Source organism: Pinus tabuliformis, chromosome J (genome assembly GCF_031772625.1).
Source record: "Pinus tabuliformis cultivar Carrire ecotype Pingquan chromosome J, CPIR1, whole genome shotgun sequence".
Taxonomy (NCBI): Eukaryota; Viridiplantae; Streptophyta; class Pinopsida; order Pinales; family Pinaceae; genus Pinus; species Pinus tabuliformis.
This window is the reverse complement of record NC_142295.1, coordinates 1101521764-1101593852: the sequence shown is the minus strand read 5'-3', so window position 1 is coordinate 1101593852 and position 72089 is coordinate 1101521764. Positions and strand designations below refer to the sequence as shown.

At 37.9% G+C, this 72089-nt stretch overlaps 1 pseudogene; it reads left to right on the top strand.

Moving 5' to 3' along the window:
• Positions 1 to 47046: 47046 nt before the first annotated feature.
• LOC149230893 (acyl-CoA-binding domain-containing protein 6 pseudogene) lies at positions 47047 to 48179 on the top strand (annotated as a pseudogene).
• The last annotated feature ends 23910 nt before the right edge of the window (positions 48180 to 72089 follow it).

Sequence of the window (72089 nt, the reverse complement as noted above, 5' to 3'; positions counted from 1 at the left end):
GTGTTTACTAGTACGTAGGTGTTGACATACAGAAGGCTACAAACTTCTCTCTTCTTCCGGGGACCACGTTTCATAAATTTTCAGACTGGATGCTCATAGCACACAACAATATACATGAAGGTCTTGTTTCATCAAATTCTCATACTGGACCCACCAGAAACTTTGAATCTCAAACTGCATCAACCAACAATCAGTTAATCTTAACAATCAGATCACTATAACCACGACACTGTACTGAACCCAGAAGCCTACATCATTATTTAAAACCAGTTGCAACCTCAGAAATCATGCATGAAAATGTATATGCTACATTACTGAACCCAACCTGCGTGTATACAGTACTTCCTTTAATTAAACCTGTGTATACCTTCAAAACTACTAAAACATAAAACTTCTGAATCAATTTTGTACCAAACAGCAATATACTGAACATATACTGTCAATTTACAAAGCTTTACACATGAAGTATCATAGATCACCCTTCTGACTTATGCAATCAATCCATCAGATATCAAAATCCTTATTCATTTAGTTTTACATTCATATCTAAGAAGACTTCATTGACAGACATCAGTAAAACAAAAGAACTGATCAGATAGATCAGTCATATGTGAAGTGTAGGCTTTTCCTCTCTATACGCTACTTGGAAGATTAGAACCTGTGTGTACATGCACTTTTATTGAGACAAATTGACGTATAGATCTATAAATATTAACTCATAACTTCGATGCTATTCCGAACTTCAGAAAAACCTACATCATGACATTTAAATAATAAAACAGGTGTACACAATTGGGTCTAGCCCAATCAATATAAAATCATTCAATGATACGTCATTTAAGGCATCATGATCCTGATCCAACATTGAATTAAAGTTGTGCACAATATTTCAAATCAAATCACCAACATAGCCCATGAAACATAAACTATACTTCAGATAGAAGTATTCCTTAGAAACCCTTTTCACTTGCAAACCCTAGCCTTATGATCTTCTCCTCCTTATATAGTTTTAGGATTTTCTCAATACCTTGGACCAAAACCACTTAGGACCCATGGAATTCTTGGATGGGATCAAATAGCTTCTACTCCGCTCAATATTGTAGGCTAATACCATGATATTAACCCCTGGTATTGTCTCCTCTTGAATTTCCTTGATTTTCCAACATGTACACAATTTTCTTCTTGTTAAAGTGCGTGTATATGTATACGCACTTTTTGTTCTGTGATATAGCATGTATACATTGTTTTTACTAAGTGGACCTTTTCACCATTCTTTACCTTCAACTCCTTCATTCTTATTAGTAGACATTAGTTCCATATTCCTGTTCTTTTGTACAAATTCCCTATTACATCTTAATGGACCATTACATTGTGGGTTGCTTTTCATCAAAATTGAACTGACCTGTGTGTAAGTTTCCATAAGGACAACAATTGTATCATAATGCCAACAATCTCCCGCTTTGGACTTGAAGAAACCATTCTCGTTTTCATTAATGCAAGTTGTATAAAGTGTTAGATATAACAAGCAACACCAAGACACTCTCCCCCTTTCAAATCAAGGGCAAAGGACAGACCAAGTTATCGCGCCCCTTTGATATAAATCATGTTGTCCATGGTCCCCCTCAGTACATGCTAAGTCTACAGAGATATGATTCAAAATAATAACATGACTCTATAACTCCACTAAGTGAGTATGACCTCCCTTGACCAACGACTCATACATACATCAATCACCCAACCAAATGGGGATACATCGTATTTGACTCACCCACCCAACAAAGTGGGGATATACCAATTGTTTATACATGATAGAAATACAAAAGTATTACTTCATCCATCCAATGCAAAGTGGGGATACAAATTACATCATTTTTCCAGTGGGACTCATTCAAATATACACCATGACAGAAGAATTCATATCACACCCTAGATCTTTACATGACTTATCCAACAAATGATATAAGTATCTGAATCCATAGCTGAGCTCAGCAACCATGACGCCAACAATGTAGAATGTGTGTGAAGGCTAATGCTCCCCTTGAGCCTATGCCACCTATGCATTGTCAACAAGTCATCAAGGCATCTTTGTTAGTCAAATAAAAATCAAGGAAAAAACATATCATTAGACTGTAATCATCGATATCAGACAGAGAAGCCATATCAGAGTCTAACCCACTGTTTTTTTGTCAGGAAAACACATATGCTCCTTCAACCACAGAAACCAATGTGTATACATGACTATACTTCATGAAACCCCCATATAATAATCTTCCTTAGAAAACTCGATTTAACGACATGATGATGTAGCAAACACTCCCAACTTTTGTCTGAGATATTCAAATGTTTCTCTGGGAAGTTGTAGTGAATATATCAACAACCTATTCTTTGGAGGGAACACACTCCAATATAACCTTTTTTTCACGCACTTGTTCTCATAGAAAATGGTACTTAATGGGTATTTGCTTGGTCTTGGAGTGCATGACTCGATTTTTCGAAATACTAATGGCACTTGTATTATCACATAAAATGAAGATGGGTGGAGTACATGCGATCTGAATGTCTTGCAATGTTTGCATCATCCAAAGTAGTTATGCACAAGAAGATGCAACAACCACATATTCTACTTCAGCTGTAGATAAGGCAGTTGAACTTTGTTTCTTGTTGAACCAAGACACCAACAATGAACCCATATAGAATTATCCTACACTAGTACTCTTTCGGTCATCCACATTTCATACCCAATCATCGTCTGGATAAGCATGAAAAGTAAGATCTGTATCTTTAGGATACTATAGACCAAAGTCCTGAGTTCCCTGAATATATTTTAAAATTCTTTTGATGGATTAGAGATGTGATTCCTTTGGATTTTCTTGGAACCTTCCATCAATTCCTATTTCATGCATGATTCCAGGCCTGGTACCTATTAGATAAAGGAAACTCCTAATCGTAGATCTGTAAGTTGGATGGTTTACTTCTAGTGATTCATCATTAGAACTGAGACTAAATCATGTTACCATTGGAGTACATACTGGTTTAGAATATTCCATTCCTTACTTCTTCAATATCTTCTTGAGATATTTGATTTGTGAAAGAAATATACCATATTTTTTTGTTTTACTTCTAGAGCAAGAAAATAAGTAAGTTCACTTAGTAAGGACATTTCAAATTCTTGTTGGATTACTGAAGAAAAATTCTGACTCATGGATTCTTCATTGCTAGCAAAGGTGATATCATCAACATAAACGACATAATTAGCGGTTTATAATTTTCAATATTTGTGTATAAATTTCTATCTGTAGAACCTTTTGTGAAACCTTGTTATTGTATATATTTGTCAAGGTAGTAATGCCAAGCCCTTGGAGCCTGTTTTAGACCATAGAGAGAATTTTTTAGCTTACGTATGTTTTCTTGCATCATTTCCAAGAATGAATCCTTCTGGTTATTCAATATAAAATTCTTCTTCTAAATCTCCATTAAGAAAGGTTGATTTTAAATCCATTTGATATTCTTTTAATTTTTTAAAAATAGAGAGAGAAAGAAACATCCTTATGGCTTCATGTCTGGAAACAAGTGCAAATTTTTCTTCAAAATCTATACCTTCTTGTTGAGCGTACCCTTTACAAACAATTCTTGCCTTGTTTCTTATAACTTTCCACTTTCATTCAGATTATTCTTAAATATCCAATGTGTTCCTATATCACTTTTATCATGAGGTCTAGGAACTAATTCCCAAGTATCATTATTTTCAATTTGGTCTAGTTCTTCATCCATGGCCTTGACTTGCAGGCGTCATTTAAATTCTGAGGTTTAGTAGAGGATAGTAATGCTACATAACTTGAGTTCCCTGTAAGAGTTCTTTTCTATACACTAGCCCCATTTTATCCTAGAATTTGAGATTCTGGATGATTCTTCTGAACATACCTGGACAGAGTTTTCCCTGTCTGTTGTATCTTCTTCTGATGCTTCATTGTTTTCTTCTTCTATATCATTTTGATTTGATGCAGGAAATCATTCCCTATCTTCCTCATTCTCATATTCCTCTGTTGATTTCATTTGTTTCAAGTTTATGCATGCTTCATCAATTACATCATCAATTCTTTAAAAAAAAATCTGAAGCCTTTTGTTATAACATTTGTATCCTTTACTTATCGATGGATAACCAAGAAGAATTCCTTCGTTTGCTTTGGGTTCGAACTTACCAAGTTTTTCATCATCCTTTTGATGAAACATTTTCTTCCAAACACTCTAATGTGTTTTAAAGTAGGAGGCTTTCCATACCAAAGTTCATATGGAGTTTGACTGCTATTTACCTGAACATTCGCTTTGTTGAGAATAGTCACGGTAGCAAGTGCAGATTCACGCTAGAAGCTTGCAGGAGTTCCAAATTCATCAAGCATTGATCGAGCCATTTGTTGAATTGTTATGTTCATTCTTTCCACCATGCCATTTTTCTAACGAGTTATTGCGATGGAGAATTACCTCTTTATTCCATGTTGTTCACAAAAGTCAAATAAATCATCTAATATGAATTCTCCCCCTCGATCAGATCTAAGACCTTTGATTTTTCAATCTGATTCATTTTCAAATAAAGCTTTGAAGGCTTTAAACATTTCAAATGATTCATCTTTATGATTTATTAGACCTATCCAACACATCCTCGAAAAATCATCAATAAATAAAATAAAGTATTCTTCTCCACAAGGTGACATTTTCCTTGTTGGTCCACATAAATCAGTATGGAAGAGTTCAATAGGCTTACTTCTTGATCCTTATTTTTCATTGAAGTGAACTTTGGTTTTCTTACTCAATTGACATGGTTTTCATATGGTATTTTCTGGGATGTTGATATCTGTTGGCATTATGAAATAGATTTGGTGCTATGACATAGGTGTTGTCCTTTATGGCAACTCACTCAGATGACATATCACAGTTCAGGCTCTCAAAATGAAGGAAAAATAGGTATACGCAGGTTCCCCTTGACCAAGCCACATATACACGTGGATTTGCAGACCAAAAGTCACGTATGCGTATACACGCACTTTCATGCAAGGAAAAGCACATACACGTTGAAAACTTGGTTTTTGTCTATGGTATTTGGTCCTTGGTATTTTAACCCATGGTATTGGTCCATGGTATCTTGTCTGAAGTATTGACCCTAGGTATTTGGTCCAAGGTATTGATTCTAAGTGGTTTTCGAACATGGTATTGAGTAAGGCCTAAGACTATAAAATGAGGAGGAGATCATTAGGCAAAGGTACTCAAGTATTGAATATCTAATGAAGAGCAAGATCTAAATTACTGGTCATTGGGTTATGGTGCATAGCTGGATCTAAATCAAGGAGGAACCTAAGCTCTTGAAGAAGGATAAGTTCTATTGACGGGTTAAGATCTTAAGGCTTGAAGAGAAGTATCTTTGTGTGGTTTTGATCTTTTATCTAAATAAATTGGTGCATGTTGCAATCTGTAAATATGATGATCTAGGTATAACTAATGTCTGACTAGTTGTAAGGGTTGAATCATCTTTTACAGATCTGTACACAGGTTCAGTATAGAAATGGTGCGTATACATGCTAGTTCGACATTTCAAATCTGCGTATGTGCATGTCCGCCTTGAGAAAAGTGTGTATGCATGCAGGCTAGACATAGTGAAGTAGTGTACACCTCACAAAATATGTTTTAGCTACTTTTGTTTGCTGTTACAGTGTTCTGGGTTCTAGATTAGGTTCTGGTTACTGTTACTGTATTCAGGTTACAGCATTTAGAAAAGTGATTGGTTGATTCAGTTTTGGTTGGTGCAAAGGAGATTGGTTGATGCAGATATATTTGATGTTTGGCTGAAGTTATTGATGGATCCAGTCTAAAAATTTATGAAAAGTGGTCCTTGGAAGAAAAGAGAATGTTGCAGCCTTCTGTAGGTCAGCACCTACGTACTAGTAATTCAGCTAGTATAAGAACTAGGGGGTCGTATCTCCCTTCCAGAAGAAGCTAGAGAATGAGAGAAGGTTGTATCCTTCTACAGGTAGAAGCCTACGTACTTGTATAAGACTGCACCAGTACAAAATCTTGTAGAAAGAAGTTTCTTATTAAAGAAAGATAGAGACAATTGTAGTAGGTGGTTTTCACCCACATTGGGTTTCCACCTTATATCTTGTGTTCATGTGTGTGTTTGCTTGTTTTGTTTACTGCACTTGATTAGTGGATATATGGTTCTGATACATAGATTAAAGATCAACTTACTAAATTATAAGGTTGCAAGGTATACACTAGTTGCTCTAAACACAGTCGCGTATACATGCAAGTTTCATTAACAGAAGTAGCGTATATAAATCTATTTATGGAAATGAAATATTGTTAAATTGCTAATACTAATTCACGCCCCCCCTCAATATTATTTCCAACAATTGGAATGGGAGCAACTTTGTCTATTGGAAGGTAAGAACCATGACCTATCTTCAATCTCTTGGAATAGATGTTTGGGAAATCATGGAAGGAGGATATACCTTTCCATTAGCAATTCCTAGAGATATGACAGGTAAAAAGTAGTATGAAACAAATGCCAAGGCTATCAATAGAGTTTTGGGGAGTCTGTCGCAATCATAGTTTGTCAAGGTTATGCAACTCAAAATCGCCAAAATATGGGACAAGATCATTCTAAGCTATGAAGGAGACAATAAGGTAAAACATGCAAAACTACAATCTCTCAGAATTCAATATGAAACTCTCAAAATGCACACTGATGAAAGTATAGCTCATTACTTCCTTCGTATAGATGAGATTGTTAATCACATGAAAAACTTGGGTGAGGAGATAAAAGAAGTTACTTTAGTTGAAAAGGTTTTAAGATCCTTGTCTGCTAAGTTTGAATCAAAGGTTTCTACCATAGAAGAAAAGTAGGATCTTCAGAGTATGACTATGACACAACTGCACAGAATCCTAACTGCTATTGGAATGAGAAAAGGAGGTCCATCAGATATGAGAGAAGCCACATTCAAGGCTTCAGGAAGAGAAGAGCTCAATGATTCAAGACACATCTCAGAAGGAGAGGAAGAAGCAAAAATTTTCAAGAACCTTCAACGAGGTTCTAGAAGATTCAGAGGTAAACTACCTTTCAAATGCTTTTCTTGTGGAAGAGTCTGTCACTATGCATCCAAATGTCCTCACAAAGATAAGCTTGATAAAGGTAAGGAACCAGCTAAATGGACTAGAAAACATCATGTAAGTAAGAGGAGCTACTATATGCATGAAGACAACGATGGTTTATTAAATAGTGATGAAAATGAACATGGTAATGATTATCAACTTTTGATGGCTTTTGAAGATGATGAATTCTTGGATGCTTTAGATGAAAATGGTCTCTTTGAAGAAATTTCTAAACTTAAAATTTGTTTAGAAGAAAAGAGTATGATTATAGATACTATGACATTCCAACTTGCTGAAAGGGAAAAACACAATGAAAAGTTAGAACGTGAAATTGTGGGTCTTAGAAAAGATATTGAGAAAACAAAAGCTCTCAATCCTAGATTTGCTAAAGGATCTGAAACTCTAGATGAAATTATCAGAGTGAAGTGTTCTCCTTTGATAAAGATGGGTCTTGGATATGCTGAATAAGCATCTCAAGCACAGAAGCCATCAACCTCCAAAAGTTATCTTGATGGAGCAAGGAGAAGTGAATAGGTTGACAACTGTCAGCAAAGACATAAAGCAGATCACCAGGTAAATCGAGTTCAATCTACATCAAGGATGAACAAAAGATACAACCAACCTCAGGTAAATCATTCTCAATTTGCTTCAAGAATGAATGTCAATGGAAACTACAATCATTGGGACAGTAGATCCGATAATCGTAGGAATTTCTTTAATGGCCAATGTTTCTCATGTCATAAATTTGGACACAAAGTTGCTCAATGTGTTGCTTACAAGACCATCATGATTAGAGAAGCATGAAATCAAAGGAGTGTGATCGGGATCACGAAAAGAACCTACAATAACTTCTCTGCTCTTGAAAATGAAATAGATTGCTCTATCTGTAAGTTATATATATATATATATATATATATATATATATATATATATATATATATATATATATATATATATATAATTTTATTTATTTATTTATTATTTATTATGATTTATCTATTTATTTTATTTTTTTTCTATTGAATTTTCAACATAGCACAAAATTTCTACTTGTTGCAATTTTTGTTGAATTTCCTAATAAATTTGATCCGCCTGTATTGATTTTTTTATATATTTAAAACAATATATTGTGGCACTGATAACAAAAAATTCCATTACTGAATTTGCATGTATACTTAGAGCACTCGGAAGTTTATTTTATTTACGCTTACTATGTTTTATATCAAATTCAAACTCACTAAGAAAGGCCATCCACCTAACTTGTCTAGTGTTTAGATCTGGTTTCCTGTAAAAATATTTCAAGCTAATATGATCGTTCATTAGTGTAAAAAAAATTCCCACTAAGTAGTGCCTCCACATTTTTAAGGCATGTATTACTGCATATAATTCTATGTCATATACTGCATAGTTACTTTCATTTATTTTCATCTTTCTAGATTCATAAGCCACTACACAATTTTCTTGCATTATGACTCCACCTAGTCCATCCAAACAAGCATCTGTGCATACAACAAACTCCTTTTCTTGATTCCTCAAATCAAATTTTTGAGAATATGGTTTCCTCAAAATAGGTGCTACTATTAATAGATGTTTCAACTTGTCAAAACTCTCATGACACTTGGTTGTCCACTCAAATTTTTTCCCTTTTTTATAAATAAGTGATAGGATAAGCCAAGTTTGAAGAACCTTCAATGAACCTTTTGTAGTATCCGGTAATCTCCATGAAGGATAAGATATCTTACACATCCTTAGGTATGGGTGAGTTCAAAATGGCCTTATCCATTGCTGGATCAACATACAATCCTTATTTTGAAATAACATGGCCCAAATATTATATTTTATCTTCATAAAACTCACATTTACTAAATTTTGCATGTAATTCATGTTCTCTAAAAGTTTACAGTACCAATCTCAAATGTTCTTCATGCTCCTCTTCATTTTTGGAATACGTTAAAATGTTAGCTATAAAACCCAGTACAAATTTATCAAGGTACTTACTAAGCACACTATTCATTAAACAAATTAATTTTGTCAGTGCATTTGTAAGACCAAATCATAACACTACAAATTCATAGTGACCATATCTAGTTTGAAAGGTTGTTTTTCCAATGTCTTTTTTCCTTTATTCTTAATTGGTGATACCCTGTCCTCAAATCAAATTTTGAGAATATGGTTTCCCCTCTTACTTGGTCAAATAGATCATCTATGGTGGGAAACATGTATTTATTTTTTATGGTTAGTTTGTTTAATTTCCTGTAATCTATGTGCATTATAAATGTACCATATTTCTTGATCATGAATTATAATAGGACTCCCCACGATGAAATGTTTGGTCTAATGTAACATTTATTGAGTAATTCTTGTAACTATATTTCAACTCTAATAATTATGGAATGCCCATTTGGTAATGTATTATAGACACTGGGGTAGTTCTGGGTACTAAATCAATAGGGAATTTTATGCTTCTATGGGGAGGTAGTCTTGCAATTTCTTTAGTGAATACATCTTCGAAATCCCTAACTACTGGTATCTCCTATAAATTTTGATTTTCTTTCTTCTGAATATTTTCTTCAATCTAGATAGCGAGTAGTTGACAACCATTTGTTACGCTTCTCTTTAACTCTAATGCTGAAATTTTTCTAACTGAAACTAATGATTCTCGAGTACCCATTTGGTAAGGTATTATGGACACTAGGGTAACTCTAGGTAATAATCAATAGGGAATTTTATGTCTCTATGGGGAGGTAGTCCTGAAATTTCTTCACAGAATACATCTTTGAAATCCCTAATTACTCGAAACTCCTATAAATTCTGAGTTTCTATCTTCTGAATATTTTCTTCAATCTCGAAAGAAAATAGCTGAAAACCTTTTCTTACACTTCTCTTTAACTGTAATGCTGAAATTTGTCTCACTGAAATAGGTTTCAGTATGCCTTTTATCAATTATGTTATTCCTTCTTTATTTATACAACTCACTATTTCTTCTAAGTAGTTCAATGCAACTCTATGTTTTTCTAGCCAATCCATACCTATTAGAAAATCATATGAACCTAAACGAATTATATTTAAGCTTACTTCATTTTTACAACCATTTAATTTTACATGACACTATTTCACATGGTTCATTACTTTGATTTTGGTGTATGATACTAGCTGTACTAACCATTCATTCTTAAAATTTTCAGATTTGAAATTACATTTTTCCACGATCTCGGGACTAGTATAACTAAGAATAGAACCTTGATCAATTAGTAAAAAATATAGTTGTTCAATACATTACTTTGAATTCTGATCATAGTGGATTGGTGATCCACTTGTCTATCTTCCAACTTATCCTCAGGATGTTCCTTGCAATACCATTTACTATTGTGGCTTCATGAAATGCTTGTATATTTTGAAGAGTCATTTGTTTATGTGGAGCATCCCTCAATAATTTAGGTTCTCCACACCCCTAACACTTTAAAGGTTCTATTTCCTTAACCCTACTTGTATTTTTATTATTCGTCTCCATGGGTTTTGACACCATTTCAGATTGAGCAGACTCTGTTCTATTATTTCGATTGAGCTTCTTTTGTTGGTGATCCCTTCAAAAATTCATAATATATGCATGTTTTTTTCTTTTGTTCCCCCTGTAGCTTCATTTTTTACCCTACCTTATCAATATTTGGAGCCTTCTTCTCCATTTTGAACTGTTGATAACACATTCTTGCTTTCCTCCTTGCTTAATCCATTGTTTTAGTATTGTCGAACTCAATCATTTCATTATAGGAGATAGGTAAGAAATTTAAAAATATATGTACTTTATCTTTATCTTCCTTGATATATGGGACATAACATAGTAAATTGTTGAATTTAGAAACAAACACATCCATAGTGAATTGTCTCACTCTTAACTCATCGAATTAATTTACCTGATAATTATAGTGCCATTCATTTAGATATTTAGACTTGAATTTTTTCTACAACTCTTTCCAAGAAAATGTCTTATCTTCCAGCATATGCACTATTTTGACGTCCTCCCACAAGAGAGCAACTTTTCCCTACAAGTTATGTGGGTTTTAACTCTATACAGAAATTACCTGTAAACGAATTCTTAAAACAAAAAATATAAAATGATGAGAAACACAAAAAAATAAACAATGATTTCCCCTAGATTCCAAAATCAGGACTACCAAATTGATTTTTCATTATATTCCTTTCAATGTTACAATACATATATATACATGCCAAAACATCCACAAACCCCAATCCATTAATCATAGATTAGAACATAATTGTAGTTCCTTTGACAAAATCTACACAATACCATGGGAATAAAACCATCATGCCCACAACCATGTGAGAAATCCATGGACAAAAGCATAGGTAGTTCCACCCACTTAATAGGTAGGTTGTGGAAAGAATATAATACACACCCAACATTCACTGGCTTGTTGTTTTCTTTCCACAGGGGGTCACATGAGAGCTTAGTCATTCATCCAACCCTGCAATGCCCATTATTTCTCTACAAAAGGATAACTTCTCAGTGCTCACAAACTTTGTCAATTCATCTATAGTATTCTTCAATGTGTCCACCTTTACCAACAACACCTTTTTCGCCTCAACCATATCCCTCATAAAATGATAGTAAACATCAATTTTCTTTGTCTTTGAATTGTAAACAGAGTACTCTTGTGGTGAGCACCAGTATTGCAACAATAATGCTACAACTCCTAGGGCTCCCTACTTTACTTTTATCAACCCAGTAGTTCGTAACAAGCTTGGAAGCGACGATGTTGTATGCACAAGTACTAGCTCTTACTGCAAGCTGTCACTTAAACAGCTGGCGCAAGTTCGCTAGGAGCTTAGGCAAACTTTTATGAGTTCTCGGAAGAAGCTTTTACTATGATATAATAAAGCTAACTCTACAGGGGCTATTCTAGTTGCAGAAAGAGAAGGAAAACTGAAAGGAAATGCAAACCCTAGCAAACCCTAGTTTACCCACTAACCCTATTTTTGAAAGAAAAGAGATGGAAACTAATGAAGTGAGTGCCATTGACTACTGAAAAGGTAAATTGCATTCATTCAAACTACATTTGAAAAGAAATGAGAACATATCATCTTTTTGTACTTTTGAATATTTTTATGTGGAATTATTATGCTTATGATTTAACTAGTTGTGACTGTGCAGAGGTTAGTGGCAAAGGAAGATGGAGTTGGCTTTTGTAGAAGGTGAGGAAGGTGTGGAAAGGTCCTACGAAGCCCCTAGTACCCTTATGAACACTTCCATTGTGATCAAACTTAGAAGAATCACTCACAGGAAATTCTACAGAGGGTTGCAGGGGATCTACTAGAGGTTCTATAGGAGGATCTACAGGAGGAGGCCAAAAGTGGTTTTTGGAGGTTTGAAGATGGAAAAATGATGGGAAAGGGGAAATAAAGGCCAGATGAAGCTGTTGAAGGGTCTAAAAATTGTCAAGGAATATCATGGACAAAGGATATGGTTGGATTTGTTCAAATGGCAAGAAAACAACTTTATGAAAAAACACAGAAATTAGGGCAGATTAGCGAAATGTTGTGAATGAGATGAGAAATCTATGAGAAATGGGTTGGTGCTAGCTATTTTAGAAATGGATGTTGAGCTGAGATGTCCTGCAAGAGATTTGCACACTTGCTTATGAAAATTGACCAAAGAAAGAACTAGAAACAAAGTTTTATGTAGCTTAACCTAATTTTTGACCTAAAAACAGAAAATGTTGATCAGTAACCTATGAACAGAAAAGCATGCAAGAGAAATATGGTGAATGAATAGGAAATGATCTAAGCATGTGAATCTAAGCTACTATCAACTTTTCCAAATCAAGTTATCACACTAGCAGTTGCATGAAAGAGAAAAAACTGTGTTTTTGATGGCAGCAGTAGTGCCTTGACCTCAAATCATAGTCCCAGGAAGGGAGAAAGGAGATCAAGGCCCGTTGTGGCCTTTTTGAATCTTATTTTGTCACTATAGCAACCTACTTTCACAAATTATACAAAAACAACTATGCTAATCATCAAAAGCGACCTATTTTAACAAAGTAAGATGAATTTAAGCAACATAAATTAACTCATGAATGGAAGCAAGAAAACATATAAATACGCAAAGGAGGTGCTAGGTAGCTTGGGTTGGACCCTAACCAAAGAGATTTAGCCCTCTGAAAGAGATCAGTGCTGGCTCAAGAACTGGTTCATCTTCATTTATAAAAAAATAACAGTTACATCACATAAATTGTTCTAAAAAAGAACTCGAAAATAAGCTGATCAATGTATTGCACAAAAGTGTGGAAATATACTAACTACTGGATAACACCTAACTAAAAAAGCCTGAGGCCCTAATCCCCCCTATTTATATGAATGGATTCCCCCAACAGCCCTCCTAAAATCAAGGAGCTCGGCTTCCCAGAACTGCAGATAAACAACAGTCCCTCTTCACTTGCTCGGCTACCCCTTTGAATGTGGACCTTTGTGCTCCGAGTTTCTAATGGAGAATTCAAGGTAAGGGTTCATAAATGAAGGTTACACCCTCCTACAAATCCTCTTCCTTGTTCTTCTTCGAATTTGGTTGCCAAATGCTCATTAAACCTTTGATTTTGTCTCAAAATTGACCAAAAATCTGCATAAAGCACGCATTAGACTTTTTGGCATAATGACTAACCCAATTCACTCTATTAACATAAATATAATAAAAAACATGCAATAAAATAATGAGAATGGTGGATTTAGTCGAATTAAGAGGTAAAATGAGCCCATATAATTACCCATTTCTAGGGCTCATCATTACCCCCCTACTGAAGGTGTTGCTCATCCTCTGAGCAACTAATCCATCTCCTCATCCTTGATGGCCTTGATGGCCTCCCTAACATGAATCCATATTTTGCATCCAACTTTTCCCACTGTTGTTTTTCTTCTTCTTCATCTATTATTTTTCCTATTTCTGCTAGTTTTGTGTCTACTGTCTCTGATTTTGTTTTCTCCTCTACTTGTTTAATTTTTTCCTTTCCTATGGCAGCCTTTTTCTGAACTATCTTAGGCTTATTATTTTTAGTTATTGTCATGTTCTTTCTCTCTGCTGTGGTTCTCCCTTTTTCTGCTTTTGACTCTGCCTTCTTCTCTGCTTTAGGCTTATCTTTGGTGGTGTCATGTTTCTCTTTTCCTCTCTGTTTTTCTTCTTTTTCTATGTGGGCTTCCTCTTCTTCCAATTGAATGTTCTATTCTTCTTCATGGATTTCCTTCTCAGCTTCCCCTTTTTGTTCCTCCTCTTCACTTCCAGATGGACTAAGGTCATCAGTGAGAGTTTTTATATCATCCTCTTTAGTCATGTTTCTGAAGATCTCCTAGGCTATGGGGATTCTGTAAGTGATGATGTTTAGAGACTGTTGGAATATATCAAGTGAGGAGGAAGGCAACAAATTTCAAACCCGGAAACAGAGGAAAAGCTTAGGTTTTCTTTCTGGAAGCAGATATTTTCTTTATCTATTTTTTTTAACAAATTGCAACTTTCCTTCCCTTCAAACTCTATTCTTAAACTGAATTTACTTCTCAGTCTGTTTGAGGGAAACAATATCTTAAAAATAGAGAGTATACAGAACGATGTTTTTTCCCTTTCACAAAATAAGCAAACTACCCAATGCAATTTCACTTTTTTACAGGCTTAATTTTCCAAGGTTGCATCATCTCTTTACACAGGAGAATACCACGGAGGAGAAAGAGACAATTTTTCAGTGCAAAGAGAAAATGGAGAAACTGTATATATATATATATATATATATATATATATATATATATATATATAAAACATAGGCAGACTTTTGAATGCAATTCCTCTCCTTTTTCAGGCTTAATCCTTCCTTAAAATTGCATCACTCCTTGTATATGTGAAAACCAAGGTGAAGAAGAGACAATACTTCAGAAATAGAGAATAGATGAAAACTGTGTTTTTCTTAAGAAGCAGGAAGAATTCTTTGAATGCAATTCCTTTCCCTTTTCAGGCTCCATTCTATCTTACAACCACATCACCCCTTGTATATATGAAAATGCAAAGTGGGTTTGCACCGAGCCTACCTCTTCAAGCCCAAATTTGGATGAGAATCCCATTTTTTCTTCTGCAAGACTGCTCATTGGTCCTCCTGTAGAACTGTTACAACTTCCTGTAGAATGCCAATAGTACAAAAATGGCCGAAAATGATAGCGGATGATGATTTCAAGGTTATGGTGGTGGTATAGAGCTTACTGCAGCTAAGTGGACAAGGATGAAATGGAAGAAAAGGTGGTGAAGGAGTTTCGAGGAGGCATACTTATGTTTTCTTTGAGATATTTCCGCTGATGGTGAGCTGGCAAAAATGTGCATTAGCATTATTTGGATTGTTGGTCCCTACTGCAGTGTCATCATGAAACCTTATGCTTTCTACCCACAATCACCTCCCATCAATTGCATTGGAGTTTAAACAGCCACCACAACCTGTTTTCAGTTTTCTTCTCAAGTTGGTTGAACACACATGCCGATTGCACCCACTGAGTGCTATTTGAACTAGATGAGGCACTATCTGAACTAGACAAGGGTGGCTAGTTAGCTGGCCACCGATCTCATTTAATCACAACCATCTCACTTTTCCATGCAGTTTCTAAATTATACTCATGCAACAGAGGAACGAGTTTTATCACTTACCTGTTAATCGCTACCGTGCTATTGCATGCTCAGACTTTGGTGTTCTATTCATGGATTTTTGCTACTGGCGCCCGTGGCTTTTGGATTGGTGGCTCAGCTTCCTTGTACAGGTGATATTCAATCAGGATCCTGCTCCTTGCACGTTCTACATTTCTGTGGCTACACTGATTCTGCTTCTTGAGCTTGAATTTTAAGGGTATCAGCTGCTATGCTTTGTTGTTGTCTTATTTGTGACTGTTTTTCTTGTGCAGGCATTCTCTGGTTGGATCTAAGCTACAGGAGTCTGCTTCAACCTTTAGATTTGCATGCTCATGCTACTGATGCTAGATTTTAATGAGACAGTGACTTGTTTTGTCCATATCTCCCAAACAGTAGACTGGTTTGACCTGAAATTTCCTGAGCATGTTTCCATCATCATTATGCACCTCCCATAGAAAAATTGTGGTCAATGGATGCACAGTTTTTGAGAAAAACTGAAAATTTCTGAAGGTAACAGAGGTCAATTTCTTGGAAACCGTGAACTAGAATTGGCTGAAATTGCTTGGGCAGGTTACTATCACCCACATGCATCTCCCCATGGAACATGTTTTTAAATGGATGCACGGATATGGAGAAAATGCAAAAATGGCTGAAAATGATGGAGGCTGATTTCATGGAAACCATGCACTGGAATTGGTTGAAATTGCTTGGGCATGTTGCCATCATCCCTATGCAACTCCCCATGAAACAATTTTTTTAAATGGATGCACGGTTTTCATGTTAGAAAAAAAACAAATTTTTTCTCAATGTATTTTTGTATCAAAGCATTCTGCAGTTTTTGGACAGTAAGAAAAATGCGCCTGGGGTGTGATGCAAGCTTGGCAATGATGGAAGAGAGGTTTGAAGACTGCAGGAGGATTTATAAACCTTTTATGAAGCTTCCCTATTCCCCAAACTGCTTTTAAAATCAATTTCTCTCTTTGTAATTTCTACAAGAGTCTCCTATAGAAAACACAGTTTTCAGAAAAGAAGCACAGTGAGGTGGAAAGAATGTCAAGAACTATGGAGAAGGGTGAGAGAAGGTAGGATAGGTAACGTTATTGGTTTCAGATCTTTATTGACACCTACTGCTGCTTGTTGAAGTTCTCATGCAGACTTGCAATACAGCTGGAAATTCATTTTTCTTTTTCTTTTTCTCTTTTTTTTTTTTGGAAACAACTAGGGAGCCTCAAGGAGGTTTTCACCCTAATTTCCTACCCTAGGTGCCTCTAAGGGTGGTTTTCACCCAATGATCTTATTATCTTTTTCTTTTATCTTCTTTCCAACCCATTGAATGCCTCATGGAGGTTTTCAATCAATGAGCCAATATGAGGCACCTCTGAGGAGGTTTTCACCTTAGATTTTTATTTTTTCTCTTATTTTTCATTTTTTTCTTTTTTTTCTCTACCCTACCCTACTTGAAAAACAAAATCATTCTCAAGTATAAGAATACTTCCAATGGAACCATGTGCACATCGAGATGAAAGACAAAATGATGTGGATACTTGAAATGCATGCTTTGATAGGTATCTGGATTTCAGAGACCAAATGATTTGACTTTGAAGGGATCAAGCATAGTTGAGGAAGAGAGTGATGTTGCAATTTAGTGACTGTCTGAAACCATATTTGAATATAGTTGTGATGTCCTTGGTCCTTTTGCTTATCTATATCATTCTTCATGTTTTCTTCTATCATGACCTTCACATCCTCCTCTTTTTGCTGATTTTTCTCTTGAATACATGGAGGATTTGATGGTAACCATGAGAGAGCTCTCTCGATCTTTGATTCTGATGTCTTCTCTTTATCAAGTGTAGCTCATGGTTCTTTGATCTTCTCTTTTGCATCTTCTTCTGCTGGATGTGGTCCTTCAATGATATCAATATAATCTCTTTTTTGCAATACTCTTCCTAAGCTATGGTGAATATCATTGAGCTCAAGAGGAGTTGTTTGGAAGTGTTGTACCTCAGCTTTGCAATTGGGTTGAGCTACTCCAATGTGTGGGCTTGGAAATGGTGGTTCCCCACTATATACTTCCTAGGCCTGTCTGTTATTCGTTTCAGTTCGGTTGAGCAAGAATTTGGGGTTGCCTTGGTGGAGCAGGAGGCAATGGTTGTGGTTGAGCAGGTGGTGGAGGCAAAAGAGTAGGAGGAGAGTTGTACTAGGGCCTCCACCCCTGATGAGGTGCATTCCACTGAGGCTGTGGCTGAGCATAGGGGTGAAATGGATGAGCAGCTGGTTGGGCATAATATGGAGCTGTGAAGGACAAAGGATGAGTAGGGGGGGCCCAAGAAGGTATAGAAATGACTTGGTTGGGGTTGTAGTATGCCTGAGACGTCCCTTGTATCCCCTGCTGATATGGTCTAGGTCCATGCGACCTCCTTTGGTCTATGTAATAGGTCTGTTCAGTGACTACTTTAGCCCCTTGGTACATAGCTTTAAGTTCGGGTAAGGATGGGAACTTGTCTGTGGAATGATTTTCTTCACAGATTGAACAAACCTTTATAGATTTCAATGGGCATTGATTCCTAGGATACCTCCTGGTGGATCTAGGGAAAAAATGGCCTAAGCCCTCTCTGCTTCCTCTTGTTTTCTTTTGGTATTCATGGAAAGAATCTGCCTCATCTCGCTCTTGAAATCTTTCAGCCGATTCTCAAATTAACTTCTAAGAGATGTGTTGGAAGACAAGGTACTACTCCCAACATTTCTGTTTTCAGCCATTGGCTCTAGAGGAATGGGTTTCTTCTTCTTCTTCCCCTATAGGTTCTTCAAATATGTCTGGTTATTACCTAAGGGTGTTTCTGATTACAGTCATCGAAGAAGAGAGAAGGTTGGTTGTGTGAAGTAGTGGGGGTGTTGGGCAAACATTTTTCTAAATTATCTCTACTCCTAGGAGGCATGAAAGGAAATCTCTTTTTGGGTGATTTTTGTTTTTTTCTGATTGTACTTGCAAAACTAAAATGGATTGAACAACAAATTACAACTAACTGAAATGAATCTTACTGAAATGAAATTGCAGAATTGAAACGAAAGCAGGAAATGCCTATTCTACTCTTGCTAGAATGGAAATTGCAAAATTGAAATGAAAGTAGGAAATGCCTAATCTACGCTTGCTGAAATGAAATTGCAGAATTGAAATGAAAGCAGGAAATGCCTAATCTACTTTTGCAGAATTGAAATTGTAGAATTGAAATGAAACAACTACACTAATTTTTCTGAAATAAACTACTTAGCAGAATGTTGCAGTAGAAAATAGAAGAAAAACAGTAATCACAAAATACTCTTACACTTCCCAGCAATGGCACCAAAAATGATGGTGAGCACCAATATTGTATCAATAATGCTGCAACTCCTGGGGCTCCCTACATTACTTTTATCAACTTTGTAGTTCATAACAAACTTGGAAACGACGGTGTTGTATGCACAAGTACTAGCTCTTACTGCAGGCTGTCACTTGATCAGCTGGCACAAGTTCGCTAGGAGCTTAGGCCAACTTCTATGAGTTCTCAGAAGAAGCTTTTACTGTGTGGAAGAAAGATAACTCTACAGGGGCTATTCTACTTGCAGCAAGAGAAGGAAAACTGAAACGAAACAAAAACCCTAACAAACCCTAGCAAACCCTTTTGCAAGAAAAGAGATGGAAACCAATGAAGTGAGTGTTAGGACCTCATATTGTCCCTTTTTGACCATACATTTTTCCATAATATCATCCTTTTCAACTTACATTTAAAAGTCTTTGTTAGTGTTTTAACCCAATTATCTCAAAGGTATGTAATGATTCTTCTCATCACTATATGTTTAATTATTTAGCATATAATCACGACATCTTCATAGTTAATCTTTGAATTATTAGGTGTTGAACAGTTAAATAATGATGTGCAGTCCGCATTGCTGAAACAGCCTCGAGTTTGCGAAACTATTTTTGTAGTTGCTGAAATAGTAAAAACGGCATGCGAATCTTGATGCTGAAACAATTGAGATTTGGGTTCTAAATTTGACAGCAGCAAAGAACCAGAATTGATCACTGAGGAAGATTTTACACTGGATGTAATGCTTATAATCTAAAGATAGCATTACTGTAACAACATTTTGTTGACGGGAAATTGATTTCCCTGTTTTTGTATAATGGGTTAAAACAATGTAAATCTTTTGTAATAGATGTCTCCTCTTTATAAAGACGAGACATCTACATTAGAAGGGGATGAACTGACTGTGGAAAAAGGCTTAGCTGAAGGAACAGGACTGAAATTCTTTTTTTAATATGACATATTGATGGATGAATAAAATTTTGTTCTGAACATTTTTTTCTAGTTCTTGTTTCCTGGGGAATCTTGTGAGAAGGACAGGGCCCACCTCCATCACAAGATTCATCCATTATATTTCTGCAGTGTGTTAAGTGTGTCTTTATTTATGCCTTGTTAACAAGTATTGTTTCCTCAATATTGTTTATAATACCTTTTGCTGAAACTCTGTTTCTTTCTCAATTGATTGTTGTGTTACTCAAAGTTAATTCATGAGTGCTTCATCGGTGATTAAGTTACAGAGTGAATTGGAAAGCTAGTTAATCAGAGGCAGGTGCTGGAGATTCCCGCTCTGGGGATAGGGTCCTGACTCTCTGTTACAACAGAACCATTGTTTTCCTTTGCAGATTGATTCTTTTTCATTATATGATTATTTGAATGGAATTAAGCATTCTTTAGTTATCTGCAATAGAGTGTAATTGTTGTAATGCAGAGTGGAGCTTCAATTTGTTAATTTAAGGCATGGTTTGTTGTACTACAACTTTTGTTGCTTTTAGAATTGAGTGCATATAGTACGCAGTTGCCTTTGAAATAACAAGGCTTCCCTGGGTTGACAATTAATGTCGCACTTTGTTGTTTAATTCAATAAGCAATTAAAGTGACCAACATTTTGGCGTCGTTGCTGGGGAAGGAAATTATAGATTTTAAAAGTACTGATAATTTTCTTGTATATATGCAGGATGCATGAGAGGACGCAAGAAAACTAATCCTACAGGTGGCAAGGGCAAAGGAAGAGGAGGAACAAAAACTTTCATCAATGATATTATTTCAAAAGATGAGACATCCCAGAGGTTAAGCTCTTGGAGGCCACAGACTCAGTACTCTCTCCAAATAGACTATCAAACAGAGGAAGTAGTGGGACCTGAAAGGGTTGTAGAAATAGCAGAACATACCAAGGAACCCGCGGAGGAAGTTGAAGAACCAGTAGAAGATATTGAAATTGAAGAACCAATAGAAAATATTGAAGTTGAGGAACCAGTTCAGGACATTGGGAGTCCAACGGAAAACACTGAAGACTGAGCAAGTGCATTAGGAAAGCAACCAATGGATGGAAACAATGAAGGAATCTTTGGTGGAGGTCACAGAGGTGAAGGAAGAGGTGATAATTCTCTCTCCACCTTGGAATTCCCTATTGAGGAACTTCCCAGAGGTACAACTCCTATGAAGAATATTCCACTCTCATCCCTACCTAACTTCCATGGTTTATCCTCTGAAGACCCTGATGAGTTTCTTTTTTAGTTTGATATATTGTGAAGAAGTTATGATTATGTTAATAATTCTCAAAAGTTAAAGTTGTTTCCAGCAACACTAAAAGGAAATGCACTAAGATGGTTTATGAGCTTGGGAGGTCATGTGATCACAACATGGGATCAGATGAAGGAAAATTTCTGGCCAAGTACCAAGATTATTGCTGGACGAGAGAAAAAAGGGAGGAATTATTCAATATGGTTCAGAAGGAGGATGAAAATCTGGAGGACTTTGTGGAAAGACTCCAGTATAATCTGCAGAGGTCTGAGCACCCTAATGTAAGTAAAGATATTCTTAAAACAATATTATTGAAAGGTGTAAGGGATGATTGTTTAGATATGTTAAATATGCTTGGGAAAGGGGATATCTCTAAAGAATCGTATGATGAAATTGTTAACCTCTGCAAGAGGTGTTCAAGAGGAGTTGCAAATAAATCAAAGAGCAGGGATAATACTTATTCAAGGGTCTAGAAATCAGCTAGTGGAGGAGCAACAAGAGATGAAATAGGTAATCTAATTGAGGAATTCAAGACTGAAATGTTAAGTTCTTTTGCTTCACAGATTGATACCTTGCAGGTTAAAAAGAAGCAGGCAAAGGTAGAAGCTGCTTTGGCCATTTTCTGCCCTAAATGCAAAGAAAAAAACCCATTGTGGGAATGCCCACTGGACAAGGTACCAATCTGTACCATTTGTAAAAAGGACCACGAAACTCAACAATGCCCCTCTTTACCAGGGATAAAGGCAGCGTTACAACCAACTGAGGAGGAAGCTGAAGCAGTTTATCTGATGACCCAAAGGAGGCAATGGCAACCACAAGGACAAGGTACGAACTCTAGTATGCCATTTAATCGTTGGAATAATTGTCCTTCTTTTAATCAAGCAAATTACCCGCCCTTTAACCAAATGCAATACCCACCCTTTAATCAAATGAATTTCCCACCCATGCAGCAAACAAACCCTCCCTTTATAGACCCTGCAATGTGGACTCCCTGGCTTCTACAACAATCCTATTTTAACCAATGGAACCCAGACTGGAGAGCTCAACAAACTCCATTCACGAACCAATTTCATCAGTTCCAGAAACAACCTTCTCTCCTGTCAGGTGCCCCACCGAATAATCAGACCATGAAGCCTCAGCTTCCTGTACAACCGAACCCTAGCCCTAATAATAATAAAGTTGTGCAAGTCATCGACATTCAAAACCTGCCTACATCTCCTTTGCAATGTAATGATATCCATTTACGATCTGGGAGAGTAGTCGAGCCAATTATAGATGATATTACATCTTCCGACTTTGATAAAGAAGAGACAGAAAAGAGTAAATCATCTAATAAGGATGCTGAAATAGTCAAGCCATCCTATAATAAAACTGCTGAAACAATCAAGCCATCATCTAATGAAACTGCTGAAACAATAGAACCACCATTCCCTGAGAGTTTGGCTCTCAGTAAGACACCTGAGCCGCCTGCTTTTAACCTTTTAGGGGAATTGCAGAATCTGTATGTTAAAATTCCACTTTTACAAGCACTCAAAGATGTACCAATCTATGCCAGAACTGTTAGAAACATTTGCATCAAGAAACCTGGTAGGAAGGGTAAAGATCCCCTCATAGTTCATGTGATGGGAGATCTAGCTACTTTAATGTCAGGAAAAGTTCCACCTGTAAAATATGATGACCCTTGTCACCCCATGGTCACAGTACAAGTTGGAAAAACTATTGTTTCATGAGTTCTGGTAGACCTAAGTGCTGTTATAAATATTATGACGCTTGAAACTGCACAGTTGTTACAGTTGAAAAATGTAATTAGAGAGACACCAACTACCCTGGAATTAGCTAATTGTTCCACAATCAAACCAGAGGGGGTTATTGAAGACCTGATTATTTCAGTTGAATCCTGAAATTACCCAGCTGACTTTGTTATGTTACAGACTAAAGCAAAGTTGGGGGGGCATCCTCTGATCTTGGGGAGACCCTGGCTGGCTACAACAGATGCTTTTATCAACTGTAGATCAGGTTCAATGACAATTTCTAATGGGTGTGAAACTAAGCAGCTTACGCTGTACCCTCACGCTACACCTACGATTAACAATGATGATTCTATAATGGTTAAACTACGAGGATAATGATACTCAACCCATTTTAACCATTGGACAAGCCTTAACTCTTAAAGATACCACAGGAGATGAAGTAATCAATAATTTTAATTCTGAACCTTCCTCAGTTACTTCTAAAGCGCATAATTAGTTAACTGCAATTCTGGATCCTGAAACACAGCAAAAGCTTAAATCTAAAAATTTACCTCAAACATAAACTACTATCTCCTCTAAAAGCATAACAGTAGAAATTGAACCTGGTAAAACATTGAACATAAACCCCAATTTATCTGATGCTGAAACACAACAGCTAATGAAGTTGCTCCATGAGAACAAGGAAGCATTTGGATGGGACTACAAAGACATGAAGGGGATCTCTCCTGAATTATGTACTCATCGTATCTATATTAAGGAGGGGGCCCGACCAGTCTGTCAACCCCAGTGGTGAATGAATCCTAATTTGAGGGAAATTGTTAAGGAAGAACTTCAAAAGTTGCTTGATGCAGGGTTTATATACCCCATATCTGATAGTGAATGGGTTTCTCCGTTGGTAATAGTACCGAAGAAAAATGAGAAGTGGAGAGTGTGTGTAGATTATAGAGCCTTAAATAGAGCTACCCAAAAAGATCATTTCCCCTTGCCATTTATTGATCAGGTGTTGGACAACTTGTCAGGAAAGAAATCCTTTTCCTTTTTAGATGGTTTTAGTGGATATAACCAAATCATAATTGCACCTCAAGATCAAGACAAGACCACTTTTACTAGTCCTTGGGGGACTTTTGCTTATAGAGTTCTCCCATTTGGACTATGTAATGCTCCAGCAACGTTTCAAAGAGCAGTAATAGGAATCTTTTCTGATATGCTTAATGATTCTTTGGAGATATTTATGGATGATTTCACTCCCTATGGTGTGACTTTTGAAGTTGCGCTACAAAACCTTGAGAAAGTACTTAAATGATGCATACAAGCTAATCTTTCCTTGAGTACTGAAAAATGTCATATGATGATGAACGAAGGAATTGTGCTAGGACACTTCATTTCATTCCTTGGGATTCAAGTGGATCCATCCAAAGTACAGGTAATTTAGACCCTTCCTATTCCTAAAACACAAACTGATGTAAGAAGTTTTTTAGGACATGCTGGATATTACAGAAGATTTATCAAAAAAATTTCTAAAATAGCTTCTCCTTTGTTTGTGTTACTTATGAAAAATGTTGAATTTAAGTGGACTAATGCCTGTCAGAAAGCATTTGATGAACTTAAGCATCAGTTGTCTACAACTCCTATTCTGAGGGGACCTGATTGGGCACTTCCCTTTCATATATCCTCTGATGCTTCAGATACTGCAATTGGAGCTGTCTTGGGTCAAGAAGAAAATACTCTTCCTTATGCTATCTACTTCATTAGTAAGAATATGACCCTACTGAGCTTAATTACACAGTTACCGAGAAAGAATTTTTAGCAGTTATTTATGCTATTAATAAATTTTGACTTTACATTACTAGTTATCGTACTTTTGTTCATACTGACCACTCGTCTATCAAGTATTTAATGAATAAATCTGTTACAAATGCTCGAGTTACCAGGTGGTTATCATTACTACAAGAATTTTATATTACAATTGTGGATCAACCAGGTAAAGAAAATGTAGTTGCTGATTTCCTTTCTCAGATAAAAACTGATGATAATACTCCAGTAGATGATTCCTTTCCTGATGAATATTTGTTTGCAGTATCTGCTCACTCACCATGGTATGCAGACATTGCCAATTATCTAGTTGTAGGGAAGCTACCACCACACCTATCACATCGGGAGAAAAGAAAGATCATTCAACAAAGTGCTAGGTATAGCTGGATAAGTGGGTGTCTTTTTCATACAGGACTTGATCAGGAGATCCGAAGATTCATTAGAGAATATGAGGTTTATGATATATTAAAGGCTTGTCATGATGGCCCTTGTGGTGGGTATTTTGCTGATAAGAGAAAATCACATAAAATTCTCGGGATGGGTTATTATTGGCCCTCACTTTTCAAGGATGCAAAGAAATATGTCAGGGCCTACGACAGTTGTCAGAGAATGGGCCAACCCAATCATAGAGATGAAATGCCACTCAACCCTCAGGTAATACTTGAACCCTTTGAAAGATGGGCTCTAGATTTTGTTGGGCCCATCAATCCTCCATCCAACCAAAGAGTTTATATATTGGTTTGTACAGATTATATGATTAAATGGGTGGAAGCTAAGGCACTTATTAAAGCTAATGAAGAATCTGTTTTAACCATTTTATTTGAAGAGATCTTCGTTAGATTTTGGGTGCCTAGAGAACTAGTCACAGATGGAGGACCTCCTTTCAATTCACATGGTTTCAAAGATATGCTTCAAAAATATCATATCAATCATCAAATGACTACACCTTACCACCCCCAAGCTAATGTTCAGGTGGAAAGTACAAATAAAGCTATAGAAGCTATTTTAACAAAAACTGTGAAGGAGAATAGGAAAGATTGGTCTCAAAGACTGCCTGAGGCATTATGGGCTTACAGAACTACTTGGAGGAACACTACAGGTTTTTCACTCTATGAATTGGTTTATGGTTAAAGTGTTGCTTTTCCTATGGAATTTGAAATTAAAACTCTAAGAACTTCTTTAGCTATTAACCTTGATTTGACTGATGCACAGACAGCTAGGTTGCAGCCGCTATAGGAATTGGATGAAAAAAGTTTGGATGCCATACATCAAATAACTATGATTCAGCATCAAAGAACCAGGTGGCATGACAAAACTATTAAGCATAAGCAGTTCCAAAAAGGTAATTGGGCTTTATTATATGATTCCAGGTTTGAAAATTTTCAAGGGAAACTATGAACAAGGTGGTTGGGACCTTACAAGATAGATACTATTTTTCCCAATGGAATAGTAAGGCTCCTAACAATTGATGGTTCTAGAACTCCATTGTTAGTAAATGGGTATCGGCTTCGTCTTTACCAAAAACCAAGTTCTAAGGAGGATTTTAAGGTCACTTGCATGGCAGATTCACATTATAGCTTTTTGGGGGAGTCTCTTGCCCCTCATTGCACTTAATCTCTGCATTATATATTCTTGTATTATTATTAGATTAGATTACTTAACTAATAATCCCTGTCAAGGGCTGCCATATTAAAATTTATTTTGCAGGTCTTAGATTCAGAGGCTGGTTGAAGGAATAATTGCATTACAAGCAGGATCAGGTTTCAGTTTGGGAAACATTGCCATTCCACTTTAATCCATGATCCATCCCCTCGCACTACCCTTCAACAACATTTTCCTATTCTTCTTTAACAGCAACATCTCTTTTTCCTGTTGCTGAAACACCAGTTTCGACCGTTGCTAAAACACCAATCTTTGCCCATTTTTCCCGTTGCTAAAACGCCAACTTTTCCCCATTCTCTCCATTGTTGACACACCAATTTCTCCATTACCGAAACACCGACTTTTTCCATCTTTCCGAAAAAGCATCAGTTTTCCCATTTTCCGTAATTGAGGCATCAACTTCTCTCAAAAACAACTAATATATATCACTTTCCATTGAGAGAATCAGCCATTCATCCTGATAATTGTGTTCCTTCACCATTACCTCTTGTGAATAGAGAAAGCCTTTTATATAAATGCCCTCATATCTCACAACCCTTTCCCATAACCATTGGTGATCTGCTAAACAACGAAAATATACTTTCAGCATAGCAATCGAAGGTAAAACGTGAGGTGTGCGTGTTTATGTGTAAATATTAAACTATAGTTAATGAGAAGATTCTGATATGATTGCCAAAATTGTCGTACATTCAAAACTTATCATTTTAGCCACAGATGGGGGCAATATAAAATTTTTGCAATCATTACCCGATATGCCAATCACCATCGTTTTTTATCACGACAGAGTCTCATCACCCCGTCTCTGTCTTATTATGTCATAACCCCATTTGCAATATCTTACTCTGTCTCGGCTGTGGTAACTTAGCTCTGTATTGTGCATTTTACTGAACCGGTAACTATGAGAGGTAATGTTGTTCGAAATGAACCTGGTTCAACGGCTCTATTGGAACTACACCCAGAAGCATATCAAATTTTTCTACAAGCGGGCTGGGTGGATTACTTCCGAAGGCTCCAAGAATTTGATTCTCAGCAAGTCTTGGAATTTGCACATAATTTAAAGGAGGGTTATTCTACTGTTCGGGGAGTGCGAATTACGATAACAGAGGAAGATATAGCACAGGTTTCAGGATTACCAGCCAATGGCATCCGTTGGTTCAGCCGTAAACACATCATTCTGAACGCACAGCAAGATTTTCTTCTACCTAGGGAGTGGGTCGAACCTAAAGGCAGGGGTGTTGTACTACATTCATTACCACATCCATGGCTAAAGGTTGCAGAGTTTGTCAAGCACTACCTCGCCTGTGAAGGATGTTACCAGGTAGTGTACCAGCATGACTTTGTGTTGTTGAATCATTTAAGACATGGTCATTTATTAAAATGGTTGTTTATTAAATATGCCATACTATTTGCTTGGGTATCTAAAGAATATGTCACATTATTCCAAGGATGCAAAGTACCCACTCCTCTCCCTCACTCACCATCGCCTGGTTCAGATTTTAATCCTAAGGGATTTTCCCTGTAGAATACTCCTCCCCTTAACAACCCACCCCAGGAAGCTGCTGAAATTCCTCAACTAGCAACTGAAAACCCCCAGGAAGCTACTGAAGTTACTCAACCAGCAACCGAAAATCCTCAAGAAACTGCCGAAATCTCTCAGGCAGCAGCCGAAACTCCCCAAGTGAATACTGAAAATCCTCGGCCATCTGTGACAGTTAGTCCAATTGACCCCGTCATTGCATCAGCCCCGTCCCATAATTTACCTGGATCATCCACTCCCACTATCCATATCCCCAGCAATGATTCAAATGACAACATTCCCCAGGCTAAGCTAAAAGGAAAAGGAAAAGGCAAGAAATGGTTGTTCCTTCATAAGAAAGATGAACAAGGGCCTCAACTAAAGAAGCGATTACCTCTAAGGTCTCTCCTACCTCAGGGAAGGCCATACATAAAAGAAAAACCACTATTTTTCCTGCCTCCTAACCGCGAAGATGAAGGAGGACATCTTTTGAAGTAGCAACAGAGACCCCCACCCCAAATTCCCCACCCATTATCCTAAAACCCCATACCCCACCAAACCTGAATCCTTACCTTCCTCACCCTCGGGTACCGAAATGCAGAATGTCCAGGATTTTGTGACATCATTCCTTTCAGAAGACGTAGCTACTCCACAAGAACCAGCTGCTAATTTATCAAAAGTACACACCCAAGATGATGTACAACATGTAGCTGTTACACAAGAACCAACTACCAACTCAACAAGTGTTACACAAGAACCACCTGCTAAGGAGCAAAAGATAGACGACCTAGAGGTAGCTACCCCACAAGAACCAGCTACTGACTCAAAAGGTGCTACACAAGAACCACCTGCCGAGGAACAAAAGTTAGATGACCTAGAGGTAGCTGTCCCACAAGAACCAACTACTAGTCCAGCAGGTGATACACAAGGACCACCTGCTAATGACCATGATCAGGAAACACATCAGGACATAACAGTTACTAATTCAATAGGTGTTACACAAGAACCACCTGCTGATAAACAGGAAATGGATAACCAACATGTAGCTGAATCAGCTATTGGCTCAGCAAGTGTCAGACAAGAACCACCTGCTGATGACCATGACCAAGAAACAGACCAAGACTTGGCTACTACTGACTCAGTGGTTGATACACAAGAACCACCTGCTGATGACCATGACCAGGAAACAGAGCAAGACTTGGTTGCTACTGATACACAAGAGCCACCTGCTGATGAGCAAAGTGTAGATAACCGGGGCACTACACAAACTATAGTTGTTACAGAAGAACTAGCCACTCAGTTGGCTGATATGCAAAATTCGCATGATCAAGAGGATATAGCTGTTACGGAAATAGCTGATGACCCAGTGGTTTTCACACAAGAACCACCTGATGGAGATACAAATAATGAAGCTACCACCAAAAAACCATCCTCCCATCCACTTGAACCAGCTACAGAGACTGCAATTGCCACAGAAGGCCCTATCACGTTAGCCTCACTTCAACAAGAAAATGAATTTCTGAAAGCCGAGATTCAGGCAGGAGTTAATGATGGCAAGGGAAGCTTATGAAAAAGAACTTAATCTGTATACTTTAGCTCAGGTAGCATCTGCATCTGAGAAAAGTGCATACAAGGATCGATATGATGAATACATGTGCAGCCAATGTGGTGACCTAGATTCTCGAGCTGGTTATAAGGTAATTGAGGTCCCATTGCCTGGACCAACTCTTTCATTTACTCCTGTTGTAGTTAAAAAGAAATGCCCTGCTGTTACACAAGAACCAGCAGGGCCTTCAAAGATTTCTGAAGAAGAAGAGAAACCGCAAATACCCCGGCCTACCCTAGTTGTTAAAGCTGAAAATCCTGCACCAAAGTCTGCAAAGACGGTATTTACCCAGACTGAACCTCTATGTGCAGAGACTGTCTTTACTCAGACCCTAAGCATTCAAGAAATCAGTAATATATGGAAGAAAGAGTATGCCCTGTCACAATAAAAGGCATTGCAGGAACATAAATCATTATGGCAGAATCATGTATATAGAAATTGGGAAGTCCTGGAACAGTTCCATGCACAGCAGAAGGAAAATAAAAAGTTGAAAACTAGACTGTCTCTTATCTTTGAGTTAGTTCAAAGACTTCTGGCTACCAGGAAACCATCCTTTAACTATTATGTGTTCCTAACAGAATGCCTAGCATTCCTTCAGGTAAAAGCAGTCAGAGATGGACGACCTCATGAAGTGTCTACACCCCAGCAGTTTATTGAAACCTTTGCAGCAGTGCCAGTCAGTGAACAGAATCTCTTATGTGAACTCTATCTCCATGATGAAGCCATGTCGGAGGATAGAAAGCTTAATTTTATTCCTATGGCTGGCGACATTCAGATTAGAGCCTTGGTCTCTTTTATGGCCAATCAGCTTACGTGGCAAAACACTTTTCTTTCAACAAAACATAACGAAGAAAATCGTCTTCTGTGGATCCAAGCTGAACCACAGAATGTTGTTGTTTTCATTGCTGAACATCATCAGGTTATAAGAGAACTAGGAATGACTGAGCATATCAAAGAATTACAGGCAGCAGTATTAGAGGAATGTCAATAGTATGTCAAAAAGAAGGGACCTCTTGCCATATAGGAAAACAATTTGTTGTGGGAACATTGCCCTAAGGAGAGAAGGGAATACTATCCCTTTAACCCTCTTAATATTCATGCAGCAATTCACAAGTGCCTAATTATGTTAAATGTGTTTAGCAGTGTGGCAAAAAATGGCTGGGTTATCATTTTCATTTCCCACTTCTCTGGTTGCCAGTACAGCAATATAAGGCCTACTTCAAGGTGTCCAAAAAGGATGAGCTTGCAGCATGGCAGAGATTATAGAATTTCCAGGGCTTCAGAGATCCATAACACCTTCTATATTTACTATATAAGTAATTTGCACTGTACATCCTAGTACTCTGATTCAGACTCAGAGTAAATGTTGCATGGGGACATGCAACTGCTTCAGTTGGGGGATGTTAGGACCTCATATTGTCCCTTTTTGACCATACATTTTGCCATAATATCATCCTTTTCAGCTCACATTTAAAATTCTTTGTTAGTGTTTTAACCCAATTATCTCAAAGGTATGTAATTATTCTTCTCATCACTATATGTTTAATTATTTAGCATATAATCACAACATCTTCATAGTTGATCTTTGAATTATTAGGTGCTGAACAGTTAAAGAATGATGTGCAGTCCGCGTTGCTGAAATAGCCTGGAGTTTGCGGGACTATTTTTGTAGTTGCTGAAATAGTAAAAACGGCATGTGAATCTTGATGTTGAAACAGTTGATATTTTCTTTCTAAATTTGATAGCAGCAAAGGAACCAGAATTGATCACCGAGGAAGCTGTTACACTGGATGTAATGCTTATAATCTAAAGACAACATTACTGTAACAACATTTTGTTGACAAGAAATTGATTTCCCTGTTTTTGTATAATGGGTTAAAACAATGTAAATCTTTTGTAATAGATGTCTCCTCTTTATAAAGAGGAGACATCTACATTAGAAGGGGATGAACAAACTGTGGAAAAAGGCTTAGCTGAAGGAACAAGACTGGAATTCTTTTTGTAATATGACATATTGATGGATGAATAAAATTTTCTTATGAACATATTTTTCTAGTTCCTATTTCCTGGGGAATCTTGTGGAAAGGACAGGGCCCACCTTCATCACAAGATTCACCCATTATATTTCTGCAATGTGTTAAGTGTGTCTTTATTCATGCCTTGTTAAGAAGTATTGTTTCCTGAATGTTGTTTATAATACCTTTTGTTGAAACTCTGTTTCTTTCTCAATTGATTGTTGTGTTACTCAAAGTTAATTCATGAGTGTTTCACCGGTGATTAAGTTACAGAGTGAATTGGCAAGCTAGTTAATCAGAGGCAGGTGCTAGAGATTCCTGCTCTGGGGATAGGGTCCTAACTCTATGTTATAGCACAACCATTGTTTTCCTTTGTAGATTGATTCTTTTTCATTATATGATTCTTTGAATGGAATTAAGCATTCTTTAGTTATCTGCAATAGAGTGTAATTGTTGTAATGTAGAGTGGAGCTTTAGTTTGTTAATATAAGGTGTGATTTGTTGTACTACAACTTTTGTTGCTTTTAAAATTGAGTGCATATAGTACGCAGTTGCCTTTGAAATAACAAGACTTCCCTGGGTTGATAATTAATGTTGCACTTTGTTGTTTAATTCAATAAGCAATTAAAGTGACCAACAGTGAGTGCCATTGACTATTGAAAAGGTAACTTGCATTCATTCAAGCTACTTCTAAAAAGAAATGAGAAGATATCATCTTTTTGTACATTTGAATATTTTTATGTGGAATTATTATGCTTGTGATTTAACTGGTTGTGACTGTGTAGATGTTTAGTGGAAAAGGAAGATGGAGTTGGCTTTTGAAAAAGGTGAGGAAGGTGTGGAGAGGTCCTAAGGAGCCCCTAGTACCCTTCTGAAGACATCCATTGTGATCAGAGTTCGAAAAATCACTCACAGGAAATTCTACAGGAGGCTGTAGGGGATCTACAAGAGGTTCTACAGGAGGATCTACAGGAGGAGGCTGAAAGTGGTTTTTGGAGGTTTGAAGATGGAAAAATGATGGGAAAGGGGAAATGAAGGCTGGATGAAGGTGTTGAGGGGTCTAGAACTTGTCAAGGAAGATCGGGGATGAAGGATATGGTTGGATTTGTTCAAATGGCAAGAAAACAGCTTTATGGAAAAACATAGAAATTAGGGCAGATTGGCAAAATGTTTTGAATAAGCTGAGCAATCTATGAGAAGTGGGCTAGTGCTGGCTTTTTTAGATTTTTTGGCATAATGACTAACCCAATTCACTCTATTAGGATAAATTTAATAAAAAACATGCAATAAACTAATGAGAATGGTGGATTAAGTTGAATTAAGAGGTAAAATGAGCGCATATAATTACCCATTTCTGAGGCTCATCATCTTGCAAGAAAATTTCACGTTGGATATCACAGTCTATCCTTATAGCTCATTGTAATAATCCTATACTTGAGCAAAATCTCTCCAATCAAACTACTTCCTTGCTTGCATGAGTGGTTTCCATGTATTCTTCCTATGTAGTTGAAAGTGCCACTACAGACTGTGTCTTGCTCATCCAATTGACTACACCTCCAAAAAGGTTAAACACATACCCACTTGTAGATCTTCTCTACTCTAGATCACCAACCCTATCTGCATCAACAAAACCACAAATGTCCAAACTCTATCCAATCCTAGTCTTCCTTGGTAGCATAAGCCATAATCACTAGTGTCACACAAATTATTGAAATATGCTTCATTGTTGTCCAATGCTCCTTCCCTAGTTTTGATATAAACCTGCTCAATACTCCCACTACATGTGCAATGTCTGGTCAAGTGTAGAGCATTTCATACATTAGGCTAGCGACTGCACTTTTATATGGAACACGAGACATGTCCTCTTCCTCTTCTAGTGTCTTGGGACATTCTTCAGTGGATAATTTTACACCTAGAGGAGTAGGAACCTTCACCCATTTAATATCCTACATATTAAAACTTTAGAATATTTTCTCGACATACTTCCTCTGTTTTGACAAGATCTTGCTCTTTTCCCATTGTCATTTAATTTCCATGCCCAAAATATGGTTTGAAACACCAATATTTTCATGTCAAATTTGGAGGAAAATTGGGTCTTCAATTCCTGGATAATTTCTTTGTTATTTCCAATCAGCAACATATCATCCACATATAAGACCAAATAAATAACATGGTCACCAATTAACTAAAAATACCCACAGTTATCTACTTTGTTTCTGGTTAACACAAGTCCCAGTATATATGTATCAAATTTATAATACCACTTCCTTGGTGATTGTTTTAACCCATACAAAGACCTTTTTAACTTGCATACCAGTTCTTTCTTACCCTTCACCACAAATCCTTCAAGTTGCTTCATGTAGATCTGTTATTCCATATCCCCATGAAGAAATGTTGTCTTCACATGTATAACCCTTTTCTACCAACCGAGCTTTCCATTTCTCCAGATTTCCTCGTGCATCCATATTCTTCTTAAACACCCATTTACTTCCAATGGGTTTCCTTCCAACCAACAACTCCACTATATCCTAAGCCTCACTTTTGTCCAAAAATGTCATTTCATCAACCATGGCCTCTTTCTAGAGTTTTCCATCCTCTGAATCTACTGCATCCCTGATAGTTCTTGGACCATCATCAATAATAGATAAAGAAAAATTTGAACATAAAATAGTTGGGCTATACCTTTTTGGCAGCTTTCTTTCTCGATTTGATCTTCTCACAGCTAGAGTTTATGGATCTTCATATTCTGATTCCTCTTCTGCGATAGATTCTGATTCTTCCTCCTTTATTTCAAACTCTATCTTCTTAGGTTCCTTTGGTGGGAATTCATGTTTAATAACATATTTCGCCTCTCTAAACACCACATCACGGTTGTACAAAACCTTCATTGTTTTTGGGTTCCAAAGCTTATAACCCTTTAAACCATCTTTATACCCAATAAAGATGCACCTTTCATATTTACTGTACAACTTGGTTCTTTTCTCCTTTGGATCATGTACATATGCATCACAGCAAAATACACTCACAAGTGAAAGAGAGGGTTTCTTACCAGTCCATACCTCTTGTGGATTCTTATCATCCAACCCTGATGAAGGTAATCTATTAATGAGTTAACATGTAGTCTGCAATGCCTCTGTCAAGAATTCATGTCCTAACCCGAAATCATTGAGCATGCTTCTTTCCTTTGCCATCAAAATCATGTTCATTATTTCTACAAATCCATTTTCTTGAGGTGTGTATGGAGTAGTATTCTGATGTTCTATACCACACTTCTTATAGAACTCTTCAAATTCCTTCTTGAAAAACTCTCCATTGTTATTTGTCCACAACTCCTTTATCTTATTCTCTGTTTAGCATTCCACTAGAGCCATAAATTCTTTAAACCTATAAAAGACTTCAGATTTCTTCTTGAGGAAATATGTCCACGTAATCATTGAGAAGTCATCTATAAATGATACATAGTACACAGACTTACCTAGGGATGAAACTGACATAGATCCAAACACATCACTATGCACAAGCTCTAATATCCCTGTCACCCTCTTAGCACCATAGGGGAAACTCACCCAATTATGCTTCCCATATACATAATTTTCATAGAATTGAAATCGAGAGAGGAATTAGACATACCTTATACAATAAAATTAACATGAAGTAATCGAATGCCATTCTCTCCAATATTTCCAAGCCTTTGATACCATAACGTGGTCTTTTCTCCAAATACTAATAGATTTTCTTCTCCACTTTTAGGGACCACATAATCGTTGCACCCATCAATAAAAGTATTACCCAAAAGTTTGTACATAGTTTCAATCCAAACTCCCTCCATCAATATTAATTATCCCCAAACAATCTTGCAAGTATCTTTCCCGAAGACTCTTTTTACGCTTGCATCATCCATATTGCTTACGTGAATTAGGTTTCTGACCAATGCAGGAATATGTAGAAAACCTAGAAGTGTTCTAATCTTTCCACCCTAGAACTTCAACTTGACTTTTCTACATTCAACGATTCTATCCTTCCTAGTATCCCCTAAGAAGACAACACCACCATAATATTTCTCATACTCACAGAAACCACTCCCTATGGGAAGTGGAGTGAAAGGATGCACCTAATTCAATTGACCATGCCTCATGATCTACATTTTTACTTGAAGAACAAGCCAAGTACACATCCCCACCTTCATATGAGGTGGTTTTTTCCTCTGAAGAAGGAGCATCATCAGATCCTATTCCCTTCTCAGGAGCTTTAGTTCTACAATCCTTTTGGAAGTGACCTTCCTTTCCATATTTCCATCACACCTTTACAGGTTTTCCTGGATATTTAGAGCTCCCATTAGATTTAGATCTCCCCCTTGAGGAATTAATTTTTTTTGGTCTAGGACCGTCTTCATACAAACGAGGCATCACCACTCTAGCCCTCCATATACTTCCCTCTCATCTCGTTTGATAATAAGGATAACACTATTTCATCAAACTTCAAGATATTTTTATTGCTATATATTGCAACAATCATATTATCCCACAAATTATAGATAACACAACAAACTTATGCACTCATCTTCATCTGATATTTTATTATCAACATATAACAATTGGCTTACCACAATATTAAAGGCATTCACATGCTTTATCACTGTGTCTCCATCCTTCATCCTCAGGTTATACAACTTTTTCCGTAGGAACAATTTGTTCACCAGAGATTTGGATCGATAAAAATTCCCTAACTTGTCCCACAAAGCCTTCACCGAAGCTTCCCCTAATATATTAAAAAATATTGAATATGTGATATACAACTATATTGTGCTCTTTGCTTCTCGACCCAACTTCTTCCAGTCTTCATCAAACATTTCCATTGGTTTAGTACCCATAACTATCATGATCCAATGATCTATATCCACCAGCAGATCCTCCATATTGAGTCTCCACATCTCAAAACTTAGACCATTAAATTTCTTGATCTCTATATTTCCACTGCTTGCCATCTTCTTTCACCACAAGAATCGATCCCGCAGATGTCCCATTGAAAAGGGTCTACCACAGGCCTGAGAAAAACCCCTCAATAGCAAAGGAGTCTCCTTGAAGCCAAAACAGCTTTGATACTAAATGTAGGTTTTAACCCTCTATAGAAATTACATGAAAATAAATTCTTAAAACAAAAAATATACAAGGGCGAGAAACATAAAAAAATACGTAGAGATTACCCCTGGATCCTAAAACTGGGACTACAAGATTTATTTTTCATTATATTCCTTTCAATGTTACAATACATATATATATATACATGTTGAAGCTTCCATAAACCCAAATCCAATAACCATAGATTAGGACATAACCATAGTTCCTTAACTGGATCTACTAAATACCATGGGAAGAAAACCATCATGCCCAAAACCATGTGTGAAATCCATGCACAAAACCATAGGTAGGCTGTGGAAAGAATATAATACAAACCCAACAACTGATAAATTGCTATCATGGCCTTCAAATTTCGATCATACTCATAAACATCGGAATACTTTGTGATGTTGAGAATCCATGCTTCCACATCCTCCTCCTTTTCACCATCAACTGTAGGGAGATTTTGTTTCTTAAATTCTCCCTACAACTCCACTTTCTTCTTCTTTTTCTATTTATTTGGATAGTTTTCATCTGATAAATTTTTTATTTTAGAATTTTATGTTCCCATCGCAGTATTTTTTTCCTTCAACGATTCTACCTTATCACCATCCCCCATTGTCTCTATGGGTTTCTTACTAGATTTTTCAGTCAAGCTCTATATCAACTTTTCTTGTTTTTCACAGGCCCTCGACAACCTCTCATGACTGGTTCTGATATTTTCCAATTCTTGATGTAAAATTCTCACAATATCGAGGAGCTAGTTTCTTGGTGGGGTATGTTATCCCTCATACTCCACATAAATTTCTTCTCCCTGTCCAGAAGGTAGATTTGAAGCATTAACCATTATGTCTTGTAATGTGGCTTCACTAGCGTAACTTATTGTCAACAAAACACATATTGGTTTACATATATTAAACATATACACAATTATTTACAAGTTTATTCACTCTAGTGGTTTCCCGTAGGCCTAGTTTTTGAACTTGTTCTCTAATACAATTTGTCACGTACCCAATTTTTGCCTACATTTGTTATTTTTTGGTTACATTGTTTTACATGGATATTGTCTTCTTCTCACATGCACTGGCCTCTAATAATAATACATACATTTGAATTCAGAATATAGAATTCTATCTTAATTATATATTTAAATTCACACTATGGAATTTGGTAATAGATTAGCCATCTCACTCCATATGTATAGCCTTGATGTAGATATAATCATTGTTTTAGTATATTTTGTGTAGATACTTTTAATGATAAAAATGTTGTTACCCTATGAGGTAATTTTGGTATGTCCTTATATAAATGGTACCTTACTTAAGTTCTGAGGCATCTAATATGTATGACCACTTGGGGGTCTAGTTGACCTTATATGCAACCTATGTTTCTATACTCCATTAATTATTTTTAACATGTAAATTCACCTAATCAGGTATCCATGTGGGATGGAAGGTGTGCTCTATAGTTTTTTATTGTGCTCATATGTTTACACTTGGTGATATGGGACTAGCACATGTCAAAGGTCCATGTGATTAACACATTCGATTAGTATTGGGCTCCATCTATCGCAACAATTTACGCAATTTCATCCTAGGGTTCTGATTCGTCTACTCGAACCTTAATTCTATACCATTGTTTGGTTGTCTTTCACCTCTCATTTCACTTTGTTTATTCATAAAAAAAATTCATTAGGGTGAGAGGGTCTATGCACCTGTAATCTAATTGTCATGGCCATTTGGCCATTTTTCACAGTTGTACTCTTCTACTATAACATTTTCAGCTTGGAGAGAGACAAGAATAACTAGTGAGGTATTTATTTGGAGTCCTTCTACTCAGAATTTGTAATCATCCTCTTAATAAGCTTGTGGAATCAATGAGATTTATCTAACTTACTTTTGAGTGTTATACTACGTTTACTTCACTAAGGTACTCATCGGGTGATGATATTGACTAGCATTTGGAGGGTTTGGGTTTAGCACAGATGTTTTATTTATGCCCAACTCCCTTAGAGGTACCCTAGCCATTCATTAAAATTTCTCCCCTCTTTTTTTCCCTACTTGGTTACGGAATCCCCTGGAGTTCTGCTTCCTAATCTCTTTTTTTACTCATTTTCTTTGGCATAGATTTCTAGCATGGGTTGTTTTGTGATCGCCATGTTGTATGCATAGGTAACTTAAAATGGGTTTAGCATAATTAGTGTGTTATTTTTGTTTATTTCGAGTGGTAACATTGCTAAGTCCCTATACTACTAGTGTAGCCCCTTACTTTTATTGTTGGCATAGCCCAACTTTTATTGTTTTGCCCATGTAGTCCCATATTACTATTATTGTGCCTCATCGAAGCCGACTATTGTTATTATTTTGCCATTACATTATTATTGTTATGTAGGCTGTGATTATATCGTGAACCCTTAGACTCATATATATAGAAAGGAGGTATTTTAATTTGTATCATCCAAGAATTTTCATTTATGTAATGTAAAGGAGGTTTTCCCCTTGAAGAGGATACTTTCTTATTCGTTGATCTATCATTTTGTGAGCTGGATGCATAACATTTGGTATGAGAGATTTGGTTTCTACGGTTTCATTGTTGCAAATAGGTCATCGCGGAATTTTTCTATAACTATTTTTCTACAAATGTTCAAAAGATGAAAGTTTACCACGAGGAGCTAAAATCCCGATGAAATGCATGTAAAAATTTCAGCTATTTCTTCGCTATAGTTTGAGAGATATGATCCACATAAGTTAGGGTTTTTGCATGCTCCAAAATTTTGTCTCACATAGGTGGCCTTGATAAAATCATCATATCGTCCTCTATAAGCATTGGATTTTAATTTTGTAAAACATTTCCACAATTGAGTGGACTGTACTATCTTGTGTATCATTTTCAGTGTCGAAGGTAAAAATAGTGACACGTGGAACTCTGTACAAGTTCACTCTATTGAACCACTGGACTAGTCCATAATCAGGCCATCAACGGAGATTGGACATAACTTTATCTTGAAGAATCAAAATTTAGTCTGACTTGTGGCATTGGAAAGAAGACATGGAGGGATACCATAGGACCTAATTTCAAACCTTGAAGATCCAAATTTATAGAGATACAACAGATTCAATACTGAGCTCCTACAAAGCAAGAGAAAGCTGTGTATTGTTTTAAAATTTGCATAAGTTTGGTTTCAAAGATTAGTTGAAGTGACTCGAGGGGCATATTGAAGCATAAATATAATTGTTTTATTCCAAAATGACTCAAAGTAAGAAAAATGAAACACCTAGTAAGCAACCATAAATATGTACTATGACACATGAAGAAGAGGAAGAAACACAATATGATATATTAAAATTACAATATCAAGAGCAACAAATTTCGCTCTCGCAAAGAGTATCCAAAAATTAAATGCAAGCTAAGATGGATGGTTTAAATTATTATTTAAAATAAGACATGGAAGGTTTGAAGGATGGTTTAAACGTATACATGGAAGGTTTGAAAGAAGGTTTGACAAAGTTGCTAGAACAAATGCTTCCTAATGACGAAACGATAATAGATTAAACTTGTGATGAGAAAAAAATAAATGTTAACCATGATTTCATAGAATCTAACATTGGATTGAATACCCACCATATTGCATATATTAATATGAGGAGTTTTCATGACAAGGATCTCGTAACATGGATATTACAAATGGAGCAATATGTTGATCTCCATAATGTGAAACACACACAAAAGGTATGCATTGAAACTTTATATTTATAACCCAATCAGTTTGTATGGTATCGATGGCTTCGTTCTTGTAAACCACTTCTCACTTAGTCAATTTTTAAGGAGGAAATGATAGCACATTATGAGGATATAAATAGCAACACCTTATTTAGCCAATTGATAAATCTCAAACAAAAGGGTTAAATGGAGGAGCACATTCAGGACTTCCAAAAATTGAATATAAGGGTAAATGATATTCCGGAGGAACATAAGATTGATGCCTTCAGAGGGACTTTAAATTATAACATCCAACATGAGGTTTTCCTTTGGGAACCTAATTCATTGGTGAAGGAATTCAGGGTGGCAAAAAATGTTGAAATGAAAATTATGGAAACAAAGAAGTCTACCACTCAAAACTATAGATATGGAAGTGTTGCTTCTCCTATCCTTCCAAAATCTACAAGGTTGGCACCATAGTAATTGGAAGAAAAAAGAGAAAAAGGGCTTTGTTATAGTTGTTATAGAAAGTAAACTAAAGGTTGTAAGTGTGCCGAGAAGAAATTATTTTACATAGATTGTGAAGAGGAAGAAGAGGAACAAGAAACATCAAAAGAAGAGCATATACACCAGGAACCAACCCTAGAGAAAGAGTAAATGAATCCGACCATATCTTGTACTGCATTGGCAAGAACTACCACTCTTCAAACTCTCAAGATAGAAGGACATATCAAGAATAAAAAGGTAATAATGTTGATTGATTCGGGTAGTACCCATAATTCTATTCATTGTAAGATAGCCAAGGAATTGAATTGCTTCCTATATCCAACAATAGAGTGTCAAGTGACGGTTGCAAATGGAGGAACTATAAATTGTTCCGGAAAATTCCATAATATCAAGCTAGCCATGGGGGAATATGTATTGAATAGTCTAATTATTTCCATTCCAATAGGTGGCATTGATGTTGTACTAGGAGTCCAATGGCTACAATATTTGGGTACAATAGATTTTAATTTTCAAGAACTTTTCTTGAAATCATTTTGGGAAGGAAAGGAAGTTGAGTTAATGGGTATCATAGGGAAACTAGGAAAGCTAATCAGCCGTAATGTCATGACAATGCATAAAAATAAGGAAGAACAAGGCGTAATTGCACAATTTTTCCCATTAGAGATTCAAACATCGAGATCATATATTTCTTTATATCTCTAAAAGGTCTTGCACAATCATTCCAAGGTATTTGAGATTCCCAAAGGCCTCCCACCTACTCTTGATCATGATCATGCTATTCATTTGATTCCATGAAGTGTTCCTCCAAACATCAAGCCTTACAAATATCCCTATGCCGAAAAGAGTGAAATTGAACGTATGGTTGTAGAAATGTTAAAGGTCAATATAATTCAACCTACTCAAAGTTTTATCATTGTTTGAGTAGTATTGGTGCATAAGAAGGATGGATCATGGCACATGTCTCCGAATTGTAGGGAGCTCAACAAGTTAAGTATTAAAAATAAATTTCCGATTCCTGACATTGATGAATTGTTGGATGAATTACATGGAGAAATTGACTTCACCAAGTTTGATCTTAATTTAGGATATCATCAAATTAAAATGAATACTGGAGACATTATGAAAACAACATTTAGAATTCAAGAGGGTCATTATGAATTTTTGGTCATGCCTTTTGGCCTTACCAATCCACCTTTTATATTTCAAGGTTTAATTAATTCCATTTTCAAACCCTTGCTTAGAAAATTTGTTTTAGTATTTTTTGATGATATACTAATGTATAACAAGTCTTGGAAGAATCATGTTCAACATGTTGATAGGGTGCTCAAATTATTGGAGGAGAAATAATTATATGAAAATACTTCCAAATGTTTCTTTAGAATACAGGAAGTGGAATATTAGGGTCATATTGTATCTCATGAGGGTGTTAAGGTAGACCATGGGTATACCCTAACAAAAATAAATCCATTAAGGAATGGAAAATCCCCAAAACCATAAAGCATATTTTAGGATTTTTCGAGTTGAGAGGGTATTATCACAAGTTTTTTAATAATTATGGGAGAATAGAAGCACCTTTAATAGCATTAGTAAAGAAATATGCATTTTCTTCCACTCCAAAAGAAAATAATGCCTTTGAACATCTTAAAGAGGCTATGTGCCAAGCACCAGTCTTAACTATGCCCGACTTCACAAAAACTTTTATTGTGGAATGTGATTCCTCATGAAATGGAATTGATGTTGTTTAATGCAAGAAGGAAGACCCATTTCTTTTGAAATTCGTTTAATCAAAGGAAAATATTTACACAAAGCTATTTAGGAGAAGTAAATGTTGGAAATACTACATGCACTAAAGAAACCAAAACCTAACCTAATGGGAAGACACTTCAAGGTAAAAAGAAATCATGATAGTCTTAAATACTTTTTGGAACAAATATTATCCTTAGAAGAGAAGAAAACATGGGTCACAAAGATTGTTAGGTACCTACACTATTAGTGTAACCCCTTATTGTTATTAGTGCACCCCCTTATTGTTGGGTAGCAGAAGCCCCATGTATTGGTCATGGGGCACAAAGCCAAAAATTTTGGGAAAAGATAGGGTAAAGACTCCATGAAATGTGTGGAGTGCGAGGTGTAATAAGTTGAGTGAAAGGGTAGGCCACCCAAAATTAGTGTAAATAAATGTAAGTAGAGTAGGCCTGCCCATGGATCGTGGGCCAGAGAAATGTATAAATAGAGCAAGGCTCTATGGGTAGAGGTAGCTATGTTTTGGTGTGATTTTGGATCTAAATTGTAATGGGTTTTTGGAGGAGAATAGTCTGAAAGCATCTGTAAGTCCGCGTCGAGGGTTTGTGTAGCGGATAAAGGCTCTTCAGCTATGTGCACAGAGGCCTAATAGAGTCTGCAGCTGTGTGTGCGGACCCCTGCAGTTGAGTGCGTAGGGCAGATCTGGATGTATCGATGAAGAAAAGGAATAAAGATAAGTTTCTTCTGTGATTTTGTGTTAAATCTGAGTTATCGCGAATCTGGCTTGTTGTATGGTTGATATAACTATTTATTCTATGTGCATATGCTTACATTTTGAATACATGTGAATCTGGGTTTAATCTAAGTACGTGAACTAGTTAAATCTGTTAAATGTTTGCTTAAAGACCCTACTAAGTAGATTTGATTTACAATATTTCATCCAATAGATTAGATCTGTAAACATCGCGCTAATAGAAGGCAAGAGTTATTTTGGATCTATGTGAATATAGAGTAGCGCGAAGCTATAGAACAATGCACTAAATCTCCAAACCACATCTAGCCATCCCAAGGGTGCGGAAACCTGGTTCCAACACCCTCCCCTGCTACCTCAGGTGAGACCTCAACCCATGCTCTGAGGGCTTTTGCCGAAAGGGTTGCTAGCTGCTAGATGTGCTTGGCTAAATAATTCTTCCAAACCTGGGTCAGGCCCATATAAGCCAACAAATGGTTCCGTTGTCAGGACTGGGATCTGCCTAAGCAGTGTCTAATGTGGGAACACTAGAATCCAACAAAGAAAGAGCTTGAAGAGTGGTGGGATCTGAAACTTCATGAGTTCGTATTTTAGGAAAACAGAAACCGGCAGATGTCAGAGGAAGGTTGGTTGGACTACTATATATTCATAGATATCCATGAGATCTTCTTCACAACATTTCCTATAGAATTGTACGAGTGGATCGCGAGGTTACCTGATAACATGGGAAGGTGCATATTAGAACAGCTTATTGTGTGAACCCCAGAACTGGTGCACATGCTAGAAGCCACCGATGAAAAACTCGCACATGTGGTAGATCACTAGTTGGATCAGATAGTAGGAGGATTTATCACTGAGTTCGCGATAAATACAACTATGAGTTATAGTGAAGCGGAAAGGCGGTTTCTCCAAGGATCGCGGGGTTAGTATATCAAATCATTGAATACTTGGATTAAGATGTTGTTGTGTAAAAAATAGATTATGCACGTATATTAATGTCGAGAGTAACGTGGAGTGGAAGAGGCTATCGAGGAATGGGAGGGGTAGATAACAATCCTCTGATTTCTGTCTCGCGGGAGAGCGATGAGGAGCTCACGAGATTCTCACTAGAAAGTGTGGTCCGGTTGATTAAGAAGTGCTTGCCGATGATACCACCTCCTTCCACCCCACCATCCACGTCACCTACATCAAGCCCATACACACCGCCACCAACCCCACCTTCCCCACCACCAAAAGTTAGGAGGGCGAGCGCAGTATAGTTGTCGATATTCAAAGGTGTAGGAAATGAAGATCCAAGCTAGTTCTAGTTTGTGATAAGATCTATATGGGATGCTCAAGGCATCACAGATGCTAACATCAAGAAGGCTACCTTAGTTAGCACGTTGCAAACTGCACATTGACCTGGTACATGAAATACTCAAGTGATCATTCGAATGAAGGAATAACAACAATCCAGGAGGCGCTAAATAAGAAATTTTGTTGACCAAAGTCGGAAGCATAGTCGATTATTGGGTTCAAAGAAATAGCAATATTGCCTAGTGAAACTCCATGGGATCTGGATTAGAGGTTAAAGAGTACCATCCGCAAGGCAAATATGACACTTTTGGATTCACAGCACTGCATTTCGTTTGTCGCATCATTAACACCATATCTGAGAATGGCTTTATCGCAACAAAAGATCTCAACCTAGGCTGAAGCATTGTAGACATCAATGATGTTGCATGAAACCCCCATATGGGATCGATGGCTGGGAGTACAAAAAATTCAAAACATATGTCTTGAAATGCGAATCTAGAAACATGGGCAGGTGCCTCAACCGGAAATACGGGAAGAGGTGTGGTGTATCAGATGTAAAGGCCAAGGCCACGATAAGGACCATTGTCTGATCTTCGCAGACTATAGGACATCGGGGGAACCAATACTATTGCGACCAGAGGTACAAGCGGGGCCAAGAACGGTGGCCAACCTCTGGTGTGCAATCTATCAAGTGGGAGGAAAGCACGCCATAGACAATTGTCATCTATTGTAGAACCTAAGACAACCCCTGCCCAAAACAGTTATTTTTTAACTTTTGTAGGACGGTGGGTTAAGATGAAAGAAATTACCACAGTTACGAAATGTTAATGGGTCGACCACCTACATATAAGATGTAAATGGAGACTTGCAGGCAAGATCCATCCGTACCACTCGCGTGAGGGGGATTCCAAGGGCGCAGACGGGCCCACGAAGGAATGGGACCTAGGCGGGGATGAGGACAATTAATCTGCTATAATTGTGGAGGACTGGGGCATTACGCGTGGGACTGCACGAACCTGACTAAAGCCTGTTGTCCGTCCTACTACCAGTTTAATCACGACGTAGTCGATTGTCCCATGTTGATTGCTCAAATGCGGGAAAAGGGGGTGCTCCCAGCTAACCCCACCCAAAACATTCAAATTATGAAGGTTGAACCATGCACGAAATACCCTAACGTAAATATGATGCTCAGAAGTGGTGTAGCTATAGTGGAAGATAAGGGGAAGCAGCCAGAAGAGGATATGTGGGTCTGTAAGGCTCCCATAAAACAATGGTATTTGATTTGGCACGAGGAAGGGAAACCTTTATGGAAGCTAAGAAGAATTTTATAGAAGCATCTACTTCCAGTAGTAAGGAGCAACTGGGATCGGAACAGGATACCTATATGATAACTACCTTCTTAGAAACATGTATGAAGCTACTCAGGGATGCTAAAGTTGTGAAAGGGCTACAAGAGCTAATAACTAGATGTGCAAGGGTAGACGCATTGCGCATGATTCGAAAATTGGGAAAACATGCTTTGCTCACCAGCTAGGAATACGATTGACTGTCCAAACTAGAGACTATGAGATGGACCAGGTTGTTTTAGATTTGGGCTCCGACGCAAATGTCCTACAAAAACAGACTTGGGAACGCATGGGCAAGCCTACACTACAATGGTCTCCAATCCAATTACGGATGGCACTATCACACAAACCAATTTTGAGGTAATTGAAATTATGGATGACAGTAACCCATACTCGGTGTTGTTAGGAATAGATTGGGCAACGGATATGAATGGAATCATCAACGTCAAGAAACGAAAACTTATCTTCGAGAAGAAAACTCTCTGCGTAGTGATTCCATTGGATCCAGCTAAAGGGGCATGCTATATTGAACTTGTGTGCGATGAAGAAAGTGATGGGGAACTGGATTGTATATACCAGATTGTTATCACTCAAGAAAAAATTTTAAATTTTTCACATCAGTTCAATTGTTTGTCAAAGGCATATAAATCCTGTCTATCAGTTTCGCAGCGCAGCATGTTTTAAGTGATTTCGTAGCGCATAATTCATATTTTGCACTAGCTACGCTGCGAAATCGGGGATTTGTCCTAATCCATAGCAGACCTTACCCAGCTGTCATGTTTATCAAAATCCATTTGGTTTGCATCAACAGTTGTCAGCTTATAAGGTTCTTAGTACCCTAGCAAATGGTAGAAGTGGAAAAACCATCCAAGGAATCAGCTTCCCATCACGACAATTCTGTTTCTGTTCCTAAAGATACTGCCATTGACAACGGAAGTTTTGTAGAGACACAAGATAAGGATGTTATATTGGAAGGCCTGGGATCAGTTGCTGTTTATGACCAGTGGGTTTCACTGTCAGTAACTGGTCGGCAACCGAAAGCCCGCTATGAGCATGCAGCAGCAGTAGTGCAAGAGAAAATGTATGTCTTTGGTGGAAATCACAATGGACGCTACCTAAATGATATGCAGGTGTTCGATTTGAAATCTTTGACATGGTCCAAACTGAATACAAAGATGGCATCTGACTCTTCTCAAGAACTTTTATCTCCTTGTGCTGGCCATTGCCTGATTCAATGGGGCAACAAGATTCTAGCTGTTGCTGGACATACAAAGGATCCTTCTGACGTTGTAACAGTTCGATCCTTTGACACAGAATCCTGTACATGGTGTGTACTAAAGTCATATGGAAAACCTCTGATTGCACGCGGTGGTCAATCTGTCACTCTCGTAGGGTCCAGTTTAATTATGTTTGGCGGTGAAGATTCAAGGAGGAGTCTTCTGAATGATCTGAATATTCTCGACTTGGAAATGATGACTTGGGATGTTGTAGAAGTTGTGGGTACGCCTCCAACACCACGGTCTGATCACACTGCTACAGTACACGCAAATCGGTATCTTTTGATTTTTGGTGGCGGTTCTCATTCCACATGTTTCAATTGTCTTCATGTCCTTGACTTGCAGAGTATGGAATGGTCACGGCCAAAAAATCCAAGGCACTTTGCCCACCCCTCGAGCTGGGCATGCAGGTGTCTCAATTGGGGAAAATTGGTATATCGTAGGTGGAGGTGATAACAAAAGTGGTGTCTCAGAGACCATGGTTTTGAATATGTCTACACTTGTCTGGTCTGTTGTAACCACTGTACAAGGACGAGTGCCACTTGCTAGCGAGGGTCTGAGTTTAGTGCCTACTTCAAACAATGGTGAGATTTGTGAAGCCTTCAAGGATGAGCAGAACGTTCATATACTAGATTTTGATGTTGAACAGAGTAAGGCTGCATGGATTCTTGATTTGGGGAATATGATATATGCGTAGGAAAGTCAAGTTTCTGCAGTGATGATTGAACGACAGCAACGTGCACACATGGCATGCATCAGAGCAGGGTAATGAACACATGGCACTTTAAATTGAGGATGCCCGACGGTGATATCGACGGATCCAGCTCTCAACAGGTATATCTTATTGAATGAAGGCCATTAATGAGAGAATCGTTCTGAAGTTGACAAACATCTATAACCAGTTTTGGGGAAAGAGCAACACCACAGCTGCTCGTTTGCCATACTGTAAGGGAAATTTCCTTCCAGATAAGATGGAGGAATTTAAAATGAAGATGGAAGAAGAGAACTGGAATTGCAGAAGAGGAACGTGTTTGACTGTTTCTCAGAAGGATAATCTTGTAATGAAGCAGCTTAAGATGCTCATCGAGGGGATTAAACGACATCATATGTCGATTAATTTGCATCCTCGTTGTTCTCACTGTTTCCATGCCTTGGTGAATTCCAAATACTGGGTCTGCAAGATATGCTTGCGGGATTTCCAGATTTGTAATGAATGTTATGAGAAGGATAGAAGATGTGATTTATCTCAAAGGTATGGTGGAGGGAAGCAATAAAAATGACAAGAAACATCATTCCAAGCGAAGCTACAATAGCGATCGTGGTCGTTCAAGATTGTGGTCTTAGTTGTATGAGAAATAGAATGTTGGTAGATGTTTGAGCTTCAGGGAACTCTATGTTAGTGCTTGATAAAACTATTGGTGGGAAACTCTTATGTTCAAGATGAGGATGGAAGAGGATGATGTCCTGCGCAATATGCCTGCCAAGCATTCCTGTGGGAAAGGGCACAGTGATTTTTTTTAGTGAGAGGGTCGTCAGATTGCAGAACTTGCCTGTGCTGATAGTTTCTGGTGCAGAAGATATTTTTGTTCCACTTAAATAATCTCAAACTTCCTAATTCTAGATTAGTACCAATCTCTGGATGTGGGCATTTACCACATGAAGAATGCCCCAAAGCATTATTGGCAGCCTTGTTATCTTTTGTCTCAAGATTGTTCAATGTTTCATCACAACTTGCAGGTACAGTACGAGAAGTAACATGGCATAGGCAGATGATATTTATTTAAATGCTGGGTGTGAGTCCTAAACATCCCGAAGAGGAAGGTATTTCCGAAGGGAAAGTGCAACGCCTGTACACAGTCAAATGGAAACCATTCATACTCTTTGGGCAGCGTATTGCTTTCCACGCAGCAGAACATTGCATATCTACATTATGGGAAGCACTACCTAAGAGACTGTTACATTGAAGGCAATTGCGATTTTATTTTTGGGAATGCTACTGCATTGCTAGAACTTTGCCACATTCACTGCAAGTCACAAGGTTATATCACTGCACAAAGACGAAAGTCTGCTCAAAGATCAACAGGTTATGTATTATATTGCAGGATGCAGTGATTCCATCCATAAGTGTGTTGGTAAAGCCAGAGATTCTAAGGCACCAAGATGAAGATGTCCGGCTCATTATTGTTACTTGCATTAAAAAGTTGAGGCTATTAACCATGCTCATTTACAGTTTCGTAGCGCGCTACGAAATTGCGAAATTGCTGTAGGTGTTGTTTTTAAAACGCAGGCAAACAGTTTGAAAGAAGAATCAAAAATTTGCAAAGGGAACACCTCAGTGACATGAAAGGGATCAAAGGAAGCTGCTACAGCCATTCAACATATGCCAGGTGTACCTTTAACAAAAGGTGAAATCTTTTAACCTAAGTTTAAGATTTTTGGTTATGAAGCCACTTTATTCTCGGTGATTAGGGTTTTGAGGGAGCTGCATACGAGAAGTTTTGGTTGGCACACCTGTTCATCAAAGAAGCTTCCATCATATCAGAAGCATGGTGATGCCCTATATTCTTGGCTCATTAAAGACTTAAAGTTCATGCTGCTGCATATTCGAAGTGATGGGGGACCAGAACCAAAAATTTAGGGATATTCTCAGCCAACACGGAGCAGATTAAAGCCTTCAGTATCCAAAACCAGCATGAAGCATTAATTGCTCATTTCAGCCATCTCAGCCAAACGGAAAGGAAGCCAGGTGTCAAAGCTACAAGGAGGAATCATGATACGAGGAAGATAGAATTAGAGATGTAGTTTGATTAGGACTCTTTGTAATTCCAGTTCAGCACTTAATGTATTTAATGAGTTAGTTAAGTAGTAGATAGGGGTAATTAGTAGCAGTCATCGAGCTCCCCTCATGCTGGAGGAGGAAGCTCTAAGTAGTTAGAAGTATGTTTCTATATATAGAGGAATCATCTATGTAATGAGGGTTGGATATTTGAGAAAACAGAGTTTATTTTGGCTTGTGTAAAAACTTATTTTCAGTAATACAAATGACTGCTTTTCTTCTCAGGATTCATACAGTGTTTCAAATGCTCAAGATATATGTGGTTTTGTTTTATCCTTTATGTTTTACAGCTGTATAGATACACAATCACTCAGAATTCACTTTGCTGCTCTGATTTCCTGTGTGTATTTGTAAGTTGAGGTTTCTATGAGACCTATTTTGAGTGTTTAAACATTACATGCCCTGACTTCTATGAATGAGTAGTTTTATAGTTTGCTGAAATGATGATTAACTCCATGAGCCCAATGGAAATCTTTGTAAGGTCTGTCCAGCCAATTTATATGTTAAATTTACTTTACAAGAGTTAGCCATCTCATCAATATTTAAAATCAATAACCCTTTGAGAGAGCCCTCTCAGGCTAAGGAGGCTAAGCCTTAGTCAAAAGTCTGGTTTGAAATAGTTACACAGAGTCTTGCTGATTAGCAGCCTTTCAGTGCTTGATTTTGTGATAACACAGATCATAGCGCGAGATCAAGATAGGGTGAATCCAATAGTGAACGGTCGACTATCATGGGACTGGGATAGCTCTTGCAGGTTGGACTCAGATAAAGAGGTTGAACGATGGTAGAACTGACTGCATGAAGTAACCACATTAAATTGTAATAGGACGGTCACAATAGGAGCCACGGAGCCGCCAACTAAGGAGATTGCCACGAAAGTTGAAGAATGAGTCGAATCGATGAAGTCGAAACCAAATCCACCAGAAGTATCAACAGTGGCACCCCGCGCAACCATGGCTTTAGGTGCAGTTGTTTCTGGGAAAACTAGTGCCTTTTCGATCTGCTAGCCCTCTAGGATTGGCAGCTATCCTAGAAACAAACAATCAAAGCAATTTGGGATTTCCTCTATGTATGATAGATAAGAGAGAGGAAAAGGAACCAACCTGGGTCTACCGCTTAAATCCTTGCTTGATCTCTCTCCCCCTTAACAGAGCTTGCAACTCCTCTCCATACTTGTCCCACTTGGAGAGTACCTGTAGAAACTGTTTGGTCAATTTAGTGATGTCTAAATTGCAACTTTTAAATGTTAACCCGGGGCTCGTAAGCTGATGAAGTGATGGGTACTGTATGTACTTAGGCAACTATTTCTTAAGCTTTTGTCATTTTTAACTTTTTAAGTTTGTTTTCAAGTCTATTTCTCCTTACAGTTGAAAATGAAATAAAGTGAGTGAAGTGTGTGTGATTGTGATGAGTTCTAGATGATTTCTTAAAGCTTAAAAGTAATCTACACGGAAGCTCTGAACAACAACTGAAATGAAATTAACTCTTAAAGGAAAAATGAAAGCATCAAATAAAAGACCAATGGCATTGGCCCAGTACCTATACTGCTGATAAAAATGAGATTGAAAATGACATCTACATTAACTTAAAAACAAGAACAACTACTTTAATTCTTCAATGAAATCTCAAGCAATGTACAATCTAAGTGACAAATCACACTACTTAATTCTCCCTTAACCTTTCTGCCTTCAGCTGGATTGATCATATAAGAAAGAGTTATGAGTGAGTTAGCAATGTGAGTCTTAAACAAAATAACCAAGCTGCACTTAAGTGATGTTCTGGCTCCTTGAAAAGTTAGTTGATTATGATAAAAGAGCCATTAAAAGTTAAACAACTTGATAAGCTATGAGCAGAAAATAAAGTGCAACTAAAGCAGTGATGCTAATGGAAATCAAAAACAAAGGTCAGTAGTTTAGATAAGACAGCCACAAGTGCCACTAGTTGCAAAAAAGAGTAAGAAGAAACTGTCCCGGGCACCTAAGAAATCTGCAAAAACATACTAATCAATCATGGAAAAGTGCAGAAATATAAATGGACAGAATTCAAAGTTATATACAGCTATTGTACATGATCAAAGCATAGCAAACAAAAGCATTCTGTACAACTATTATACATAAACTGATAAGAAGAAATGCATAAAATGAAAAGCACTGTACAGGCCTTAAGTAAACAGGGGCCCTTTGCCTACTCCAGCCAGCTCAAAGATCAATTACACGCTCAAATGAAGAACAGTATTCTCATATATTACGTAGCAAAATGGAAAGTACAGTGGGGTTACAAATTACATATCAGCAGCTAACTAATCAGCGTTCAGATACGCTTTATTTATAGCAGAAAAACCAAACTAACTTAATCACAAACTACACTATTCTAACAGTTGTGTGAAGAACACGTAATCTAGCACAGTCCACGGATTTAGGTAATGGTCGAGGTGGGCATTAAATCTCTGGTTGGATTCGTGTTCCCCATCATCTGCGTGGCTGAGGAAGAGGCCAGCTGTGCTTCACGTGCTCTAAACCGAACACGCAGAGCCGTGCCACCGCCAATAACCTTTGTTTGACCGAAGTTGCCCCCTCGTTGACCATGGGTGTTTACGACTGTTATGGCTGAGCTGGAAGGACACACACCATGTCCTTGGTGCCACGCACTTGCCCATGTGGCCCTTCTGACCGGAGGACACCTGGATCATGCCGTTTAACAAAACAGCTGCGGAAACTGGGATCAGCTGCGGAAACTGCAGGTTTTGAACAAAAATTCTAATCCAACAACACAATCATTAGCATAATTAATAAACCATGTAAAAGTCCTATAATACAATGATTTAAGCAAATTGATGAAGGAAATGAGTGATAAAGGAAGAAAATGAATGGAAAAGGAGGCTGAGAGGTTGTGAAAAGGAGTGCAGGTCTGAGGCTCAACATACCCCCACTGTGAGGATGTTGCATGTCCTCATGCAACCAAAACTTTGTCAGTGTTTTTCAGTCCATGTGCTCAGATGCTTCTGCCAAAACATCCAGCCTTCTCCTCTTTCTCCTTGTTGCTAAAATTGTCCTTGGTTTTCTGACTAAACACTTGAATTTCAAATTGATCAAGGCCCTGCTCAGTTTCTTGCATTTTCTCCTCAATTTCCTGTTCTTCTTCTGCCAGAGCCCAAGGTGAAGCATGGTGTTGTCATGGACAATCTTGTCCACCTTGCTTTGTTCTTTCAATGCTTCATTCTCTTGTTTAATATGCCGGTTCAGGACTTCTAGCTCAAATACCTCTTGTTTTAGAGAGTGGACTTGTTCCTCAAGAGGTAATATAGTGCTTGGACCGGCAACAGATTGCTCCAAGGTCTCCAAATAATTATATGCCTCCTGCTGGTCAGGGTCAATGTCAGGTGTTTGTCTTGGCCTAAATTCGAATTCTTGAGGACTGCTTTCTCTTTCTTGCTGGAAGGGACTTTCCTCTCGTGGAGGACTTGGCTCAATATCTAGCTGGATTGGAGTCTTCTTAGGTGTGCCCAAATCAATGAAATGTGACTGCTTTTCTTTAGTCACACTCTTCTTTTCTATAAGTCTACTGCTTCTTCTCACCTGTACACTAGTACTCTTTTGCTGACTGCTTTGTTTTTCTTTTTGTTTCTTCTTGGAGAGGGCAGTAGCTTGGAGTTCTACTAGTCTATCAGCCAAGGTTTGATAGTCCTCTTCTATTGAAGGTTCAGGGGATGAATATGATTCTTGGACAACTGCTTTCCCTTTATCCTTTTTCTGTCTCTTAGTTTTATCTCTCTCCACTTCTTCTTCTTGAGTAGTCTCCTGAGTTTCTATAATGGGAGGATCCTGGGCTACAACATCCTTTTTCATTCTTCTACTTCTTTTTGGGACTCTAGGAGAGCTGCTAGCGGAAGCTTCAATTACCTCTTGAAAATGATTCCTGACTAAAAACTTTTCCCATGTATCATTGTTGTTTTTCAATTGGTCCTCTATAAGAATTCTAATGAACCCATGATGATACAAATGAGGTTCAATATTGCCTATATTCTTTTGGACAGTAAAACTCATTTTTGTTAGGCTTCTTAACAGAAAATAGGGTAAATTGATGGCATGGCCCTCCATGAAGTTCATCATAATTCTAGCATGGTAGATATACATGGTGCCAAAGCAGCCTTCACATGTTATAAACTTTTGAACTAATAACAACAATGCAGTCCATTCTTTTTTAATAACATGTACAGGAATCCCTTTGGTGAATATTGAGGTGTCCATACCTGGATTCTTTAGCATATTTTTCCATTCCTGATCTTCAACCCCTCTGTTCTTGAACCATCGGTCTCCCACCATAGGTAAATTAGTTGTTGTTTCTATGGAGTTTTCTGTGACTGTGAATTTCAGATCTCCTATTTCCACAGTATTTCCATCGAATGAATGAGCAAACGTTTTCGTTACCTCCTTATCATATCCTTTGAATTTCTGAATGAACTTCAACCATTTTGCCTTTCTTAACACTTCCTTTGTCTGTGGGTATCCTTCTAGATACTTTGAACCTTCAGGGTCAGCTCGAAGCAATTTCCCCATCTCAACTTCGGTTGAAGCTTTGACTGTATATGGATACTCAAGGAGGATGCTCACGGGAAAGACAGATAGATTACGGCTGTAGGTGGAATAGCCGCACTGTAATGTGAGGTAATACAGGTTGGAAACGGAACTGTGGAGCTTGAAACAGAGCTGCAGGGTTTAAAACAGAGACGTGGAGTTTAAAACAGAGCTGCGGGGTTTATAGCAAAACGACAGTGGAAATGGTGTGAAGGTGAAGGAGTGGAAGACAAGCACGAGAATGAGTTCAAATGCGTGTGAAATGGACTGATAAGGGAATGAAATAACGGCCAAATCCCTTGGAGTCGAATAGCTTTCATACACGTTTCAGTTTTTTTGGTTGCGGAGATCGTGGTGGAGAAGAGACGTAGTACAATAGGTCTCTTCTTCCTCGTACGGCTAATTAATGAAAGCGCAGTCTCGATTTGAGTTTAAACTAAGTGGTGATTATGAGACCGTTATGAGGATCTGAGGTGGATGAAGGATGATCATGGCGGAGAAATGGGATGATCTTTGCTTAATCATTGCATTTAGTGGCTCTATCCACGATTAATAATTATGCACAACATGACATAAATGGTTGTTTGGAGAAAAATTTTGATCATACCTTTATGGGTTTACCATCTGTTGATTAAGGTTGTTGATCCATGATTGCCTTTTGATCCTGCAGGTGCCTTCCATCCTTGTTGCCTTCTGACTGTGATTTTTTCGAAAACAGAGTACTGCTGCTGTGGAGACAGAGTGTGCTGGCTGCGGAATCTGGTGTGAGCTGCGGAAACTAGTGCGAGCTGCGGAAACTGGTGCGAGCTGCAGAAACTGAAACAACACCCTTCTGTCTATACAAAAAGTAGTTAGAGAAGACTTACTAAATGAAATAGTCCTGAGAGGGACTTTTATTATGAAATGGAGTGAGATGAATGAAATGAAGTGGAAATAGAAATGGAAGTGGAAGTGAAGATGAAAATGAATTGAGATGAAAAGAATGAAATGGAATGGAAATGAAGTGAAATGAAATGGCGAATGAAATGGAAAGAGAGAGAGAGAGATTTTTTTTTTATTTGGAAAATATAAAGTGTCAGGTGACCCTGATTTTCACCTTATATTTTCTGCATAAGACCGCCAATCCAAGATTGGTTTTCAGGCTTATACAAGAGATTCTTTTTTTTTTTTTTTTTTCTTTTTTTTTCTTTTTTTTTTTCAACTGAAAGAAATAAAGACTAGGCTGATGGAGGAGAAGAATTCTTCTCCACCAGCCTCATTGCAGAATCTTCTTGGAATATTTTAACAAATTCCTCCTTTGAGAGTGGCTTGTGATAGACTTTCAATCGGTGGCCATTCACAATGAGAGGAGTCTGAAACTCATCAATGGTCTTTACTCGAACTGCTCCATTGTTAAAGACTTCATCAATCTCATATGGTCCAAGCCAATGAGTTTGAAATTTTCCTTTGAAGTCCTTAAACTTGGAATCAAACAATAGTGCCCAATCTCCCTTTTGAAACTTTCTCTCTTTGATGTGTCGATCATGCCACTTAGTTCTTTGGTGTTGAACTAGATCAGTCCTTAAAATTGCATCCTGTCTTATCTCATCTAGCTCATTCAGCTGCTCCATTCTGTGCTTTTGGGCTTCTGATAGGCTCATCCCCAATTGAACTGCCATCTTGAAGGTCTTGACTTGGAACTCAATGGGGAGCAGGACTTCTTTTCCATAAACAAGTTTATAGGGAGAATGTCCTGTTGTGTTCCTCCATGTAGTTCTATAGGCCCATAAGGCTTCAGGAAGCCTTTCTACCCAATCTCTTCTGTGGAGATGAACAGTTTTGGTGATGATGCTTTCAAGAACTTTGTTTGTAGATTCCACTTGACCATTTGCTTGCGGATGGTATGGAGTAGATGTTTTGTGCTTGATTTTGTATTCTTCCATCAGCTTCTCCATCAAGTTAGATGTAAATTGACTTCGCTGATCTGTCACAATTTCTCTTGGGACACCAAAACGAGTAAAAATATCCTCAAAAAGAAATTGAACAACTGAATTTTCAGTGGCAAAAGGAAATGCCTTTGCTTCTACCCATTTAGTAACATAATCAATACAAACCAATATATACTTCTTTTGCTTAGATGGTGGGTTAATAGGTCCAATGAAATCTAAAGCCCATTTTTCAAAGGGTTCGATGCATACCTGTGGCTGTAATGGCATTTCATTTGAAAGAGTTGGTCTCCCAATTCTTTGGCAACTGTCACACCTTTTGACATATTGTTTTGCATCTTTGAAGAGAGAAGGCCAATAATATCCTAAAGAAAGGATTTTATAGGCCATCCTCTTGTCAGCAAAGTGTCCGCCGCACGGTTCATCATGACATGCTTTAAGGATGTCAGGTATTTCATCTTCCCGAACACATCTTCTGATCACACAATCTGGCCCTGTTTTGAACAATTCATTAGAAATCCATGAATAATGTGAACTCTCCTGAATGATTTTCCTTTTCTCATTAGGAAATAAGTGTGGAGGTAGCTTCCCTGTAACTAAATAGTTAGCAATATCTGCATACCAAGGAGTTTTAGTAGTTACTGCAAACAAGTATTCATCTGGAAACTTATCCTCTACAGGAGAATCTTCGTTAATGTTTTGGATTCTAGACAAGAAATCAGCTACTGTGTTTTGTTTCCCTGGTCTATCTAACACAGTAATATTGAATTCTTGTAAAAGTAAAAGCCATCTTGTAACTCTGCCATTAGTAACATGTTTGTTCATAAGATATCTAATTGCAGAATGATCAGTATGGACAAAATTTTCATAGCCGGTTATATAATGTCTAAACTTGTTGATTGCATGAACAACGACTAAGAACTCTTTTTTAGTCACAGTATAATTTAACTCAGTGGGAGTCAAATTTTTACTGGTGTAGTAAATGGCATAAGCGACCAAATCCTTTTGTCCCAAGACAGCTCCTAGAGTTGTATCTGAAGCATCAGTAGAAATGTGGAAAGGGAGTTTCCAATTTGGCCCTCTCAAAATGGGTGCTTCAGATATTCTAGTCTTTAAAGTTTCAAATGCAGATTGACATTCAGGATCCCATTTGAATTCACAGTCTTTTGTAAGTAATTTGAAGAGCGGAGATGCTATCTTGGTGAAGTTTTCAATAAATCTTCTATAATATCCAGTAAACCCAAGAAAACTTCTAACATCTTTCTGACAATTTGGAATAGGTAACTTGGAGATGACTTCAACTTTTGATCTATCAACTTTAATTCCATCTCCTGAAATATGATGTCCTAAAACAATCCCTTCAGTAAACATCATAAAACATTTTTCATGACTTAATGAAAGATTTGTTTCTTTACATCTAATAAGGACTTTTTCCAAATTTTCTAATGCTTCTTCAAATGAGTTACCATAAACTGTAAAATCATCCATGTAGACCTCTACACAATCATGAATTAGATCGGAAAAGATTCCTAATACTGCCCTTTGAAATGTTGCGGGTGCATTACATAATCCAAAAGGAAGTACTCGGTAAGCAAAAGTTCCCCATGGACAAGTAAATGTGGTTTTGTCCTGATCTTCAGGTGCTACCTGAATTTGATTGTAACCACTAAAACCATCAAAAAATGAGAAATACTTTTTGCCTGCTAAAGTATCTAATACTTGATCAATAAAGGGCAAAGGAAAGTGATCCTTCAAAGTTGCTTTGTTCAATTCCCTGTAATCAATGCAAACCCTCCATTTACCATTCTTTTTAGGTACTATAACCAAAGGAGAAACCCACCGGCTATCTGAAATGGGGTAAATGAAGTTTAGATTGAGTAACTTTTGGAGCTCTTCTTTCACTATCTCCCTAAGATTTGGATTCATCCTTCTTTGAGGTTGTCTGATTGGTCTGCTATTTTCCTCAATATAGATGTGATGAATGCAAGTCTTAAGATCAATACCTTTCATATCGGTATACTCCCATGCAAATGCAGTAGAATGCTTTTGCAAGACTTTGGTTAGCTCTTCCTGTTGTGATTTTTCCAAGTTTTTGTTGATATTTAGTGTTTTTCCTGGAAAAATCTCAATGGCAGAACTACCAAACTCTTCCATAGAGAAAAGAGACATCTGTCTAGATGATAGATACTCAATGTCAGAATCCAACTGAAATTGTGTGTAGTCATATTCTGAAGATGGTTCAAAGTTTTCTAATGTGTTTAGAATTTGACTATCTTCACTAATCTCAGAAATGGTAAAGACAGGTTGTATAGTATCTTCATCATCAACCCACTCATTATCTCCTATTTCTGTAATTGCTTTTGCTGGAGGATACAGATTGAACTTCTTTGTCGAATTACCATCAGAAATATACATATCCCCAGACCTACAACTTATGAAAGCATCAGATGTGGCTAGCCAAGGTCTTCCTAAAATAAGAGGATGTCCTCCTAGATTACTCTTGGGAGTTAAAATCATGAAATCCACTGGATATTCCCAAGAATCTAAGGAGACAGGAATGTCTTCTAATACACCATCTGGTTTAATAATTGATCGATCTGCAAGTTGTAACAAGGTGGGTGTAAAAAGAAGATTAGGAAGTTTTAGCTGTTCCATAGTCTGTCTACTCATAATGTTGATAGCAGCCCCTAAATCAATCAAAGTATTTGGTATTTCTACCCCATTGATATGTGTTTTGACAATTGGACTACCGGGATCTACATATTTCTGCATAGTAATCTTTCCCATCATGATGTCTGCAATTTTCCCTACCAGGTGGATCCTTCTGGTATCTCTTGGTTTCCTTCCTGGTCTTTTAAGGCTCAACTCCTTTATTGTTTTTGCTAGAATAGGAATTTCCTTAATGGCTTGTAACAAGGGAATCTTGATACAGACATTTTTCAATTCATCTAGAAAATTATAGTCAGGCAACCAAATTTGTTTTTCCACTCCTCTATCAATTTGTAATCTTTCAGGAAAAGGAGGTGTGGATAGAGATGTAGGTTGCTCAACTATGGGAGTTGTGGGGGTTGATTCTTTTTCTTTTTCTTTTTGAGTGTTTGGGTTTTGAAGAGTAGCTTCAGAACCCTTATTGGCTTCAAGAGACTCTTCCTCAGAAATGTTTGGTTGTTGAGTATTTATAGAAGGTTTCTCTAGAATTCTACTTGATCTGAGTTGTACTTCATTAAGAGGAACAATCATATAGGTAGGGAATGGTTGACCTTCCATCATGTAAGCATTTTGAGGGTTTTTATTATTGGGGTTTGGCAATGGCTGAGAAGGAAGTTGATTTGACTTCTGTTGGAATGGAAGCAAGAGTTGAGAACTTTGATTTTGTTGAGAAGGTTGTTGTTGTTGAGGAAATGGCAATGATAGTTGTGGACTTTGATTTGGAAGTTGCGGAGCTTGTTGATTTTGAAAAGATGGAGGATATTGGTAGAACTGAGAAAATCTCCCATAAGGATTTTGCATACCTTGTACCCATGATTGAAAAGAATTTTGAGGTTGGGGCCAAGGTTGTTGCCAAGGATTCCAATTTGGTGGGGGTTGAAAATTCATAGAGTTGTTAAACCCTTGATTTTGTTGCCCTTGCCAAGGTCTCCTTGCAACAAAACAGAGAGATTCAAGTGTACTTGGATCTTCTTGAAAAATAGCTTTGAGCCCAGGGATTGAAGAACAATCCTTGGTCTCATGGTTCTCTGAACAGATTACACATGTTTCTACAACTTTTGCATCCAAGGGGCATTCCCTTAGAGCATGTTTCTTTCTACACTTTGGGCAAAAGATGGCCAAGGCCTCAGCTTCTGCTTTCTGTTTATTGTGAATCTTAAGGGTGTCTAATTGTTCGCTAAGACTCCCTAAGATGTCAGTTTTGAATTCATCAAGCATATTGCCGATCTCAGCCCTACTTACTGATCCAGTTGCAGATTTGTTTGCTCTGAGGAGAGAAGGATCTCTAGGCCCTTTTTGAGTTTTGGATTTCCCCCTTGAGAGATGGACACATAATTCTGCTATATCAGAAAGTGGAAGCTGAGATATATCTCCCTTCCCCATCATATTCAAAAGATCTATCCATTCATCTCTAATGGCTTTTAGTAAAAGGGCTTTCAAGGTCTCCTCATCCAAGTTACTCATTTTTGCTCTTTTCAGATTATATTGAAATCTTTCAATCAATTCCTCCAAGTTTTCATCTTCCTTTTGTACCATTTTGAATACCTCATCCTTATGATTGGTGGGCATACAATAGTCCAGGTACCTATCCAAAAATGTTTGTTTCATATCATTCCAAGACCTAATGGATTGAGTGAGTAATCCCATGAACCATTTCAAAGCTTGTCCTTTCAATGTTGAAGGAAACAGTTTGAGTTTTTGAGAGTCATCCAGATAATCATAAGTTCGACATATGACTTCAAACTCAAATAGAAATGTTTCAGGGTCCTCATTCCTTAACCCATGAAAGTTCGGGAGGACAGATGGTGAGATGTTCTTCATGGTAGCTCGGGAATCCTCATCGACTATAGGGAACCCGAATGAGTTATCCCCATCCCTATTTCCTCCAATGTTACCTCTACCTCCTCCATTGTTTCCTCCTCCTCCTCTACCTCTACCTCTACCAAATCCAGGTGCTCCTTCCTCTACCATGGTAGTTTCCCCAGAGACTTCAGAGTCTTCTGGTTCTTCTACTAAGGGTGTATGAGAAGGATTTCCTCCTTCTTCTTCAGGTGATTCTACTTCTTCAATTATAATTTGTCTCTCTGGAGAAAGAAGGAAAGGATCTCTCTCTAATTCAGACTCGATGGAAGGTATGGGAGAGTCGACTCCTGCTTCTTGAATTCTGGGAACCCTAGGGCTAGGAGTGTCAGTTGGAGATGAGGGAGGTGTCTCTTGTCTATTCCTTGAAGTAGATGGACTTGTAAAAATCGAACTCTTGGCTCTAGCTAAAAACCTTCCCCTAGAATCTCTAGCTCTATGCATGTCATTTTTTATTTTTCTTCAAGTCAGGATAATAATTCTCTTTCTGATCTTCCAGGTCACTCTAGGTGCAAGAAGAGAGCATACTTAAGAAACTATTAAACCAATAACTTTCTCTTTTCTGATCCTCCAGGTCACTCTAGGTGCAAGAGGAGAGCATACTTTGAGAGGTTATCAATTTCCTTCCTTGAAATTTTCTTGTTTTTTTTTCTTTTTAAGAATTGGCTACCTAATTTCACTTCCCCGGCAACGGCGCCAAAATGTTTGGTCAATTTAGTGATGTCTAAATTGCAACTTTTAAATGTCAACCCGGGGCTCGTAAGCTGATGAAGTGATGGGTACTGTATGTACTTAGGCAACTATTTCTTAAGCTTTTGTCGTTTTTCACTTTTTAAGTTTGTTTTCAAGTATATTTCTCCTTACAGTGATGTAATGAAAATGAAATAAAGTGAGTGAAGTGTGTGTGATTGTGATGAGTTCTAGATGATTTCTTAAAGCTTTAAAGTAATCTACACGGAAGCTTTGAACAACAACTGAAATGAAATTAACTCTTAAAGGAAAAACGAAAGCATCAAATAAAAGACCAATGGCATTGGCCCAGTAGCTATACTGCTGATAAAAATGAGATTGAAAATGACATCTACATTAACTTAAAAACAAGAACAACTACTTTAATTCTTCAATGAAATCTCAAGCAATGTACAATCTAAGTGACAAATCACACTACTTAATTCTCCCTTAACCTTTCTGCCTTCAGCTGGATTGATCATATAAGAAAGAGTTATGAGTGAGTTAGCAATGTGAGTCTTAAACAAAATAACCAAGCTGCACTTAAGTGATGTTCTGGCTCCTTGAAAATTTAGTTGATTATGATAAAAGAGCCATTAAAAGATAAACAACTTGATAATCTATGAGCAGAAAATAAAGTGCAACTAAAGCAGTGATGCTAATGGAAATAAAAAACAAAGGTCAGCAGTTTAGATAAGACAGCCACAAGTGCCACTAGCTGCAAAAAAGAGTAAGAAGAAACTGTCCCGGGAACCTAAGAAATCTACAAAAACATACTGATCAGTCATGGAAAAGTGCAGAAATATAAATGGACAGAATTCAAAGTTATATACAGCTATTGTACATGATCAAAGCATAGCAAACAGAAGCATTATGTACAACTATTATACATAAACTGATAAGAAGAAATGCATAAAATGAAAAGCACTGTACAGGCCTTAAGTAAATAGGGGCCCTCTGCCTACTCCAGCCAGCTCAAAGATCAATTACACGCTCAAATGAAGAACAATCTTCTCATATATTACGTAGCAAAATGGAAAGTACAGTGGGGTTCAAAATTACATATCAGCAGCTAACTAATCAGCGTTCAGATACGCTTTATTTATAGCAGAAAAACCAAACTAACTTAATCACAAACTACGCTATTCTAACAGCTGTGTGAAGAACACGTAATCTAGCACAGTCCACGGATTTAGGTAATGGTCGAGGTGGGCATTAAATCTCTGGTTGGATTCGTGTTCCCCATCATCTGCGTGGCTGAGGAAGAGGCCAGTTGTGCTTCACGTGCTCTAAACCGAACATGCAGAGCCGTGCCACCGCCAATAACCTTTGTTTGACCGAAGTTGCCCCCTCGTTGACCATGGGTGTTTACGACTGTTATGGCTGAGCTAGAAGGACACACACCATGTCCTTGGTGCCACGCACTTGCCCATGTGGCCCTTCTGACCGGAGGACACCTGGATCATGCTGTTTAACAAAACAGCTGCGGAAACTGGGATCAGCTACGGAAACTGCAGGTTTTGAACCAAAATTCTAATCCAACAACACAGTCATTAGCATAATTAATAAACCATGTAAAAGTCCTATAATACAATGATTTAAGCAAATTGATGAAAGAAATGAGTGATAATGGAAGAAAATGAATGGAAAAGGAGGCTGAGAGGTTGTGAAAAGGAGTGCAGGTCTGAGGCTCAACAGAAACACAGTAACAAAGAACTATCAAAGCATCTCAATCTATTATATCATAATCATTGCAGAGTTAGAAATACAATGAACATACAATGGCATTCACAAATAACAACATTCACAAATACACAATGTATGGAGGAAAAGTCAAATAACTTTATGAAAATAGAAGGGAGAATTACGACCCAGCTGTATAATCCAGCATCATCCTCCCAGCATCAAAGCCCTCTTCACCTCATGAAAAGCAAGATCACACCAACAATAAAATGCTCTTTCTCAACCATAAAATATCAGCACTTCCTTGCAAATTACAAAATTCTAGCCTCTAGATCTCTTAGATGAGGGATCCATTTATAGATGTCTGCAAGGGTGTGAGTCATCTTCGGGTGTTTTATTAGTGTCATTCCACTTGTTTTTCTTTGTTCCACTTGAAGATTTCTTGGATCTCTTACTCATCCTTGGGCGAATTCAGAGAGGCAAGTGTCATAGGAGAAGTTTCTAGAAGATTCCATGAGCATCCACTTAGCAATCTGTCTCGAACATTTGTCCATTCTCCCTCATCACACCCCACTGAAGGCCTCTTTAGTATGTATCGCACCTGGCTAGTGTAGGATTTAGTATGTATTGCACCTTGATAGTGGAGTAGTCAGTATCATACAGTTTTGGCGAGTTCTGAGTGGTGTTTTAGGTTGAAGTTTTGGGGAATGATGTCATCAACTGACCATGATCCTTTAGGGTATGAAACAACACTTTTAGGGGTTAAAGAGCCCTAGTTTATCGACATATAAGATTGGGGTTGAAGTGCCCAAATAAATCTATAATAGTTTCCCCCTAAAGCATGAAGTCATAAATCTTTTGATGTCGGGTGAAATGCTTTATCATGAGGATCCAAGGTATTTGAACTGGAAGGCGACCTGTATAAGATACAATACAATACATCATCATAATATTATTTTCATGATATATCTGAGGCGAGCATTCCCATGCTCAACTTCACAAATTCATTTTTATGTACATAGAATAGATAATTGTCTACGGTTGCAGACTGGTGATTCTTTATATGTAGAGTCATCATCCCTAGCTTGGATGATCGTCTGTGCAGCTTCTGTGTACATTTGATGTCTTTATATTCTTGAATATATCGCAGCTAAGATGGATGAAAATAGATCCGGGGTCTTCAAACTTGTTCAATCTTTGCTTTATGTACAAGTCTATCCATGTGAAAATATGTCCTGAAGCCAAACATGGAAAGACATCGCCTGATTACCAACCAATAATGTAAGTTGTTAACAGACACGAGAGGAATCACCGATAATAATAATGACCTTCAAGGTACTACAGTACAATTCACGTGGTGTGAATATATTATCCGATGTCGAACACCATGCAAAATCTTTCGGTTGAAGGCCATTGATGTCAACCTGTCGTTGGAAGTGAGAAACTTGCCATTGAGGCATGCAAGCTTCAAAGTACTGAAAGGGTTGTTTCTAAGTCAACGTCTTGGATAATGAGTTGATGTCAACAAGAAGTGACCTGTCATAGGAGGGCCTTAATGTATCCCACATCAATGACACGGAAGAAAGCAAATGATTTTCTGGAGGTGAAAAATGATCTTACGATACAAGGTTTAGGAATGGTAGTCATGAAAAATGGAGGGTGAAGGTATTGCAGTGGATGAGGCATTAGCTAGATGGTGAATTATCTGAATCACTTCTCTTGAACATATTGGTGACACTAAGATGGATTGGTAGAGTTAACCCCAAAAATGGATGGTGTGGAGGACCAATTTTGATATGACCAGTGAACGGAATAACCCAATCTGACTCAATCATGATGATGGAGTGAAAGTGTCATGTTCAAGAGCGACCTGCTACCAAGAAAATTCTTCAAGTTTTCTTCCCTTTTTCCCAGCCATTGCTGACCAGTACCTCTTTATTTTTGTCAAGATTGAGGAGGATAACATATGCTTGTTTTATAATTTTCCCTTCGAGCAAACCTATTGCTATGTTTTAGTGAGCCTAGCGATAGTGAAACTCGTTCTTGTCAGGGTGGACAAGTTTGTCGCTATTGTTTTAACGAGTTTAATGACAAGGATAACTCGGTCCTTTTCATGTTTAGAGAGTTTGAAAAGAGATGAAAAGGAAACTCCAGTAGTTCTTTCTCGTAGCATAATCCCTTAGGTCCGAAAAAAGGATAAAATAATATGAAAGGGATGACTTTTCTGATCACTTTAATGAGCCAAAAAAGACAAGCGCTCGAAATTTTTCATGAGATAATCCCTCGAGTCTGAAAAATATTTAAAACATACATGAGGGATGGCACTTCCAATCACTTTAACGAGCTGGAGAAGGCCAATTGCTCGACAATCTTTTCATTTTTAACGAGTCTGAAAAGAGTTTAAAGGAGACTCATTTTTGAGGACGAGTGGTGTTTAGGGTAGCAACTGGTTCCGGGTAATCTTGGAACTTCTCAAAAATGGTGATTTCTGGGAAAAGGTTGGCTAACAATACCACTCATCACAAGTGTTCCTCAAAAAGGGTAAACAACCAAGTGGAAGCGTATGACCGGCCAAAAGAATTGAGGTGATGGGAGGTACACAATCAATGCTCAAAAGGCTGATATAATGGCAATCACAAAGGTTATTTACTAAAGGTGGGTTCATTTTTTAATGAGCTTGAACCATGGGGGAACATATGCTTCGTGTGGTAGGTTTATTTTTTAACGAGCTTGAACCATGCGATAACAATGCTCATTATTTATTTTTATGTAAATTAGAAATGACAAAACTAAAAAGCTAGAAAAACTAAAAAGCTAAACAACTACTGAGGTTAGGTAGGATAGTTTCATCAGCATTTAGGCAAAACACTTCCTTTTCTTCGTCCGCGGAGCAGACAAAGGTGAATGGTGTGCTAGACCAATCACCTAACCTAAGAAGTTAACAATCTAAAAAGACTAAAAAACTAAAAAGCTAAAAAGCTAAAAAATGAAATTTGTCATTTTTAGCTTGCATAAAAAGGTTTGCATGCCCCCAGGTATCCAGAAAAGGAGAGTCTCCACTAACCATATGGAAATCACTGTGGTTAAGCAGGATTTCTTTTTTGTCAGCGGAGCTGACAAAACACTTCCTTGGCTTTTTCCATCAAATAGACAAAGGTGAATGGTGCGAGATAACACTTCCAATCACATAACCTACAGGAAAACGTATCTTTTCAGCTGGGTTTGTCCGCCAAAGCAGAGCAGGGTGCATGCCCCCTAAGCTTTGTTACATTCACTAGAATACTTGCGGTAATTAGGTGGATGGAATGAAGGTTGAAGAGACACTCTTGATGCAAAAGGACCATTTAGGGATGATGTTTGACTTGGAGCTGTGTTTGATCTAGGAAATGAAAGCTAGTCAACAGTGATCATTTTTCCTTCATGCAGGAAACACATCACTCGAAAGAGTGTTGAAACAATAGCTTCCATGTTGTAAACATAGTCACGTCCAAGGAGTAGATTGTAATCTAACGGTCCTTGGACTACCATCACGTTCAAGTGAATGGTTTTCCTTCTCAAAGTAATTGGTAACTTAGGAAGGATCCCTAACAGTCAACTGGTTCCTTTGTTAAAGCCTGACAAATTCTGTGTAACAGGCATAAGCGATGGTGAACCAAGTGCTTTCCAAGTAGTTGAGGGAAGGATACTCACTGAGGCCCCTTCATCTATGATAGTGCCAGACATGATCATTTTGTAAACTTGTACTATGATCCGGAATGGTACATTAGAGGGAAGGCAGGATCTCGCTAGTCGATTCCAATCGAAGGAAGTGACTAGACTGCTTAGAGGGGGTACCGAATAAATGGATGAATTGACCCCTTGAGTAGCAGGAACTAGGAGATTTTCCTCCTATTGTGAAGGAACCGGCGGATTGGCCCCAAGTTCATTGGACTATGAAGTAACAAAAAGAATTTGAACAGTATCGTTCTCACTCTCCTTGGGAATGGTATCATCTAAAGGTTTACCTTCTGAAGGTAAAACTGGGTCAAGTACCATCTCGACCTGTTGACTCTGGTCCAGTATGGACTCAGAAGATTTACTTTCAATGATAAGTGTTTCGATCGACGATTGAGTTATGTCAGATAGATTTTCAACTAGTAAAGGACTTGGGGAGAGCTTCCTGTATCCAGGTGGAAGTTGCTATGGTGAAATAGGACGGTTATGCAAGATTCTCTTGGTTTCATCCAGTAAAGGACAACAGGGGAGGGTATGGTCCCCTTCACATAATCTACATGGAATGTTGACCGTTCTATTACTAGTTGATGGTGTGTTGTCAACATGATCACCAGAGGTTGATGACACTGGTTGGTGCGAACAGGGGGAACATTCTCTCAAGATCCGAGGAATACTTGGACAGTCTCGATGAAAATGCTCTCCTCTACAAATTATGCAAGGCAATTTGGGAGATTTAATGTGCAGATTTTCACTCGATGATTCATGGTTTCCCCCTTGCTTAACTAACTTCTTCTTCTTTTTCTCCTTCCTTTCCTCTTCTTTTCAGCTACTGGTTACTAGCATCACTATTTTCACCAAGCGAAGAGGAAGAAGGGGAGGGAGAAACAAACAAAGAAGAAGGCAAAGGGTCAACCTCAGTATCAACTGGTTGTCGATTCAATTGTTGAGGAATTACGATATTTTGAATGAAAGAGGTTGAGAATAGCCATACCAGTAGACCAATTGTGATTCCTAGAAGGGACAATGTGGCCATATACGGAGCACCAATATTTCCCCAAGAAGAAAATGGACTAGGATTGTTATAGACATTTTTGTGCCTTAGAGCATTGAGCATGAAATGTCCATAATCTAAGGGATCCAAACTCCCTAAACATGTTGTTCCTACCCCTAGAGGAACAAGGCTAACAAACCACAACAATTCACAGAAGTTCTCCACCTGAAACTGCTCAAAAACAAGTCAATTCAGGATCATGTCAACTGCTCCACTGACCATCTGCGCTGAATGTCAATGGCTCCACTGGCTACCTGCGCTGAATGTCAACTCCAACACTGGCTACCTGCACTGAGCGAGATTGGACATGTGGCAGGCTCATTCGTCAAGGTGTCAAAACCCAGGAAGCTTCCAAATTGACACTTGCCTTAGGGAATTCGACTGGTGATGAGTAAGAGGTTCCAACTCTCCAAGTGGAAGCAAGAACCTCCAAGTGGACTCAAGAACTAACAGAGGGAGAGGACACTAGTCAGATCTCAAGCTGACTCATCCTCTCTCCAAACATCTATATATAGATCTCTCCTCCATGAGATCTAAAAGCTGGAATTTTGTTATTGCAAAGAATTGTTGTTGGTTTGAGACTGGAATCATTGGGTGCTTAATGCTTTGAAGGGAGGTGAAGATAGGAATTCCATTCTGCTGGGAAGGAGATGCTGGATTGGAGCCCTCTGGGTTGTATCTCTTCCTGAACCTTGTTATTCATCAATAAAGCTATCTTGGTTTCTCCTATATACTGGTGTATCTTTGATGTATGATTGCATTAGTGTATTTGGTTTATTTCTAATCCTGAATCATTTATGAATGTGAATATCTGTCTTTGTGTAGTGTTCTTCTCTTGTCGCAAGTAGCTGTTCTCTTGTGATCTCGCAGGAACCTGTTGAAGCTGGGTGAGCAAGGAGGCAAGTAGTTGTGAACACCCAAAGAGGAGAGAGACCGGATCGAGGGACAAACGGAAGACACCGGTTAGTCCATCTATCTCTCTTCATTCTAAATTCATAAAGGAGGAATACTAGAATAGCTGTCTCTGTTTGTTGCTAAGACACTGTCACACCTTAGGTGGATAGGATCGTCCTGCATAGGCATTTTTCCCCACAAAAAATTGGCGACTCCACTGGGGACATTTGTTTTAGTCATTTTATTTGTGTTTCTATCATTGTTTGTTTCATAGACTCAACAGCAACAATCGAACTGCTTCTGTTATTCTCAGTTGCAAAGTAGACAGTTGCTGCCTTAATCCAATCACTGGATTTGTCTATGATCTGAACAATGGACTCATGAATGATTTGATGATCCTTTGTGATAGATCTTAGTACCCCCTCAAAGCATCCCTTTGATTGTACCTTGCTTGTGTTTCTGATTTGGCCTGAAACCGTTGATTATTGAGCAATCTGTGACCCAGAACCCAGTGAGAAACGAGAGTTTCTCCTTCAGCATAACCACTGTGAAGGCATTCTGCATTTCAACGCAGGTCCCGTGAAGGCTACCTGCGCTGAATGTCAAAACCACAGTGTTGAGGTTGCGCTGAACCAGTTTTTCCTTGTGCAGCTGGGGTTCTCTGCTCTCTGTTGCCCTGTTTTGATCTCTGTTTTTTGCAGCCTGTAACCAGCATAAGTACCAGTCTAATAACTCCTTTTCTTTGCTTAGATCCCGCCTCCTTTTGTACAAAAAGACTGTGAGTGTTTTTATGTGTTTGTGGCGTCATTTGCAGTTTTCCTTTGCATGAGTGAAATAATCATCCTGTAGCCCTTGATTCAGATCTGTTGATTGTGATCTTAGGAGAGAGTTCATTGGCTGTTTACAGTTGATTATACATTTGCTTTTGCTTACTGGTTTGAGTTTGTCTCTTTTAAGTGTCGAAAAAAGTGTTCATTTCGAAAGTCGCAAAGTGTTGTAATCTCTTCTCCCCTTTCTGATTTCGAAAAAGTAAACTTGTTTGTATTGGTCATTTAAAAGCAAATTCAAAGTTGTACAAAAAGCTTTCTTTGTAGGCATCAATACTAAGAAAGTAGAAAACAAACACCTGCATTGTGCATTAGCATTTTGATAGTTTGCATGCTTGATTTAGGAAAAGTACATTAGAGTGTGCTGATTGCTCTTTGAGAAAAGATGGTGTCTTTCTTTTCCCCTTAGTAGCTAGGATTTTCAAAGTTGAAAAGATATAAAGCTTGCTTATCATCTTAGACTGCATTTAGGAATTGTATCATACATCTCGTGGTGATCCAGAAAGGCAAACTTCTAAAAAGATCAACTTAAAATAAACTGAATGAACTTAACAACGCTTTGCAACATAACGCACAACATAGAGGTCTAGGCTAGAGACGTGTTCCGGCGTCGTAAAGCCTGGTGACTGTCGATCTCGTTGAAGGTGGGTGATTCCTCCTGAGGGACGATAGTGCCAGTACGGATTGTGCTCCCACGTACCGTCACGTATATATTGGGAGACCCCTATAGGAATATAACCTTTATCCTTAGGAAGCTGTGTCGGCCGCCCTACTGATCGCAATGCACTGAACACAGCATTCAAGAAGATCGACCGCCCGTACCCTAAAAAGTATTCTGCGGTTTTGCGAAAAGTTTGGCACACCCTCTGCCTAGAACTCCAGAGCAGTTTCTTTTGGCCTTCTTCAGACTCTATAACAGAAAAAGTCCATCCGAGCATTTGTCACTTCGGGCTCGTTAAAACATCGAAGGAGACTAGAGTCATCTTTAGCTTTTTCTCGACTCTTTAAAATTGAAAAAGCAAGTTGTGTCTAAGCGTCGTTAAAATTTATTTTAAACGGAATAATCATCACCATTCCCTCGTTGGTCTTCGAAGTTAGTCTCTTTTCATCGCAAGTTCTTGTAGAATCGCTAGAAAATCTTTTGGATACACTAAATATGTCTGAACAACCGTCGACATCTAGGACTGTGTCATCCGACACAGCAGCAACAGAACCTCCTACTGCTACTCCAACGATGTTCAATGGTATACCATCTGTCCCAACAAGTTATCAACAACAAGCCGGAGTCCCATCAAGGACTGCTTCGACAACATGGTTACTTCCTATTTCTTCATCCAGATTATCATCTGGTATTTCTTACGTTGAAACTCAACAAATTGATCCAATGTGTCTTCAAAGGCCAATCTACCCTTTAAGTACTGGATTTCCGCCATATGGAGGGCAGTATGCCTTTTCATTGTTCCCTCCCGGAGAACAACCATATGGGAGTTTACAACAAAGTTCAGGTCAAACTGGAATTACATCCAACGGTTGGGTACCAATACTGCCTCAGCAACCAAGGGTTGTATATTCAATGCAACCAGTCCACCCTGTGTCGAATATTCCCACTATACCTGCTATGGTGAATGCGTTGCAAGTACAAGCGCTACCTGTTGTATGTCAACCCCAACAGCCTCAGGTTGCAATACAACAGCCTCTTGTCTCAACGACTCAATCACAACCTCAGGTTAGTGCCTCCTTATCTGGAGCGACTCAGGCTCAAACAAGTACTATGACTCCTCATCTTGGTCAATCATCCAGTATTG